Genomic DNA, 72,089 nt, shown 5'->3' with positions numbered 1-72,089 from the left:
TAAAATATATATTTTTTTAATTTTTAAATTATTAATTTTTTTAATCAATTATTCATTTTTTAATAAAAGAATGGACAGAATTAAATAATGAGTAATTCGAATTTAGCCAATTCGAATTACTATGTGCAGAGTGTGTGAGTGTAATTCGAATCACCCTGATTCGAATTACTGTGGGTTTAATTCGAATCATGTTTATTCGAATTATAATATGTCTGCATGTGTGAGTAATTCGAATCACATTGATTCGAATTACATGTAATCCTAATTCGAAACATACTTATTCGAGCATTAGTGGATTTATGAACCAGTATTTTATTTGGCTTATTTGTGTAAAATTTCGTTCTCTTTGGCTTATTATAGTGTTTTACCCTATTTATTATGTCCTACAGTTTGAAAGGAAAACACTTCATCTCATTTTATGTAGAAAGACACTTCATATCATTTTAACCACATACATCGTTGATTTGCTTCTTTCTATGTACCAGAATATCAAAAAAAGAATTAAGGAGATGTAGGTATATGATATAGGTTTGGGTACAATTAGCAATGAAGCAATCAAGTACCATGTGTTGTTCAATTAATTAATTTAGTCCAATGTAGATGAAATATTTTTATAGCTGGAAGAAAAAGAACAAGAAAGTCTTCCAAGTTTGAATGTTGTTGGAGAAATTAATAATGAGGTATGTGAGGTACTACTGAGGTATTTAAAACAGCAGTTATGATGCTGTCAGTAATAGTTGGAAGGTAGTTGTCTTTAGCTTTTACTGCATTTTCTTCCATTTATATAGCCTTTGAGGAACGTTTGTACACATAAATGTATATGTAGTACTACTCCAACCCTCACTCATATTCATATTTTTCTTCCTTTTGCTGCTGCTTTTTCTCGTTTTATTTGGTTTTTCATCCCTCAACTTTTGCATTCAATGTGATTGTAGTACAATGGCAACTCTCAAGTTTCTTCCAGTGTGGGCTAGTGTTAGTGTTACATTCATGGTTGTGGTGGTAGCAGCAATGTTTATCTCAGCTGAATCAACAATCTATGTTTACTTCAGTCGTGTTCCTCCACCGCGGTCGAGGTCTTCTAATGCTGTTTTTCAGTTCCTAGTAGAAACTTTGGATGGTTACAATGCGTGTAAGAGATATAACTGTTCATTTCAATGTGAGGTATGCATTTATCTTCTTGAACTTCCTTACCTTTTTTCTTTTGGGTTGAATTGTAAAGTATATTTTACTAAGAAAAAAAAGTTGTTAAAAAAAAATACCAAACAAATTCTTGAGAAAGATTCTTGACATGAATTCATTGTTGGCGCGGTGTTTTGCTTGAACAGCTTGATGGCAAAGCGTACCCTTGCCATGGTCATGGCATTGTGTTGAAGAACCTGACACAAAACCAGGAGCATTACTTTCTTCTCAATGTCACTACAAACAAAGGAGAAAGAAACTCATCAGTTTACTCATGGTTCATAGGTAAGCTAAACATACATTGCTATCATCATTTGAAATTCTAAGTAAAAATGGCATTTTCCTAATCCTATTTTGAACTTAATTAAAATCCATAATTGCGGGCTAGCTGATGGATTTTTCTTTTCACATAATAGATACAATACCTCCAACTGCAGCCATTACTAGTGAAGAGACATACACAAGTGGAAAAAGGGTAGCAATTGATATTACATTCAGTGAACTATGCACTGGATTAGGTGGATTCAAATGTCAGAACTCAACAAACTGTGATGTAAGTTGGTTTCTAGTGACAAACAAAGCATTGTCCTAAAAATAACATTATCTAATTTTTCTAAAGGGACATGTATTTTGAACAGGAGGCAGTAATAATTTGTTGTTTTAAATGAAAAAAAAAAGTTAACTATAAATTTGGTACTCAAAAGATTAGCCGTTGACAAAAAAGTCTCTAAAAGATGTTATCGACAAAACAGCTCTTGAATGATTTGAAAATGCGACAAAAATAACCAATAATTATTATATTTCCAAATATTAGAATCAACCACTCATTTTTTGCCAAATCAACTATTATTTCCAAATCAGCAAAAAAAAATATACAAAAATTTGTAATCAAATTTCTAACCTACAAAGACATTGAATCTATATCCATATATTTATTATATCTCACAATTATAAACAATACAATAAATTTATAACTCCAATAATTAATTTATTAATTTCTATAAATAACTCATTAAATATAATAAACATTCATATTACAAATGTAATAATAATATTATTAATCATAATAAATTTTACGTTACAAATATTCAAATTCCATACTATTTGAACTACTTATATAAGTCTATTATCACTATTCCTTCAAATGACATATTAGCACAAAAAATTTATTTTCGAACCACACAATATCTCAAACTTACTCAATAGAACATCATTCTTTGGACAATATCACCAAACAAAAAGACAATTAGTTTATCAAAGTTCGCATGGTTCATCTATGGAAAACATTAACACCCACAAATGAAGAAGAGTCTCTTTGATTAGAAATAATTATATTAGATGAAAAGGTACAAAACAAACATATTTATTATATTTTTAAATTGAATTTAAGAAAAAAATACTTTAATTATACTTTTTATATTATTTTATAATACTTTATATATAATTGTATTTTAATATCATTAAAATTATACTTTTTTTAATATGCTATTCATTATTCTTTTTTAACTAATTATGAACTATGATTTACTAACACGGTAGGGAAGAAAAAGTCTATATTATACAAAATTTAAAAATAGAAGATACAAATAATTTGTATAGGCTAATTAAAGGTACAATGAAAGCAAACTTTTTACTCACAATTGTTGTGAAAGAAATTAAAGATCCAATTTTGAACATTTTCCAAGACTATTTTGAATTTGCATCACTTGAGATATTATCTGACAGAGTGAGTCAAAGAAAAATACTAACAGGTAATTTTATTTTATACTATTTTAATTATTCTTATTAAAAATAACTTATTCAAAAAAAATCTACACATTTTTGTTCTTTTTATTGTAGATGTCATTGAAAAACTACATCAAGAGATTAAGAAGAAAAAAAACCATACAAATTCAAGACACATCTTCGGAAGAAAAACATACATGCAAAGATGGAACAAATAACATAATAGAAAGTGCATATAACTCAACAATTCATAAAGAACATGCATTCACAAGAACCTCGACACAAAGAAGAAAGCAACAATTCTAACAATAACCAATAAAGAAAAAGGAGGACGAGCGCCACATAAGAAGACTAAATCCATCAACTAAAACAAATGCAAAAATCAAACTACCAAATAAAAATGTCACTTTGTACAACTCCAACATCCAAATCTTTTGTACTACAAATTATTTTAAACAAAACACCCTTCAAATTTAACTTTAGTTTACACATATTTAATTTAGTTCTACAAAACATAGTCATTTTTAATATTTATTATATACTATCATTAATTTACCGTCTGCGCATTGCGCGGGTCTCATTCTAGTTTGATATGAATTTTTGTTGTAATATTTGGATAAATATTTAGAAAGTGTACAAAAAATCGGAGCCAAATTTGATCTCTAGATTTTTTTTTTCAAAAAAATGTAGTAATTCACAATAATAAAAATTTTTTTAAAAAATTCACATAAAATTACCAAATTTTAAGAATGAAAAGATCTTATTTTTGTAATAATGATTGCAAAAATTTATATCAAAATCTGATCTCTAAAATCTTTTTTAGAATATATATTTAATATCTAATATCTAGTTCTTTTTGTAGCATTAAATCTTTTGGAGGCTTATTTGTCGTTAGCATCTTTTGTCAACAACGGAAACTTTCGAGTACTATTTTAGTGTTTTACTCAAAAAGTTGAAAAAGTTTATGACATTTCTATATTTATTGTGTAAGGTTCTAGTAGCTGGTCCTGCCCAGGTTGTTGCATCTTCATTCCAAATTATCAAACCAGGTTTTAAGTATAGTCTTGACCTGATTCTCTCCTCGAAAATTGTGTACGGGCATGCCGTGATCTCGATGGTGGAGAATACTTGTGCTGACCAGGCTGGAAACAAGTTCATGAGAACTAATGGTTCTACTTTGATTATTCACTTTGGTAAGGTTCTATTTGCAATTCAAAACTTCAAATGTTAACCTTTTCTTTCCTAACAAGCAATGTTATGGTCTCACATTATACATTTAAACTGTCTTAGATAGAAGACCAGTAATGGTGGATTTTTGGACTTCTGTTCCATCATATGAGTTGAAAATTAACAGTATCCCAAGAACTGTCATTGCAACATGCAAACCAGAGGACATGATAATTTTCTTGGACTTCAGCATTCCTATAAGAAATTCAACGGAGCAAATTCTAAGTGCGCTACACGTTAACTCCAGTATCTTAACCCCTTTCCATGATAGAAGTAACGAGGCACGCCGATTTTCTTTCATGGTAAGCAAAGATATTGTTTATCTGATATACTTCAGTTTTCTTACCATATACATTGGTATAAGTCATTTGCTGAAGAAGTTAGAAAATCAACAGAATTCTCGCAATTATATTCCAATATATTGCTGATGAAAGAAGTAATGCAAATTTTTTTTTGGTAGCTCAATAACATCTCAAGAACTGAGATTATCACAATTGAATTACAAGCTACATCAATACTTGGAAGAACAGGCATCCCTGTCTCTCCTGTTGCTCCGATTACATTCCTTTTCGGTATGCTACAATATGTTCTTACAACACTAAAAGCAGATATCTCTTAGAAGCTTTTGGTGTAAGCAAATTCTTATTATTACTGTCTGTTTTGGTAGATTCCATGAGACCTAGTGTGATACTAAGGACCAGCTCCCTCGGTAGACCAAGGGATTTTGACATCAACATAATTGCCGAGTTCACAAAGCCAGTATTTGGCTTCGACGCCTCTATGATAGAAGTCTTGGGAGGAAGATTGACAAGGCAGGTTCAGAGAGAGTAACAATAAGCATATCAATCGTAACAAAATGCCTATGAAGTAATCATAAATCTTGTCATTAAGGGGTTTAAGTAATGCTCAAATTCTTCATTTTCTTTCTTGTAGGTTACAGGATCTATCCAGAGCTTTGTACTCATTGACAGTCCATGCAGAATCAGAGAATGAAGTGTCAGTTACCATTCCTGCAGGGAAGGTAACTGATATCTCAGGAAACGAAAATTTGGCATCTAACCAACTTGTATTCAAGCATTGTATGGATACCTCTTTTCCTTCCTCACATGTTTTTAACTAATAATGAAATAATTCGTAGACAAACTTCCACTTCTTGTTATTAAAACTAAAATTCCCATGTTTATCTTTCTAACCAACTAAACTTTGGTTGAACGTGTTCTATTTTATATGGGTAACAAGGTTAGGAGTATTTTGCATCTATGGTTCTAATTCTCATCATATGCTCAGATTCTGCCCCTGCAATATGCATTGCATTGTACTCATTTGTGAGTGCTGGAACAATAGCAACATCACTGATAGCTGCAATGGTTTTGCTTTCCTCTGCGAATCTAGAAGCAATAAGCATACTTGCTTTGGGAGGTGCAAACTGTCCTACTTCCAATCCATCAATGAATCTAAATGTAAGTAAGAAATTGATAACAATATCAAATTATAATTTAAATACAAACATTTTTCATTTCTCACAAGTCACAACAACTTATATGTATCATTTCTCTCTCTTCAAAGTTACCTTAGAAAACATTTTCTTCCCAGGGAATGGTTGGACACCTTCAAGTCTTTGCGCTTACAAGTTGGTTTTCAGCTGATCAACCTGTCAAATACTTGGAGACAACAAGAGGCCTACGGTGGCTCATACCTCATCACAAGCTTCCTTGGACAGATTCCGACACTTCGTCTTCAATATCAGAAAAAGAGAACCTTGCAGGGAGAACTAATGACCTGTCAGAACATAATTCTCACAACAGAGATCATCATCTTCCAACTAAAATTACCACCATATCGGGTTGGCTTCATAATCACCAGCATAACATAAGTAGGGCAAATATAGTTTATGGTCTACCTCTCAGTTCCATTGAATATTTCAGTTATTTCTTGGTGAGTTTGACGTCATGTTTTTGAAAGCTCTACATTCATAGACATTTGTATCAGCTAATCTTTTTCCTTGTAGAGGGGAGAACCAATGTCTGCTAGCATGGTCGCCAAAGGAATGGAGAATTACAAAGGGTAGCTATACACACTCAGCCACTTAAACAGGAAACACTATTATTTTCTCTAGTAAAACTGTGAGAAAAAGAAAAGGGGGGGGGGGGGATTTTGAAAAATAAACATAGTTTCATATTTTTCATAATTAAGAACATTTAAGAGATTCTTCCTATTGACAGGTGGCAGGACATGGAGATGAACTTATTCTGGCTTGGCATAGGAGGAGGCTGTTTAATTTTAGCTCATGTTTTCATAATTTTATTCCTCCGGCGGAGGACAGGGAAGCCACCTCGGGGCAGTTTTTCAGTTCCTAGATTTGAGCTATTTATTTTGATTCTCTTGCTACCTTGTCTTTCTCAGTCATCTGCTTTCCTAATAAAAGGTAAGACTGCTTCTGCAATGACTAATTTCATCCACCTGAAACCTAACAAATTGGATATTTAAGATGAATGCAAGTGCAAAGTTTGAAAAGCTAAAACTACAATTTTATGCAGGTGGTTCAACAAGGGGAATTATAACAGGGGTGTTGTTGCTGGCAATCCCTGCAGCATTCATCTTATCAGCATCCCTATTTATTATTATTGTAATCAACTCAGGAAAATTTGCCCGGTACGAAGAATTCAACCAAGTACCTAATCAAGAAGTGTGGTACAAGAAGTTATGGTTCCTTTTTGTCGGGAAGCCAACCACGGGAAAGTGGTTTTACAGGGATGGATTACCATCTTCTTTCCTCTCAGGCTTTGGAATTCTCTTTGATAATTGCAAGGGTTCTCCAGTGTTAGTCCTAGGCAATCAGCATGAACTAAATACCATGACCAAGTGGACCGAAAGCGGCCAAAGCGGGAATGAAAGAATTAAGGGGGTCAACTCAGAAGATAGCAATGAGGAAAACAAAAATTCCATTTTCAGAAGGGTACTAGGATGCATGCAACAATACTATATCATCCTTGACTTATTAAGAAGAGTTGGTTTGGGAATGATATCTGTAGCTTATCCACCAGAAAAAACAAGTAAAAGCCTTTTTGCTCTGGTAATTACATTAGTACAGTTTATTTACTTATTTACCATAAAGCCATACATCAGCAGGAGTGTCCATGTTGTGGAAAGTGTTTCTCTCTTGTGTGAAGCAGGTGTGTTTGGTATATTTGTCATTCAAAGTGGTTCAAAATCAACTGAAGCCAGAACTTCGGAACTAATTATGATAGTTCTTCTGTTACTAACCTTCATTGCACAGCTTATCAATCAATGGTACGCTATGGTAAATACCTTATTAAGACTCTCAAAACCTCAGACTAACTCTTTAAGGCATGGATTAAAGCTTGCAGCCAAGGGACTAATTCTGCCTTTCCTCCCGAAGAAGCATTGGCCGAGTGTTGTATCGACATTCTCCCAAACAGAAACAGAGCAGCTTTCAGTTAATCCTGCGAGCTCAGGAACAGAACTTGGAAGAAGAAAAAGAGCAGGCTATATGGATCCAGTCAGTGCCATGACTGCTACTGTAGTTCCTGTGCAAAGTCTTCATACACCTAGCCCCAGTGTGATTGAAAGACGAGATCCCAGAAACTCAAAAGCAGCCACAAATGCTCACATAGAAGTGGAAGGTATATGGCTAACAGGACACAAAGCTGGAATCAATGATGAGCTGAAGATGTTAAGGGAGCTTGCAAAAGCTGGCTTCTCTAGGGAAGACAGGGTGGATGAAGCAAGTACCAGTTACACTTTAGATGCGCAACCTCCATCGGATGAACACTATTTGGGTATTCCAAAGCCAAGATACTAATGCTTAAGGGTGTTGGAAGTGTATTTGCATCTTACTGTACTTACTCAAAAATCATTGTATAGCTTCTAATGGTGTTAAACTCTTAGTGACAACTTACTGCTAATGCTTCTCAAATGACCGTGCCATGTGCATTTTCTAGAATTAATATATAAAATGTTATAACAGATTGAAACATTCTCAAATCATTTCAAAATGCATTTACAATTGCATTGCTTGTAAGCTATTCAACAAAAAGAGTTCACACACTATCTGTTTGTCTTTGAAAGAATTGTTAATGCTCTGTGCAATTTGCATACACAATTGAATATAGGTCTACACAAACATACAATTCCAATAGAAAACTACATAAGATTCAAGTATTCACGGACCATTGAATATACCAAAATCTAACCCTAAAATTCAATATTCAGAAGAAATGGATACACCTTCAGTCAGCACGTAGCACTGTGGCACTGTTCCACTCTATTGCTATCAAGTAAGCCATGAATTCCATGAACGACGACGAGATCGCTGCGAAACATGTCCGGAACCGCCACCAGAACACCGTTGAGGAACCGCATCCTCGGAGAAACCGTCACATTGATCTCAAACCCGTCGGAGAACGTCGGCAGCAGAGACTCGTTAGGGAGACGAATCAGATCGCGCCATGTAATCAGCTTCGGCACGACGTGCTTGCGGAAGATCGTAGAGTAATCGCCGATATTCCTCACGCCGTTAACGGCGAACGCCTCATCTAACGGCGCGAAGATCGTGAACTTCCTCTCATCACCAAACTCCGTCGAAAGCTGAGCATCAAGAAACGTGGCCATTACGGAGCAGCCGTTAGACTTCAAGACTTCGGTGACGGCGGCAAACGTTTCTGCGTTAGTACGGGCGGGTTCGGATTCTAATTCTTGGAGCGAAGATGAGTTGAAGAAGTCGTCGATTGCGAGCAAGAGTAATGAACCGTCGTCGAAGATTGGTATCTTGGAAACGACGACGTCGTTTAGGGAAAGTTTGTTGGAGGAGGAAGAGGTAATGCTGAGATAGGAATTTGGGAGGAGAGTGGGTAAGGGCGTGTTTGGTTGGAGAGTTGAGAGGTTTTGGAGTGGGAGCCTGTCGGGTAGGATGTGGTATTTGAGGAGTGAGAGTGGGAGCGGGCCGGAGCGGATGAAGGCGGCGTTTGGGGGTACGAAGACGGTGGCGGTGTTGGCGGAAGGGAGGGGGATGGAAGGGGACGCGAGGCGGAGGGTGAGGGCCATGGAAAGGAAGCCGGCGTCGGTTAGGGTTTGCACCGCCAGGGTAAGGAGGGCCTCGGTGGAGGATGCGGCAGAGGGGAACAGGAGGATGACGACGGTGACGAGGAAGAGAAGAGTGCGTAGGGTGAAAAGATTAATCTTTTCCATCGGTTGGATTGAAGAAGGAGAATCGTGTGTTCTTGGATTTCTTGCTAAGAGAAGAGTGGCTTTGGAGGGGTTGTATACTTCATACTTGTATGAACTTTGAAGGAGGAAGAGATGATCGACGTGGAATTGAAATTCGGGCGGGAAATAAAAATGAGGGAAAAACAAAAAGATTCTTCTATATAATAAAACAAAATGCATCGAATATTGAGAAGTATACCCAAAAAATATTTTAGTTGACGTCATTTTTTAATGAAATTTGTTTTAGCAATTTAAAGAATAAGAAAATAAAAAAAATTCCAAAGTTGAATTTTGTTTTTTTATTGCACATTGATAATGTTGGAGAGATAAGATATCTTTCTTTTTTTTTGAGGAGGGGGAGATATTTAAAAAAAAAAATAATCTTTTACATTTAAATCTTTTTTATGAATTAACTTCAATTAAATTAAATAATAAAACTTAAAATAATGTTAGTCTATTTTTAATATATAAAAGTAGATACATAACTTTATCCACGTTACTTTAAAAACATCTTTTTCTTTTTACTATTGTTATGTCAGCAACATCGCTTACTTGGCAAAATATTAGAATCAATCACTCATTTTTTGACAAATCAACTATTATTTCCAAATCAGCAAAAAAAAAAATATACAAAAATTTGTAATAAAATTTCTAACCTACAAAGACATTGAATCCATATCCATATATTTATTATATCTCACCATTATAAACAATACAATAAATTTATAACTCCAATAATTAATTTATTAATTTCTATAAATAACTCATTAAATATAATAAACATTCATATTACAAATGTAATAATAATATTATTAATCATAATAAATTTTATTTTACAAATATTCAAATTTCATACTATTTGAACTATTTATATAAGTCTCCTATCACTATTCCTTCAAATGACATAAAATTTAGCACAAAAAATTTATTTCCGAACCACACAACATCTCAAACTTACTCAATGGAACATCATTCTTTGGACAATATCACAAAACAAAAAGACAATTAGTTTATCAAAGTTCGCGTGGTTCATATATGGGAAACATTAATACCCACAAATGAAGAAGAGTGTCTTTGCTTAGAAATGATTATATTAAATGAAAAGGTACAAAACAAACATATTTATTATATTTTTTAATTGAATTTACGAAAAAAATACTTTAATTATACTTTTTATATTATTTTATAATACTTTATATATAATTGTATTCTAATATCGTTAAAATTATACTTCTTTTAATATGCTATTCATTATTCTTTTTTAACTAATTAAAACTATGATTTACTAATACTGCAAGGAAGGAAAAGTCTTTACTATAAAAAATTTAAAAATAGAAGATACAAATAATTTGTATAGGCCAATTAAAGATATAATGAAAACAAATTTTTTACTCACAATTGTTGTGAAAGAAATTAAGTATCCAATTTTGAACATTTTCCAAGACTATTTTGAATTTGCATCACTTGAAACATTGTCTGACAGAGTGGGTCAAAGAAAAATACTAACAGTTAATTTCATTTTATACTATTTCAATTATTCTTATTAAAAATAACTTATTCAAAAAAAATCTACACATTTTTGTTCTTTTTATTGTAGATGTCATTGAAAAACTATATCAAGAGATTAAGAAGAAAAAAAACCATACAAATTCAAGACACATCTTCGGAAGAAAAACATACATGCGAAGATGGAACAAACAATATAATAAAAAGTGCATACAACTCAACAATTCATAAAGAACATGCATTCACAAGAACCTCGACACAAAGAAGAAAGCAACAATTCTAATAATAACCAATAAAGAAAAAGGAGGACGAACGCCGCATAAGAAGACTAAATCCATCAACTAAAACAAATGCAAAAATCAAACTACCAAATAAAAATGTCACTTTGTACAACTCCAACATCCAAATCTTTTGTACTACAAATTATTTTAAACAAAACGCCCTTCAAATTTAACTTTAGTTTACACATATTTAATTTAGTTCTACAAAATATAGTCATTTTTAATATTTATTATATACTATCATTAATTTACCGTGTGCGCGAGTCTCATTCTAGTTATAATTGATTTTTGTTATATTAGACCAATTTAATTAGATTTAGTTAATAGAAAAATTTAATATATAATATTATTCTAAAAATGAATTTTTTGGAAGTGCACACTTTAGTACATAGTCAAACTACGTAGAAAGTACATAAAGAAAGAGCAAGAATGAGAAATGTTAGGTAAATCATTACTTTTTTATAAATAAAATATAATTTGTTGAAAGTGCAATGAGAGTAGTTAAGAGTGTGAGTAGTTCAGACAGAGAGCAAGAAGAGAATGAAAAAGATGTGACTTAATTGAAATGAAAAAACTCAAAAAAACATCCAAACACTGTATGTCTTATATACAATCAAGATACAAGTTGTTAGTTCTAACAGCATCTAACTAATTCTGTCATGTTTACATGTTAATTGTGCATACCAATTCACCAGATCACATACTACTCTAACCACCTTGTAATAAAGATTCCTTTTATTAGCTATCTAACTAACTGCACAACTAGCTAATAATTTATTTAACTCTGAACTTATAAATCAGGTAACACCTTTTCTCAAGTTAAGAGTACAAATATTTAGTAGTCCTAGCTTGCTCAAAAGTTTGGAGAATGTTCCTCGAGCAAGGAATTTTGTCAGTAGATCTGCTACTTGCTCATGTGTCGAAATGAAAAGCAGATGTATGAGACGCTCAAGCACCTTATCTTTCACCACATGGCAATCAACTTTGATATGTTTTGTTCGCTCATGAAAAACCGAATTATGAGCTATGTGAATAGCTACCTGACTGTCACAATACAGGCTTATGGGTTTCTCAAGTTCCATTCCTAAATCTCTCAAGATCTTTTTCATCCAAATTGCTTCTCGAGTGACTGATGCTAAAGCTCGATATTCAGCTTCAGTAGAAGATGATGCCGCATTCGTCTGTTTCTTCCTGCACCATGAAACAATTGAACACCCAATGTAGAAGCAATAGGATGATATGGATTTGCATGAGTCTGGGCATGCTGCCCAGTTAGAGTGGCTGAAGCCTAAGACAAGCAAATCAGAGTGAACCCTTTTGCAATCAATCATGCCTTATATCGCTCAATGCTACCATCAGGGCTGTGTTTAAGCTTAAAAATCTACTTACACCCGATTGCTTTCTTGCCAGGAGGAAGAGGTGTAATATCCCAAGTCTGTAAGTGCTGCAGTGCATCAAGTTCTTCTTTGATTACACTCCTCCAACAAGCATAAACTATGACTTCCTCATAGGTCCTTGGTTTTTTGTCAATGGAGATGGGCACGAAAAAAGCTTTATGAGATGTTGGAAGTGCATTATATGATAAGAATTGTGAAATGGGATATTTGCTTGGTAGGGATGTGGAGACATTCATACAATGATAATCCTTTAAATGGCTTGGTAATTTTCATTCCCTAGTTGACCTTCTTAATGGGATTAATGACCATGCAAGATCAGTGCCATGAGGAGTATGTATTGATGCATGAGGAGTGGACTCTTTAATGGAGTCATGGAATGCAAGATTCTTTGACTCCATGTTTGAGTCATTTGTTGTGTAAGATGCACATGTGTGGTGTATTGTGTGAGGCCATATAAAAGGTGGGATGTGAAAAGTGAAGGTGGAGCATGAAAAGTGCTAGTGAATGTATCATATATGAAGGGATCATGTGTCTGGGCATGTGATGACATGGTTTTAACGTGAAATGGGGCAACATTTTCTTTGAAAGAAAAACAATTCTCAAAGAATTTTACATCTCTTGACACAAATATTTCATTGGATTGAGCATCCAAGAACACAAAACCTTTGGTACCTTCCCTTAATCCTAAGTGTGTGTATTTTTTTGTCTGTGGATCTTTTTTTTTTCTTCCAATAGATATGGTGCTAGCATAAGTTCAACACTCGAAAACTCTTAAATGGGAAATGGAAGGCAAAGACTGATGCAACACTTGATAAAGTGATTGATTTTTTAAAAAACTAGATGGCAATTGATTTATTAAATGTATTGCATGTGCAATGACATAGTGCCAATAGCATTTGGGAACATTTGATTGAAATAAAAGTGCTTTAGCTACTACAAGAATGTGTTGGTGTTTCCTCTCAACACCACCATTTTATTTAGGGGTTTTCACACATGTTCTTTGATGAATTATGCCATTTGATGTGTAATAAGTGGGCATGAGAACCTCTAGCCTATTATCACTTCTTATCTTCTTTACATTGCAATGAAATTGAGTTTTAGCAAATGTAACAAAAGTCTTTAACAAATTTTAAGCCTCTGATTTTGTTTTCATGAAATTAAGCCAAGTGTGTCTTGATTTATCTTCCACAATGATTAAAAAGTATTTATTACCTCCTCTAGAATGAATAGACAATGGACCCCATATGTCAACATGAATGAGCTCTAAGTAATCAGATGCAGTTTTATTGTTAGTTGCAAATGGCAACTTTCTTTGTTTTGCTAATTGACAAGTATTGCATGGTTTATTCAGTGTTGTTACAAGTAATAAAATTGTAAGTAGATTGTATGAGTTTTAAACTATTCAATGAGGGGTGCCCTAGTCTATATTATAATGCCAAATATTCCTATCTTTACTGTCTTGGATAGTCATGATGCATGCTTCTGATTTAGAATGTTGTGGATGTTCTTTATTTAGTGTATAAAGGCCTCCAACAACCTCAACTGTGCCAATCATCTTCAAGGAGCTACAATCCTGTATCTTACAAAGTGTTTTAGAAAATTTCATGGCGCAATGCACTGTGCCAGTAAGTTTGGACATTGAGATCAATTTAAAGTTGAAAGAATGGATGAACAATGCATTTTCCAAATACAATTTGTCAGAAAATACTATAGTACCAATTATGCAACTTGTAGTGTAAGAGCCATTTGGCAATTTTATAATGATTGGTGCTATTTTATGATAAGTTTTAAAATAATCTAAGGTGTATGATAAATGGTCTGTAGCACCAGTATCAATCACCCATAATTTACACTTTATATTTGAAATATTTAAGCCTTGAACACTTGTTTTAAAGTGTAAAACATGCACCAAATTACCTTGATGAGGGGGTGACTGCTGTGAAGTCACTATTTAGTTGGCACTATGAATATTCCTCACCTCATGCTTGTTAAAAAGTACTAACAAAGCTTCTCTTTGTTCTGGAATCCAGAGTTAGAATTTTTAGACTCTCCCAACTGAATGCTGAGTTCCTCATTTGCATCCTCAACGCCTACTGCGGCCATAGCATTTACAGCAGCTTCTCCACCATTTCTGTCTCGAATGTAGTGGAAGGCCATGCTTCTTATAGCATGTCTCAATGGTGTGTCCCAACTTTCCTATTGCCTGCCTCTACCAGGCCACCTCTCCCCTAGCTTGTTGCCTACTTCTTCTGCCCCCTTCCTTTCCCTCGACCTTGACCAAGGTCTGTAGTGTTCAAAGAAGTCGAAGAGTATGCTATAAGTCTGTTGTCTGAGATAGGTTCCAAGCTGTGATTTTGTCTCTCGTGCTGTGTGAGCAACGAGAAAACTGCATTGATATCTGGGAGAGGGTCCAAAAGCATGATTTGAGATCGCACGACTGAGTATTGGTCATTTAAGCCTCTAAGGAGTCTTTGACTTGGTTCTCAACTCTATGCTATCGGGTCGTGCCTAAGCTACACAAACATTGTTTCCCACAATCACAAGCAAGATCATTCTGAAATTCTCAATATCTTCCCAAAGTGATTTCAACTTTGTGAAATAGGTCGTGACATTCATGTCCTATTGCATGATTGCATAAAGTTCCTCATGTAATTCAGCCACTCTAAATTTGTCACCATGATAGTTAGGAGTGGCAAAGCGGGCCGGCCCGCCCCAACCGCCCCGCCCCGCCCCAACCGCCCCGCCCCGCCTAGGCCCGTCATATAAACGGGGCGGACTGACCCGCCCCGCCAACTAAAATGAGTTTAAAATGTTAGCCCGCCCCACTTTATAGCGGATTGGCGGGCTAGTTCGCTTGACTCTCTCTTTTTTTTTTTAAAAATAAAATTTATTAAAATTAACTAAAAAATAATAATTAAAAAATTAACTACAAATAAAAATAATCAAATTATAATATAATTTTTTTACTATCTTTTTTTTTATTTTTAACTTTAATAAAATTGTTCAAATATTTGTCAATAGAACTATCTTTATTTTAAAAAATAAGTCATATAATTTGAACAAATATATAAAATTGTAAAATAAAATAAAATAAATAAAGTTAATAACTAAAAGAAGAATAAAAAAAAAGTGTTTGAAAATTCTATAATTATTAATTTTATAAGAGTAATCACTCTTTTATTTAATAAAAAAAAAGTAAAAATCTTCGGCCCGGCGGATCGGCCTCTAGCAGATTTTTTTTAATTTGACGGGCTCCAAATCGTAGTCCAACCCATCTTTTTTAGCGGGTTTAGCGGGTCGACCTGACGGGTTCAACTCATTTTACCACCTCTAATGATAGCACCAGTATCAATAACCCAAAATTTGCACTTTCTATTTGAAATATTTAAGACTTAATACTTGTTTTGAAGTGTAAAACATGCACCAAATTACCTTAATGAGGTGATGACTACTGTAAAGTCACTATTTGGTTGGCACTATGAATATTCATCACTTCATGCTTGTTAAGAAGGGCTAACAAAGCCTCTTTTTGTTCTACAGTAAATCTAGAGTTAGAATTTTCAGGCTCTCCCAATTAAATGTTGAATTCCTTATTTACATCCTTAGCACCTGCTGCGACCATAGAATTTACAGCAGCTTCTCCACCATTTCTTTATCTCAAATGTGGTGAAAGGCCATACTTCTTATAGCATATCTCAATGGTGTGTCCCAATTTTTCATAGTGAGCACAATGTAACCTTTCCTGTTGCCTGCTTCTACCACCTTTACCTGATGTATAAGCTTAGGGTTAAATAAACTAACATTAGCTCACTATAAGAAAAAAAGGCCTGTTACTACGCTTTTTTCTTATTACGCTTTAAAAGTGTGGTAAAAAAGGGTCAATGGCAACGCTTTTATGAGAATGACGATTGATTAGAAATTTGGCCACAGTTTTTTTTGTCACACTCCAAAAGCGTGTCGAAAAGAGTCAATGACCACACTTTTATAAAATGGTGATTGATTAGAGATTTAACTATGCCTTTTCTGCCACGCTTTTAAAACGTGCCAATAAAATTACGTTACGGTGACATTTTTAAAATCTTATTGCCATGCTTTTTACTGCCATACTTCAAAAGAGTGGCCTTAAAACATCAATTGACATGCTTTTGAAGCATGATTTTTTTTTTGGATCACTTTTTAAAAGCGTACCGATTTTCTACCCTATTATATATATATATATATATATATATATATATATATATATATATTAATGTGTAGAAACCCTAGTTTCCCTTTGCTTAACTCATTGAACCCTAACACAACCCTAACACCTCTCCCAATAACGTCGCTGTCTCCCTCTCTCAAGCAGTCACAGCACCTCCGTCCAATCCTCTCTCGTCGCGCCTCTATTTTCCACTTTCAACGTCGTGTTCCTGGTCGTCGCTCTCTGCCTCCTTCGTACCTTAAAACCCTAATAAAGCACCTTTTGAAAAAATCCTAACAACAGAGCACACGTTAATTTTTTGACCTTTTTAAATGTTTGAGGTGGAGTTTAAACTTCTTTCCTCAAAGAAAGAGGCGTAATTGACCACTACCAAACTGTCATCCTTCTTATATATAAAACACAGGCACACATAAGAGATATATACATTTAATATTATTCTTTCTTATTTTCAATATCTATATCTCGTATTTTTTTTCTATTTGTACTTAGTTTGTTTTGTGATAAACTTATCCTAATATTTTTTTAATTTATTTATCTATAAATTTTATTTGTATCTAAAATAGTTAAAATATTATTTTAGACATTTATTTTCCTACAGTCCTGTCTCAACCACTACACACCCGAAATGGACTTTATCCACTTCAAAACTTGCATCCACGAAATGGATGAACCTAGGAAAGGAGCATACATGTTGATTACAAAAAAATTAAGTCGACTTGCACCACTTTATATGAACTAAAATCTTTATGAAAAGTGGTTAAAGAATGGGAGTGGATTCTCTCTAGTAAAAAAAAAAATTGAATTCTCTCTCATATTTATTTTTTATTTCACTTATAAAATTAATGGTAAGAGATCACACTTCATTTTCTCAAGTGTTTAAAAAATTGGAGAGGATCCATTTCCGTTAGAGAATTGATGAAGCAAAATTTTAGTTGAATATAATTATCATCAATTTGTTGGATTTATTAAAAACGAAAAAGTATAAGTAGACAATGAAAATATTAAACAATGTGAACAATAAATATATTAGATGTTCAATTCATTAGGTGTGCGAATGGTTATTCCAATATTAAGATTTAGGTGAGTAATTTAAAAATGTAATGTATTTTATTTAAATTTGGCCAATTTTAGAATCTATTATTCATGTTGTTCAAAAAAATCATTGGTTACCAAGCATAACCTATTAAAAACTTAAAGAATTTTCAAGTTGTTTATAATAGTGCTGAAAATCAAAGAATGCCAACTTAAAGTTAAAAAAAATAAATAAGATGTTCAAGTTACTTATTTAAATACTCAAAGTAAAGTAAAATTGGTCAAATATGTGTATTCATTATCAGTTAAAAAACTCGAAGAGTCTCGAATTATTAGCATCACCTTTTGCTTGTATAAAAGCCAGATGTACATATGATTGTATGTGTGTTTTATAGAAAAAAATGAGCATGGTTTCTCAAAATTAGAAATGTTTATCCGTTCTTTTATTTTATTGCGAGTATTGGTGAGTTTAGAAGATTGAAGATATGAGTGTCATTTATGTAAATGAATAATCCTAAAACCAATCAATCGTGAAGTTTATACTTACAATACATCCAACATTGTTGCATTAGTATCATATCACTTCTTCTCTTCCAAAGAAAAAATGTAATGAACAGGGTATGTTAGTGTTAGTATTAAAAAAATATTTTGTTAGAGGTGTATTGATTAGTAAAAAAACTTCATAAAATATGAATGTGAAAAGGGTTAATGTGGAGTATAATTAGTATCATGTTTTTGCACATATTGATGGAAAGTTTTTTAACATTTATTTAAAAAAAAAAAAAAGATGAAAACCATTTTCTCTTAGAAAAATATTTAAAATTTGAAAAGATACCAAGATTTTTTTTTAATTATTTTGATTAGATTTCTAAGTCATAGAGATCTAGACTAATTTCCTTTGCTTTCTTGAACTTAGTTCTTGATCCAATGCTTGTTCCTTTCCGTTCTCCAAAGATTTTGGTTGAAATGTAACAAAAGTACAAAACCTATATATCTGAAGCACATGCATACGCTTGGATTTACATATTCTCTCTTCTGTTTGCATATTCCTTTCCTTGCCTTTTACCAAAAGAAAAAAAAGGTCTTCTGAATATATGACATTTAATCTTTTAATATTTGATTTTTATTTGGTTTAAACCTAGGACATCATTCATACTATGCAAAATTCATCCATTATAATTTTATTTATAGTTAAATATTTAAGATAAATGCATGCTCAAAGTTTGAAAAGCTTTCAAAGATACATTTTTATGCGGGTAGTAAGATAGGTAGAACTATAACTGGGGTGTGGCTGGCAAAGTAGCAATCCCTGCATCATTCACATCTTATCGATATCCGAGTGAATACCCCATCCGGCCCCTGACAATTATCTCGAAAGGACAACGAGACCTCCAAGAAAAAAAAACACCCAATCCGGCCCCTGATAATTTTTTTTTGAAACTGATTAGCCCCTGTGCCAAAAAAAATAACATTAATTTATTTTTGGTACAGGGGCCTCGTTGTCCTTTCGAAGTAATTGTCAGGGGCCGGGTTTGGTTTTTTTTTTTGTCAGGGGCTGGATTGGGGTTTTTTTTATCAGGAGCCTCGTTGTCTTTCGAGGTAATTGTCAGGGGCTGATTTGGGTTTTATTCATTTATTATGTTTCCTATCTACTCTGGATCTTGAAATTTTGCCCAGCATAAAGAATTCAAGCAAGTAGTTAATGAGGAAGAATGTCACAAGAACTTGTCATGGTTTTATTTTGTTGGGAAACCTACGACTAGAAAGTGGTGTTACAGCTTACAGGGATGTAGACTACATACATTATCCAGATTTGTTAACAAAGTGAGAACAGTTTTAAAGTAATAAATTGATGGATTAAGTCAATAATTTATATTATGTGTGAGTTCTTTAAAAATGATCCAAAAGTGACTTGGTTTCTCTCTTTCTAACTCTTCAACTATCTTCACTATAGAAGATCTTAGATCCTTGACTTGTTAAGAAGAATTGGTTTGGGAATAACATCTGTTCTTTATCCATCTAATAAAAACAAAAGCCCTTTTACACTGCTAAGAAGTTGGAAGAACAAACAGAGCAAGCTATACGGATCCCTAAGAAATGCATCCAAATTGTTGTGTTTATTCAAAGGTCATTTCTATACTGCTAATACTTATCAGTGACGGATTCATGTGTATATTTCAGATATTCAAGTTTCAAATGCTAAACATAACAGATTGCAATGTCTCAAATATTCATAATGAAAAACAGATCAATATTGCTTTTAAAGCTATTCACAAAACACTGCACATTGTAAATTTGTATACACAATTGTATATACGAATCAGTGAAAAAACTATAACAGATTTAGGTAGTCTCAATCAATTGCAGATACAGATCCTAACCCTAAAAATTAGAATCAAGAATTGTTTAAAAAGAAAAGAAACGTTGTTTTTGGCTTTCCGCTACTAACCAAAATGCGTCATTCAGCTACAGCTTCAGACAGTGGTTAGCACCAGCGACATCGTTACATTATGTTGTTATCAAGCACGGTATGGATTCCATGAACGACGACGAAATCGCTTAGAACCATTTCCGGAATTGACAAACCGCATCGTCCTTAAAGACGTTGGAGAATAACGTCCGCAGTAGAGTGTTGTCCGGGAGACTAATCAAGTCGCGCCATGTAAGCAGCCTGGAACGACGTGCTTGCGGAAGATCGGGAAGTAATTGCTGATGTTCCTCATGGCGGCATTGGGAAACACCACGTCTAACAGCGCAAAGATCGTGAAATTGGTGCCGTTACGGTACTCTGAGCATCAAGAAACTTGGCCATAAAGGAGCAGCAATAATATTTCAAGACGTGAGCGACTGTGGCAAACGGATCGGGACTAGTGCGGAAGGGTCCAAGGAGGGATACTTGTTGTGAGGATAAGTTGAAGCTATTGTCAATGGCAATGAAGGGTAAGGGTATGGGGTGGAAGGAGCAGGTTTCGGACACGAGGTAGCTTGTTCCGGGAAATTCGATTACGTCGTGCCAAGGGTTGTTAGGGTGGGAAAGTAGATATTTACTGGAGGGAGAGACGAGTTATTTTGGGTTGGGTCGCTTTAGAGGAGCATGAGGCATCGAAGGAAGTTAGCGTCAGTGGCAGTGGTTGCAGCGGCGGGAAGGAGGAGGAAGGTGAAAAGGGTGATGAGGTAAAGAAGGTTGTGTGCAGGGGAAAGTTGTTTCTCTTCCATGTGTGCGACTTTCAAGATGGTTACTGAGTCTGGGGATTGAGAAAGAAATTGAAAATTTGAAGGCTTGTTTTCACTGTTTCTTTGATTTTCTTGCAAACAGAGAACTGAGGCTTTGGTGCGATGGTTCGAAAGAGGAAGAGCGGTGACGTGGAATGAAACATCTGCGCGGAAAAATAGAAATTAGGATTTTAGGAGGAAGGGGGAGATTGATGCGTGCGACTTAGCTTACTCAACTAAATTCGCGCAGTGGTTCCATTCACCACGTGTATAGATTTGTTACTTGATAAGTTGATATTCCGATTGTAATATTGTCATTTTTTGAAATTGAGTTTTCAGTATCATAGTAAGAATAATTGACCATTTGTATTCATGAGAGTTCAGAACCCTGACATTTGTACTCATCGTAGATGGAAACTGACTTTGTAATCATGAGAGATGGGCTCTGTGTGACAAAAGTAGCATGGCTTGGGTTGGCACTTGCTTCGGGTTTGTAGGACCCTACGTGGCTCTTCGAACCTCCCAAAACCCAATCTACGTGGAATTAAACAATTTTTTTTAGTAAAGGCTGGGAGATTGAAGAAAATTTTGCAGGACTCTGCTAATGCCCTAGCAGAGATTGTCGTTTTGTTTCCAAGTCAAAGAAGACGTCTGGAACACTCCCAAGCCATCACCCTGAAGCTACGGCTTTCAACGCTGTCATTCCCAAGTCGGAAAAGGCATTCGGAGCAGTAGCAAACCATCAGTACGAGAACGTGAAAGAGGAACATGCAAGGAATAGTTAGCAGAGCTCGAACCCAGGGATTTCGTCATCGACAGTGTAGAGGTCACTCCCTTTGGTCGGCAGAGAGCTGAGGTATGTCGTTGCCAATGTTGATTAATTTCAAATGTCATTGAGACTAGTTAGACAGATTACATTACCATATCAAATCCTGTTTGAGAATTGCTAAATTAGTTTATTTAAGGTTTGTGTTAGGTGTAGTAACATGTACTATTTTCTTAGAATTTGTTGGTTTATTTCACTTTCAGGAATGGCCACCATCCATATAACACTGTGTATTAATCATAGAGGACGATTTGAGAGAGGGCCGTGTGGGAAGGTTAGTTACGTTGGTGGTAAAGTCACAGAGATAGAGAGGGTTAATGTTGATACCTTGAATAGTTTTTTCGTATCTGATTTGCTGAAGGACATAGGATATACATCTGTTACTAATTTTTTCTGGCTGGAACCTGAGAAGGAGCTTGATGATGGGTTGAGGGACCTAAGGGTTAACATGGATATAGTTAGAATGTATGGGGTAGCTGTGAAGAATAGTAACAGAATAAATGTATATACAGAGCATCCGGTGGATGAGCCCGTATTAGTTGAGGAGAACAACATGACTCCATCAAAGATGAGAGTAAAGCGCTGTGCTAAAAGGGTTCTAACTCCGAAAAAGAGTCCAAAAAGAAGATTGATAGTAGTGGAAGATGAGGATGATACTGAAATTGTACGTAACATGCAAGTTGGGATGGAGGACCCAAAAAGGAGTGAGGCTCAAAGCAGGGAAGAGGCCTATGAAGCACATAAACAGGCTGGTTTTGAGGCCCAAAAAGAGGATAATATCAGTATGGCCCAGGAGACAGCAAACCCACTACTTTCAGGATCTGATGAGGCAGGACAGGTTTCTCAGCCTCCCCCAACACCTGTCATACCAGATAAACCACCATCAACTCAGTCCCAACCTTCCCAGCCACCTATTCAAGAAGATCAGCAACCAACACACACTGCTTGATCAGACTCAGTCCCTTCTTCTGAACCCAATGTCTCTGCACCTCTTGAACCAGAACAACTAACCTAATACACCCCACATCCGTATGGGAATCCACTTTCACAATCAATCCCTCAGACAGTCCCACCCTCTGAGACCAATAGGACTCCCTAGAATGATCAGAGCAATCCTTCAGATGAGGTTGAGGGAAGGCCAAAGGTGAACAAGAGGAGATCAACAAAGAGGCCCCCTACAGGCCAGTCTTTCATCCCAAACCCCGATCCGGACAAGCCTCCAACCTTCTACGTCCCCGTTGATGAGGATGATTTCTCTGATGAAAATCCTGGACATCATTGCTATGAATCAGAAGAATTGCATAGCATAGTAAGTGACGAGGATACTGACCAAACTCCAGTTTTTCCTCAGAGCAATGCTAATGCCCCAGTGAGCCAGGTGCGGTTGGAGGTTGGGATGGAGTTTGAAACTCTAAGCCACTTCAAGAAGGCTGTCCAAAAGTTTAATATCAATATTGGAAGGAGCATATTCTTTGCTCGTTGTGATTCTACAAGATCAAAGGCTATATGCTATGATGAGGACTGTCCTTGGCAAATATACTGTTCCAAGAGAATATTTCCAGCAAGTTATCAGGTAAAAACATTCGTAAATAAACATACCGGCAGCAGGGACAATCACTATAAGTCAGCAGATGAAAAATGGGTCATAGATGAGTTAGAGGAGAGGATACGAGTGCAGCCAAACTTGACAGTGAGGGAGGCTGACCAATACTTCAGATTCGAGTATGATGTACTAATCAATGAACGGAAAATTTATAGATCTATGAAGAAAGCAAAGGAGAGGATTGAGGGTTCTGAGATTGCACAGTATGCACGACTTCGTGATTATGCTAACGAGATACTGAAGAGTAATCCAGGGTCGACAGTAAGGATCCACATGAATCCCATACCTGATTCGAATCCTATTTTTCTGAGGATCTATGTTTGCTTTGATGCGTGCAAGAAGGGGTTTGTGGGTGGATGTAGACCTTTTATAGGGTTGGATGGGACATTCATAAGAGGATATTATGGGGGGCAGTTACTGACAGCAATAGGACAGGACGTAAATAATCATATCTATCCTATTGCCTATGCAATTGTGGAATCAGAGAACAAAGAAAGTTGGAAGTGGTTTTTGGAGATACTCCAGGAGGATGTGGGAGATTTTCAAGCTAATGGGTTTAACTTCATATCAGATATATAGAAGGTACTTGTGCATATTTACTTGTTAAGTCTGTTAGGGCAAGTTTATACCTTTTCTGTCTCATTTAAACATGTTATAATGATGTATGTCTGATTCATGTGTTTAGGGACTTTGATGTTAGGTCTTAATTTGGTTAAGATTTTGGGTTGTCTTGAGATTTCATGTATGGACTTGTTCAGGTCTGTTTTAGAATTTCATTGAAAGATTATTACTTAATAATTACTAGTTATTATTGAATTCTGTCTTACATGCAAGTAGTTGCCAGTCTATTTTATGAATTCTATTCTACAATTTGGAAATCTGGTTTAGCTAAAAATTGAATTCTGTTTTGGAATGAGACTGATATTGGAATGTTAGAATCTGGTTTAGCTATAGTCAATTATGTTTTGGAATGAGACTGATACTTTATTATTGGAATCTGGTTTAGCTATAGTCAATTATGTTTTGGAATGAGACTGATACTTTATTATTGGAATCTGGTTTAGCTAAATAGCCAATTCTGTTTTGTAATAAGACTGATACTTTATTATTGGAATCTGGTTTAGCTAAATAGTCAATTCTGTTTTGTAATGGGACTGATACTTTATTATTTGGAATCTAGTTTAGCTAAATAGTCAATTCTGTTTTGTAATGGGATTGATATTGGAATGTTGGAATCTGGTTTAGCTAAATATTGAATTCTGTTTCTGGATTGTTGGATTTTGATAGCTATTTACTTACATGCATGCCTATAGGGGCTAATACCAGCCGTACAAGAAATTTACCCAAATGCCAACCACAGATTCTGTGCAATGCATATATGGCAAAACTTTCACAAGAAATGGAGTGACTTGCAGCTGAAAATGTGCATGTGGTCTTGTGCCAAGGCAACCACAACACAAGACTTCAATGCTGCCATGAAGAGACTAAAAAGGATCAATGCTGAGGCTTGGGAGTACCTGGATAAGATAAGCCCTAAACAATGGAGCAGAGCTCATTTTAGTGAGTACCCTAAGTTGGACAACTACACCAACAATAACTGCGAGGTGTTTAATGCCAAGGTGAAGAAGATGAGGGGTAAGCCGATAATTATGATGTTGGAGGAAGTGAGGTGCTACGTAATGAGGATTATGGCTAGGAACAAAAAAGCTTTGGTTGGGTACAGCAGAAGGTTAGCTCCAACCCAACAGAGCAGATTAGAAAGGGAGAAGTGAGAGAGCAACAAATGGAGGCCTCTGCCTACTGAAGATGATGACTGCATTGTTCTTTGGATTGCAGCAGCCTCACCCAATGCCTCCCCCACCAACTGCATGACCACAACCACCAACAAACAATGCAACAACCAGAAAATAAGTTAGAAGGAGAAGTGTTAAACGACCACCTCCGACCGGACAAAGACAGCAGCCAATGACACCACCTGCCAACCAGCCAGCTACAACTCCATCCACACATAACTCTCAAACTACACCTCATCCATTGCAAGGAGCTAGTGCATGAATAAGCACCTGATTCATGCAGTTCATGCCCACACCTGGAGTTGTGACTCCAACTACTAGAGGTCAAGGCACATCTGATACAGGAAGAGGTCAAGGTAGAGGCCGAGGCAGGATACGTGGATCAAGCGGAGGAAAAAATGGTGTATCAAGCGGGAGCAGTAACTCGACCCCAATATCGTAGACTAGTTATGGTTGCTTTTTGTTGTTTTTAGTTTACACCAGTGAGATACATAAGTCTTGTGTTTTGTTATGCATTTTCATGCTTTTGCTTAGATATGACTTAGTAATGCTTTTTTTGAGGGTGTAATTTCAGTTGCCAGTACTTGGCTTCTTTGTCTTATTTCAGTTGCCATTTATATACTTGCCTTTTTTTGCCTTTTTTTGATATCACTATTGTTACAGCATTTTGTTCATCCAATTTGGTTCAAACTCATATATTGAAAAGCAAAACCATCAGGTTACTAATTTCTAGCTTATTGTTTGATCCTTAAGGAGAAAAGATAGAGATTCATGTCCATTTTCAACAGCAATGTCTACTTTTAAACGTTATCAGAATCATTTCAGATTGCAGCAACAAGTTCAAACCCTGTGTATCTACATCAATGTATCACATGTAAAGCAAACCAGTATAGATTAGAAACAATCCATATCATGCCAATATCATTCGAAAATTTAACTATCACGAACAAAGATCTCCAATTTTACAAGTCTTATGATTTCATCACCAAATACAACTCATAAAACAAACAAAATGCTACCCCCAGTGCAACGGTTGTAATCAACACTCTAATTCCCCTAATTTCAACCCTAAATTTGTCTATCTTCCTAGCCATCATTGATGATGCTTGCTGATTTTCCCCCCTGCAGTGAGAGTCGATCCATCATCAGGCATTGCATAACAATGCTCGACCTTTCTCTTGGCTAAACATCTTGCCAGACCCTCCCATCCTTGTTCGAGTTCATCCACCCAAACAAAGTATCTGCAATCTCTTGTCTGAGAAAACAAAAAAAAAGGCCCACATTATTAACTAAAACTCAGAACTAATTGTCTCACCTCAACAACAACAGCATCTGGCCCTTACCGCCCATAGAGGACATCTGATGAACCATCTGTTAGGATTCGTAATCATTCCAGTCTCCATCAACACAACATCCCACCTACAGAAACATTTCTCATCGAGCTTCTTCTCCTTCATCTTCTTCGAACTTGAAGAACTGCTGCGACTTCCAAAATTTGCATTAGAGTTAAATCTGCGTGGTGACATTGCTGGGGTTTTGAGTTATCTCTGGGTGCGCTTGAATTTCACCAATATTTCATTTTGGGGGTATGGTTCGAATTGGGCAAGACAAGTTGCTAGGGTTTTCATTTCAAGCATTACCTTCATATAGAAACGTTCAGATCCACGTAGATTGGGCTTTGGGAGGTTTGGAGAGCCACGTAGGGTCCTACAAACCCGAAGCAAGTGCCAACCCAAGCCAGGCTACTTTTGTCACACGGAGCCCATCTCTCATGGTTACAAAGTCAGTTTTCATCTACGATGGGTACAAATATCAGCGTTCTGAACTCTCATGGGTACAAATGGTCATTTATTCATAATTTCTCGATTTTTTTCGATAGTAACTCAATAAATATAATAATGAACTAGCACTTCCTTAATTAAGATAGCAAAAATTGCGTTTTTTATGATAGAAATAGACGATTTTAAGTGTTTGTAAGTGTTCCGTCTGTGATGGTCACGTCGAGATATAGCGGTTCCTCCGAGCAACGAGCTGCCTTCGTTGAACGAGTTATAAGTCGGCTTGCATTGAACACCTCGGATGAAAACACATGTAAAAGATACTCTAACGCTTAAATTAGAATGAAAAAATGGAATCTTAATGATAAAGAGAGCGAGTAAAATAAGTGGTTCAAGGATAATAAAGGGGTGATAAGATAAAGAGTCAGGGGAGTAATGTCGATGAACCTCTTTACTCGTTGGTAAATTAATGGCTGAAATTAAATGTTAATATATATGCGGACACGCAACCGTTTGAAGTGATCTAGTGAACGTGCTTTTTAGTATTTTCGTGACCGAGTTTTTTGCATGGTTGGCCGAAGTATGATGGACGTATAATAGCTCCCAAGCTTGATGTGCCTAGGGAAGGAAATAGGTCAAACTTGTTTGTGTGTATATACCTTGGCCATTTTGGGTGGTGTTGGTGCAAGTCCACACACACACACACACACACACACACACACACACTCTCTCTCTCTCTCTCTCTCTCTCTCTCTCTCTCTCTCTCTCTCTCTCTCAACTTTTCTCATTCCACCTTCCCATGATGATTTAATGGATGTGACTTATGACGCCAATCTCGAAAGACCCCTGTGTGTTGGATTATGTAACCTCCTTACCCATTGGTAAATTAATGGCTGAGATTGAATGTTAATATATATGGGAACACATAATCGATTAAGTGATTTAGTGATATCTCAATAACTTTTTCTTTTTCCCAAGTTAACATACGAAAGTGCTTAGTCAAGTGAAGAAGTGTGTAACCCTCCATTTTCTGCAAATGAGTCAAAAAGGTTTGTTTGTTTTCTTCTACACTTCTGGGATCTATCTTCGTGTATTTGAGATGGGAATGGGTAAAGCTGAAGTGAAAGTAGAAGGAGAGGTCCCTTACAGTTGGGTTGACGAGGACGTTAGGGGTCGGGTTTCTTGTTTTAATGATGTTGAGTCCGTAAATTAATTAGGTTTAGGCGTGTGGGTCAGGGAGGGAAGTAATATAAGAATTGAAGTTTTACCATGCCAGGATAGTGATCGTGTATGTGAAAAGTTGGATGGTTGGCCTTATGTTTATTTATATATTTGCTTGCTTACTGAATTGGGCATGAAGCTTTCCTCTACAGATTTTCAATGCAGGGTGTTGTATTGGCTTAATTGTGCTCTAACACAGTTACATCTCAACTCGTGAGATTTTGTTAGATCTTTTGAAAATTTGATGGAACTGTTAGAATATCCCCGTCTTTAAGGTTTTTTTTTTCGTTTCAAGCCAAAGGGATTAGGAGAGGGTTATGGGTTAACTTGAGTAACTATCCGGGTAGGAGTATTTTTCGGTTATACAACTCCTCATTCAAAGATTTTAAAGTGATGTTTGTTAAAATTAGGAGTGTTCCTGAGGAGTATTAGTTTTATTTAAATGAATTCTTGGAAGAAAGGTTTCCATTATCTTGGTCTCCCGTACCTGTTCAAATTTTAGATGTTGAAGATAGGTGTGTTGATGATAATTTAGTGATGGAGTTTTTGGTATCTAAGATGAGTTGTTATGATATGTTGCCTGTTTCTGAGTTATTGAAGTGAGATACTGATAGACACTCTGTGTTGGAGTATATAGGTAATTATAACTATTTAGAGATGTAATTAATGTGAGCTGTTGTTTGTTAAATGATGGTAATATCTTGTTGTGTTTGTGACAGGGGAAAATGCGCCGACCATTACGACGGTTGGTTTGAAGGTGTTTTTCAACCAGAGGAAGAAAAATGAAGATTAATGACTAATGTGAGAAAGGAAACTAGCGCAGAAGTTGCACAATCCGAGCTAAACTGTAAAAGTAAAGGAAAGAAGGGTGAGGCCTTGGTAAAGGAGAAAAAGAAAGTGATGATGTAAACCTGGAGTTAGTGGAGAGTTCTTGTAGATCACAAAAGAGGCTGCATGAATATGCTAAGGATGATAGCATGAGGTCTTTTTGGTCTAATCTGTTTCCTTTCTTTGCTCTATCCGATCAATTTGGTCAGTTTTCGGTGGATGTGAAGATGATTAACGAAGTCAGACATATAGGTGTTGCTCGTTACTTGCAGGTATTTTATACTTGCTTTTTTGAGTTACTTTTTGTTGTTTTTTTTCTCAGTAGTGTTTTTTTATAGGTTATTAGTGCTCGTCTTGTGTTGGTTGGTCGAACACAAGAACTGCCTTTTGAAAATGAAGAATAAAATGCTATTTCTATTGAGGGATTGACTAAGGCTATGGAAGAGAAGGAGAAGGCAGTAAATGACTTGTCTTTGTCGATAAAGTTGAAAGAAGTTGTGCTAAGTAGCACGAAAGGGCAAAAAGAATCTATTGAAAATGAGCTAAAGGAATGGCAAGTTGAGGGAAAACGACTTGTTCCTCGAGTGAAGGATTTGGAGACCGAGGTATATGAAGCGTTTGCCTAGGGGTTTGATCGGGCGGTGACATAAGTCAAAGTTGTTTTCCCTGAGACGGACGTCAGGAAATTGGATGTGACTAAAATTGTATCAAATGGGAAGCTAGTTGATGACGATGCCATAGTTGAAGAAGATGGAAGCTCAAGCATTGGTGATAAAGAAGATTAAGCTTGGCATTTGTAATAGCTTGTGGTTAGTTTTGATAGACTTTGTTTATTTTGAATTTGCTTGGATTTGTGGTTACCGATTTAAATATCGGTTTGTTTATATGTTGACAGTATCCGAGTATGAAACTCAGTTAGTTCCTTTGGCTGTTTTGTTAACAATAATGTTTTGACAATATTTTCATAGTTGTGTTTTAGAAATGTTCAACGGTGGTTGAATTGTTAAATTGCTTTGTGTACACGATTGAAAGGTACATAAAGTTGGTTGGGCGTTCGGCCTCATTAAAACCCGCTTAGAGTAAAAAATAATGTGGAAAAAAATCTTATGAGTGGAAAAAAGAGTACCTTCACTCGTCTTTTGGACTCAAGTTTGATACAGCTTTAGTGATGAAACATTTCATGTTCCTGAAACTAGATCTCCTTTTAGTGTTTGTAACAAATAAGCCCCCATTCCGAGCATTGTAGTAATGTGGTAGGGCCCTTCCGATGTCGTGGCTAGCTTGCCATGGCCCGTGGTCTCCGTGCCTCTTCTGTTCGTCGGAGGATGAGATCCCCTAATTGAAAAGCTCGGGGCAGCACTCTTTTGTTATGTTTTTGTTCAATCAACTGTTGTATTGCCCTTTGCCTTAGGGTGGCGATTTCTCTATTTTCCTTGGCGAGGTCCAACTTTGCTATTCTGGTGGTTGCATTGTTGTAGTCATTGTATAGCTCGGTCCTTAATGTTAGATGGACGATCTCTACAGGTATCATTGGATCTGCCTTGTGTACTAGCCTGAAGGGAGTCTCTCCCATTGTTAATTAGACTGTGGTATTATAGCTCCACAATATTTTGGGAATAAGGTCGGCCCATTGGCCCTTTGTGTCACTAAGCCTTCTTTTAATAGCTTGGGGTATGACTGGATTGGTTGCCTCCGCCTGTCCATTGATTTGAAGGTGTTCGACTGAACTAAAATGGTGTTTAATATAAAAATTCTATAAAAAGGAGTCGAGATTTATGGTCAATGAATTGTCTACCATTATCAGAAATTATCTCACCACGTATACCGTATCTGCATATGATTTGTTTCCATAAGAATGATTGTACCTTTTCTACTATTATGTGTGCCAGTGGTTGTGCTTCAATCCACTTGGAAAAGTAATCTTTTGATACTAAAATAAATTTTACTTGACCTGGTGCCTTTGGAAAGTGTCCGAAGATATCTAGACCCCACCTATAAAATGGCCAACTTACCTCGGTGTTGTGTAGTACTTCAGTGGGGGTAATTAATGACCGCGGCGTGCTTCTGGCAGTTGTCGCATAAGTTTCAGAAGACTAATGAATGGTAGTTGTACAGTCACCTCAGTCGCTCTTGGCACGTCATATGACTTTGGGGCTCCCGCTGCCTGATGTGCTATTAACTTATATCAGGTAGGCTGGGTTCGGACATGCAGTAGAGCTAAGAAATTTCATCTTCGACAATATCTTACTCTCTGCATTTGTGGAATGACGGAAACTAGATACCCATACTTTTCACCTTTCGTGGCGATGTCACTATCACACTCCAGGATGTAATATACCATCTTGGATTGCACACAAATGGTGATCCAATAGGCGACTGCACTAGAGATTTCTAACAGTTCCATAGGCACCCCTACATTGTAGTGGGTTGAGGATTTGCTCGGTGTTAGGCCTCTATCCCGATTCGAGGACAAGAAGCAGAATTTTTGGACTGAAAATAACTTGACTCAGGAACAGGGTGGCCCACATTACACCAGGTGCTGATGTAGCTACTCTCCACCAGTATGCCAGATGTTACTTACTTATATTGATCGAGGATATTTGTTTATAGACAAGTCAGCCAACCTTGTCCCCCTTCAGATGACTATCGCTTCTGGAGGACTTTGATAGTTGCAGAAGGTTGTCATGAGGCTTTGCGTTACTAACACACACCTATCATTCGTTGTGCAGCGCTGCCCGATGTGATACGACGGACGTTGTCGGGTGCGTGCTATTAGTCATGTCGTGGATCTAACTTTTTGTACTACCGTATATGATATTTTCTGATCTCCTTTTGCTTCGAGGTAATTATTTAATATTTTGTTGTAATATTAAGAATGTGCTATATTAAGAACTAACTGCAATTTCTCAATTATTAGGTTGGTGGAACTTGACGAACAAACTCGAGACCACCATCATGCCAAAGGTCTTAGATTGCGACGCAGGCTTGATACTCTCAGGTTTGATGAGATATGATATGTGGAATCTTTCTATGTTATATACAAATTACTCTTCTAGTGCTAAATAGAGTATTATGTATGTTTCCAGTTCCGGTGGACACCATATGATGATTCCCAGCTACAGTAAATGGCTCATGACTGGATTAGGAACACTGGACATATTCATGGAGAGTTGTGGCGCTGTTAGTGTGCTTTCACTTTGTGGAGTTCCATCATGTGGACAGGGTAAAGAGACAACTCGGTGGTCAGCAGCATCGGCCAGAGGACCTGGTCAATGTGGATAAATTCTTGTTCAAGATGACTCAGGGTGACAATGTGTGGTGGCCTGAGCAACACCATGCTTGGTATGATATGTGGTATGCCAACCACTATTGTTTGCATTAAAAGCACTGCAAATGGCTTGAGATCTATCGGATATGAGAAGTATGTCATGTTGTGGGGTGACGTGCTACCTTAGGTTCGTAAGAAAAAATGACCATGACTTGATAGACTCGGATTTCACTAGTGCAAAGGTGATGGGCAGAATATTGTTGTTTCCATCCCTGGAAATAACAATTAGCAGCACACTCCTGTATTTGCTGTACAAGTGTGTCCCATCGACCAAAACAAACGGCTTCCAATGCTTAAACGCTTTGATACATAGGGGAAGGCCCAAAACACCTTCTCAAGCTGGCTAAAATCTCTGTCAATTATGTTTCTATTGTAGTGCGGAACTGCAACACAATCATGTGTGGTACCAGGAAGGCAGTGGGACAAAGCTTGTAACAGAATGAGAATCTTGTACGACTCTTTCAAATCGCCATAAATCTGAGCGATCTCTTCTGCTTTGCCATCCACATCTTTCAATATGATGGCAAAATGATAACTTTGTTTCATTGCACTTTGCAGCACTGGGATGGATACATATGGATCAGCATGTATAATTGGTAGGATAACAGTGCAAATTAGACTGATATCCTATTGAGCATGATCTTGAGATATGGTTGGCGCCAACAGGTATGTGACCCCCAAATTTCCGCACCTCCCTACAACAGAACTCATAAATTTTAACATCTAAGACATACCTTAATCAATATTAATTTAATTCTATAACGTGTTAAATACAACATTTACTAGTAGTTTAGATTCTGTCGAAGTGCTACACAAAGACTCCATGAACACCCAACGAAAAATTGCTTACATCAACAATGGTATTTCAGCCTATTCGACTCCAAGACCCTGTACTCGACATTTCTTCAAATGATGTAATTTTTCACTGCCAAGAGAACATCATCTCTACTCCTAAACATGTGGCCCACTCGAAATTCTATACCTCTATCCATATTGTAATCTTCACCGTTGCCAAGATTGAAAGGGTTATTTAATTATATCGCATCCAAATTAAGAGTGTGATAATGGCTTGGAACTTCTGATAACTATGAAATGGGCAACGTGGGAGGAAGAAGAAAGCGAATACCTCCACCGATTGGAGTATCTGGTACATTCTCCCCAGAGGACTCACTTTCGTTGGACAATCCGGTGTTGGCAACATAATCTGAATCAAATTCGCTCAACTCTACGTCAACACTATCCCGCAGATTGGCGGAGTGAATCGGCCTCGTCAGGATTGGGACTGCATGGGGTATTGAAGAAGACGGTCCAAAACCACTAAACACGTCACAGACTTCAACATACAACTCCATCACATGTTGCGGCATTAGTATACCATGCACATAAAACATTATACTGACATGCTTATTGGCTTCAACCCAAAACATCCTATTAATAAAACCTCGACTAGGCACTATATGCTGCTCGACCAACTTCCTTTGAATTGATTGCCCCCGTGTTGCTCAAGATGACATTCTTAAGTGCATCTAGCTAGAGAATCAACACAAAAAATATACATCACATATGAATTACACTAAAAAATTACTCTCTCGTCACCGTTTTTGATAATCCCATTAAGATCACATTAATTCATTGAAATAATTTTAGTGACCAATATAGACATTACTTTGTTTATAGTTCCATCACATGTCAATAATTGTGAGTAAAGATGCAAGTGAAGAAGAAGATTTGGAAAACAAAACTAAATGGGGGTAATTTCAAATTAATTATATAAAATAATAAAATATTCATTTATAACAAGTAAAAAAATAGAGAAAATCTCACTCCCATCTCTTGAGAGATGCTAAAATAACACCCCTTCTCCTCTATTTGTAAAATGTACATTTATCTCCTTTGTAACTTTTAAAAAGTTTTATTTTTAATCCATTTTAAATTTTTTGTGTTAACTAATGTTAACTTTATTCATTTTTCAAAAAAAAATAAATTAATTTTTACAAAAATACCCTCTAGTAAAAATTTTATTTTTTTGCCATTAAATTTTGCTTACTAGAATACTTTTTAATAAAATTTTTTATTGATTAAATTGTATTTTTACCAAAATATTTAAAAAATTTAATAATTAAATTATTTTTTCTAACATAACCTTCAATAATTTTTTAATCTATAAAAAAAATTTATTAACAAAAATTTGGGTGGTTTGTGATATCGGAAAATTAATAATAAAATAAGAAAATAATTGTTAAAGAAAATTTTGGTAAAATCACAATTTAATAATTTAAAAATTATTGAAGGATATCTTAAAAAAAATAATTTAATTATTAAATTAAAAAATAGTAAAAATATAATTTAATCAATAAAAAATAATTTATCAAATAGTATTTTGGTATGCAAAATTTAATGACAACAAAATAAAAATTTTGTTAAAGGGTATTTTTATAAAAAATAATTTATTTTTTTTGAAAAATGGACAAAGTTAACGTTAGTTAACACAAAAAATTTAAAATGGATTAAAAAAGAATTTTTTTTAAAGTTATAAAGGAAGAGAATGTATATTTTACAAATAGAAAGAAGAAGAGTGTTATTTTAGCATTTCTCAGAGGAAGGAAATAGAATTTTCTTTTAAGATAAACTACTGCAAAAAAAAAAATTGATTACTAGCTATTTTTTTGGTGAACAAGAAGAGGAATAATAAATAGAATTAAGGTGGATGTAGTGTGATGAATGATTGATCTAAGAAGTTATTTGAGAAAAATTCAAAATAGTCCCTGACCATTACCTCAAAAGACAGCGAGGCTCATGACAAAAAAAAATACCAATCCGGTCCCTGAGACAAAAAAAAAAATACCAACCTGACCCTTGAGATTTACTTTTATAGGACTGATTAGCCTCTGTGTAAAAAAAAAAATTAATGTTGTTTTTTTTTTTGCACATGAGCTAATCAGCCCTAAAAAAAGATCAGGAGCCGGATTGGGTGTTTTTTTTTTAAGGTCTCGTTGTCCTTTCGAGATAATTGTCAAGGGTCAGATGGGGTATTCTCTCAAGTAATTTATATAAGCATTTTTTTGTTATATATCTAGAGTAAAGAGATCCCAATTTATTTAAACACGTATCGTGGGTATAGTGTCTCCATACTATTTATGGACATATCCCGAGTACAGTGATTGGAAATTGTTTATGGCTGAATTCCGGGTACAGTACTCTCGGTTTATGCACAACGCGACGTTGGCTGGGCGTTGAGGAACGACAACGGGATAGATGTTCCCTCTCTGCTGTGTGCCTGCATTTTGAGACACCATGGAGAGAGAGAGAGCAGAGGGAAAATCTAAATTAGGACTTGGTGTTTTGTTTTAAAAATCTGCAAAACGGTGAAGTTGAGGTAGTTTTTGGAAAATCGGTGGGATTTCAATTTGGTTAGACCGACTATTTTTCGGCCGATTTAACAGTTTGATATCGGTTTTTAGAGGAGGCGATTTTCCTTGTTGTCCGAGCCGTTGCAGTCACTGGTTCCTGGTCGATCGGCCCATCCGACCGGTTTAAACCAGTTTTCAGAACTTTGCATAGAACACACATTTTCTAAGTGGTTCAGAAACTGCTCAAGTCAAAGCTTTGAAACTATATATGTTGGTTCTAGTTATTCAGTTACTAACCTTATCAATCAATGGTATGCTATGCTAAATGCCCTATTAAGAGTTTGAACTACCAAAGCCTTAAGAGTAATTCTTTAAGGCATCGATTAAAGCTTGTTGCTTTCAAGGGACTAATCCTACTATTACTTCAGAGGAAGCACTGGTTGAGTGTGGTCTCGTGATCTGGAGAGATTAGGATCAGAACTTGGAAGAACAAACAGACCATGCTATACGGATCCCTAAGAAATGCATCCAAATTGTTGTGCTTAATATCCATGTGCATATTTCAGATATGCAAGTTTGAAATGCTAAAGATAACAGATTGCAATATCTCAAAATATTCAAATTGAAAACAGATCCATATTGCTTTTAAAGCTATTCACAGAAAACTGCACATTGTAAATTTGCACACACAATTGTATATACGTATAGACATATACAAATCCAGTAAAAACCTATAACGGATTCAAGTATTCTCGATCAATTGCATATACAGATCCTAACCCTAAAAATTAGGATCAAGAATTGTGTAAAAAGAAAAGAAAGGCTTTCCGCTACTTCTAGAAAATGCGTCATTCAGATACAGCTTCAGATAGCGCTTAGCACGTGCGACATCGTTACACTACGGTGTTATCAAGCAATCTACGAATTCCATGAATGACGACGAAATCGCTACTATGCATGTCCGGAATGACACCAAAACGCCATTGACATACCGCACCATCCATGAAACCGTCACTCTGATTGAAAAATCGTTGGAGAATAACGTCGGCAGTAGAGTGTTGTCCGGGAGACTAATCAGATCGCGCCACGTAAGCAGCCTCGGCACGACGTGCTTGCCGAAGATCGCGGAGTAATCACTGATGTTCCTCTTGACGGCTTTGGGAAATGCCACGTCTAACGGTGCAAAGATCGTAAAATTGGTGCCGTTACGGTACTTTTTAGACAGCTGAGCATCAAGAAACGTGGCCATACAGGAGCAGCCATAATCTTTTAAGACGCGGCAAATGGATCAGCGTTAGTGCGGACGGGTTCGAGAAGGGATATTTCTGGGAGTGGGGATATGTTGAAGAAGCTATTGTCGATGGCGAAGTAGGGCAAGGATGTGGTGTCGAAGAGGGAGGTTTCGGACGCATAGTAGTTTCTTTCGATAAATCCATTTACATGGAGAGGGGGGTTTCTGTTGAGGGTGGGAAAGAGGAAGTTAGGTGGGAGAGACAAGATGTTTTCGATTGGGAGCCTTTGAAGGAGGATGAGGCAGGGGAGGACGTTGACGTCGGTGGCGGTTGTTGCGGCAGCGGGTAGGAGGGTGAAATGGGTGATGAGGTAAAGAAAGTTGCATGCGGTCGAATGTTGTTTCTCTACCATGTTTTCGAATTTAAGATGGTTAGTGAGTTTGGGTATTGAGAAAGAAATTGGAAATTCGAAGGTTTGTTTTTGACTGCTTCTTTGATTTTCTTGCAAAGAAAATTGAGGTGAGGCTTTGGTGCGAAGGTAGACGAGTGAAGTGGAATTGAAATTTTGGCGGGATAATAGAAAATAGGAGGGAGAGGGATGAAGCGTATGCCGCACTCTTTTCTTGAATTTTTGTCATTTGTTTTCATTTTTATTTTTTATTGTGTTTAATTTCAAACCCTCTGAATGGCGCCAACTCGAATTTCCGACCAAAATTCCAATTCAAAATTCACGCTGCCCAAAGACAACATTACCCCTTTATTCATACACACAAACGGCGTAACTCTCTACACACACTACCCCCAACGGTAATTTTGCAACGGGACGGAAAACTCAACACATGATTTCCCCTAATTGCCCCACTAATTAGTCTTCTCCCGCAAGCTTCCCAAGCACACCACTCCAAAAATTTTAAAATCCCCGCTCCTATTTTCATCCAATTCAAAATCTTCCTTCCAAAATATCCCAAACCCTTCATCGCCCACTATTTATTTAAACCCCCTCATCCACCATATTTCGTCACCATTCACCAACACACCATAAATAGAACTATATTCTCTTCATCCCTATCTCCATTTCCAATCATGCCTGCAATTCCAGAAGAGCCACTCCTTGCTCCAAACCCTGACAGATTCTGCATGTTCCCAATCCAATACCCTGAGATATGGGAAATGTACAAGAAAGCGGAGGCATCGTTCTGGACAGCGGAGGAAGTTGACCTTTCCGGCGACCTCCGCCACTGGGAATCTCTCACCGACGGCGAGCGCCACTTTATCACTCACGTCCTTGCCTTCTTCGCCGCATCCGATGGCATCGTCCTGGAGAATCTCGCCGGAAGGTTCATGAAGGAGGTTCAGGTCTCCGAGGCACGCGCCTTCTACGGCTTCCAGATCGCAATCGAGAACATCCACTCAGAGATGTACAGCCTCCTTCTCGAAACTTACATCAAAGACTCATCAGAGAAGAATCGTCTCTTCCACGCAATTGAGACCGTTCCTTGCGTAAAGAAGAAAGCCGAGTGGGCCCTACGATGGATCGATGGCTCAGAATCGTTCGCGGAACGCATCGTCGCGTTCGCCTGTGTCGAAGGGATCTTCTTCTCCGGGAGCTTCTGCTCGATATTTTGGCTGAAAAAGCGCGGGTTAATGCCAGGTTTAACCTTCTCGAACGAGTTGATCTCGCGAGATGAAGGCCTTCACTGCGATTTCGCGTGCTTGCTGTACTCTCTTCTGAGAAAGAAGCTGCCTGAGGAGCGTGTGAAGGGGATCGTGAAGGACGCCGTGGATATAGAGAGGGAGTTTGTGTGCGACGCGCTTCCGTGCGCGTTGGTAGGAATGAACGGAGACCTGATGAGTCAGTATATTGAGTTCGTTGCAGATCGGTTGCTGGTGGCGCTTGGGTGCAAGAAGGTGTACAATGTTCAGAACCCTTTTGATTGGATGGAACTTATTTCGCTTCAGGGGAAGACCAACTTCTTTGAAAAGCGTGTTGGGGAGTACCAGAAGGCTTCGGTTATGTCTAGCTTGAACGGTCACGGTGGTGTCCACGTGTTCAAGATGGATGAGGACTTTTAAATAACACCTGGATCACTTTATATATGCTCTAATTTTCCTTTACTCTGTTATTTAATATGTCTGATATATTGTATTCCCGTTCCCGCTTTTAGATTAGGTTTATGTGCTTTAACTCCTTTAGCCATAGGTTCCTTTTTTTTTTAATTGTTTTGTCTGTAATATTATGGCTGGCGAAATGATAAAGTATAAATTCAGTTTACCGCATTTTATTCGTATTCTAATAATATTATTTTTTAGCTTAATTTCTCGAAAAATATTATTACTGTTGATTATTGGATTATGACTATGATTCTTTTTTCTCCTTAATGGGATTTCGTTCAGTTTTTGAAATGAAGTCTCTTTTATTTGAATGTTGATGTTCGTGGCAAATTAATGAAATGCGACTGTTATTATTTAGAGACAGTGCGATATAATGAAATACAAGGGAATAAATAAATAAATAAATAAATAGTGCTAATGTTTTCGGGTGTTAACATTGTGGCCCCCATTCTTATTTCTTAGCAAGAGAGGTGTCTGTGGTTGTGAGCGTCTTCAATGGCCGCTGAGTTACAGAGCACTGGGATGATGTCCAGAGAACAGCTCTTGCAAGTCTTTGATCGATTCAATTTCCTTACTTCTCAACCTGGTATTTATTTCTGTTCTTATTTTCCAGGTTTTTGTTGTTTCAAGTTCATTAATTGGATTACGTAGCGCCTTTTGAGTTTTGATTTCTTTGCAATTTGGTCTTGTTTGTGCTTTGCAGACGTGAAGAAAAGAATTGCAGATGCCGTACATAATGATAAGCAGGTGAATTTCTTCGGTTTCATTTTGGGAGAAATGATAGACAAATTTATGGTCTTTTGCTTGGTTTAAATTGGGCAATCTGATTCTTTTGCTATATTTGGGTTATATTGATAATGGGTTCTGAAGAAGAAAATTTATAGACAGAATTGAACTTCCCTTTTTATCTCTTAAGCATCTTAACAAGGCTTATTGGTTGATTTTCTTGTAGCTGAAATTGTTAAAGAGTACAACTAAACAAAATAACTATATAATCTGTCTGTGCTTGTGCTGATTTTCTATTTTGAGGACTCATGTTTGTTTGATTGTGTCAAATAAACAAGTACTAGTATGTTTGTTTGTTTTTAGCTGGCATTTTGTAAATTGTGGGATTCTTAAATTTCTTTTACTATGATTGATTATCAGGAAGCTGTTGCTATGACTACCGCAATACAGGAAGAGATATTTTTGGAGATGGGTATTGGTAGGTTTTTTGATGTATTCTGAATTTCTGATAGAGCATGTTTGTTACTGAATATTGGTGCCTCATTTTTCATGTTAATCAGTAACATCATTATATAATAATTTAAGTAAATTCAGCTTAGTGCAAACTGCAGCAACACCAGCTATCCTACATATCTTTGCCGCTAATACTAGATGCTTGTCTGCCTAACAAATCATCCCGTATTCATCTGTTTCTTTTTCTCGTTATTATTTATTAAAATTATTTGCAAAAAAGCCACCCTACATGTCTTTTCCTCTGATATGTAAGAATGTGGAGAAACCTAGATATTTCTTTTATTTTCTTAGCCAAAGTTGATAGTAATTTATGCTGAAATTGTGTTGTCAAAAGGAAATGTTCATACATGGGACTCAATCAAGCAACAGCAATTTGTGTATTTTACAAGTATTAATCAGAATTGTTGTATTTGCTAAGAAACCACAGATATAATCTAGAAAATATTAGTGTTGAGTATTGATAACACTCACTAGGAACCAGCCATGGAAGAATGATACTAGTGTTGAGTATTTAAGGCCCATTTCGAATCTGGTACCTAACATGATATTATTTTTATGACAGATCCAAGCTTTGGTATTGCATGCCTTGGACAAATTACTACTGTGTATGAGAATGATCGGGATTTGGTAATTCAATTTTATAAGTTCCTTGCAAAGTAAGTACCCTTTCTCCTTCTACATGTATAGCTGTTTCTTTGATTATTAGAACAAATTATGTACAAACTAGAGTTCTGTTACCATGGACAGAAGACGAAATTTGTGTAAACTTCACCTAATTTTTTCTTGAGAATCGTTTGATGTTTATAACATCCATTTTCCCCCCATATTATAAAAGATGATGTTTATGGTATATTTTTCTGTGGGAGTCAGGACTGCATATGTGGACACCTGCTTAAATAATGTGTGTGGTTCATAGATAGAGCATGGCCATTTCTTGTCTAGCTCTGAGTTGTAATAACTTCGGAAAAATTGGAAACAGTTACGCTACATTACCAGCGATTTGTTAAGTGGGGAGTTTTTGACAGTGTGAAAACTGGATTTAGTTAGTCATGATTATCATCTGCTTACTTTAGTAGTTTCAGTGTTTTTGTTCCCCTTTACAAGAGAGGTTATCTGGTAGGCTTCATATATGTCACTCTTATGGCTGCCATAGATAGATCAGTAAGTAGTTAATTTTTGCAAAATGGCCTTTCACTTCGATATGAAAATGATATGGTAGAGAAGAGATGGCCTGTGATGAAGCAGAGCTTGGAGAAGAAGAATTTGCAGAAAAACTGAAAAATCAACAAAAGCTTCAGGAACTGGTAAAATATATTTAATTCCCACAATTTTAGAATCTGTTTACTGTGTACATTTCTAAAATACCAAAACAAATTCATACAGCAACTGGAGATGCTGAAGTACATGCGGAAATTTCACTTGGACGATCAATCGGCTATCCTTGAGAAGGTAAAACACTGATTCCAAAGTAGAAAATTTATGTTGAATCATGCTGGTGAATGGTGATAAGTGATTACAAAAGTATATAAGTGGTTATCATTTGATACATCAACTCTGAATCTTATTACGGTAATTTTTATGATGTAAATTGTTAGCAGCACCTATATACCAGTTATATTGCATCATCTTGTCACACATAATGGTTTATTATGCTGACTTCTTGGGATGATCTAGAATAATACTTGAATGTCAAACCTGATTTTTAATAGGACAAGTCCAATTGAATATTTATGCGCTATATGCTCATATTAATTTTATGGTATATGCGTTATCAGGTCACTTCTTCCAAATGACATGATTCATTTGATTGTGGTTCTTGGTGAACTGTCAGAGTATCATGTCTGTGTTAATATAAATATAATTTATGTTACATTAGACTATTTCAAGTTGGCTTGGCTTATTCACAAGATATCCCTCTGTAAAAAGGTTAAGTATGTTACTTAAAAGTAGCAGAAAATAAAACTCATATATGCATGTTCTTTTTTTATTCTGCCAGTTACACCAGCAGATGGAAAATGGTGATTATGAGAGCGAGACGTCAATTTTGTCACCTGAGGTGATTGAAGAGTTTGTTCAGAGGAAGGTGTCCCCTGTGTTCAAGCCAAGGTAGATCCAGAAGACTTGCTGAGACATGTTTGATTCAAGTGTGGCTTTCACATGACACATGCCTTTTTGGTTTTGGTATTGTCCACAATGACACAATCCACAAGATGTATTATTTAGTCAATTTAGCTAACACTCGGATAAATTTTTGTACAATTTGAAGCACTTACTGCATTTCTATTCTATCTAGTTTTTATTGGGAACTTGGTTATTATTATTGTTTTTTTTACGCTAACTTTTTTCCCTACCTCGTAGTGAATCCCTAATAAAAAAATTTTAAATTAGTATTGTTTGTGTTAGAAAATGGAAAGCAAACTAAAGAAAAGTAATGTGACTTATCAAGTATGTTTTGATGATTATAGATCTTTGTTAGAAGAATTAAAGTAATAAAAGTATAATAATTTATAGTAAATATATATATGCTAAATAAATATGATTGATGCTAAATGATCTGATTAATCCTAATTATACTCTAACTTCTCCCCTCAAACTTAAGTAGAGTTAAGAATACCATTTTGAGTTTGGACACTAGTGTTCGAAAACGAGTAGGATGATGAATCTTTGTGAAGATATCAGCAGTCTGATCTAGAGTCACAACAACTATGAGATGAACAACATCAATAAAGAGACGTTGGACAAAATGACAATCAATTTCAATGTGTTTGGTGATGAAAAATATCATTATTGACAATCTGAATAGCACTGCGGTTGTCACGATAAACATCAATTGGGGACGACTGAATGGCATCCAAGTCTTCAAGAAGCTAACAAATTGAGACAACCTCAACAGTGCTGTCAGTGAGATCACGGTATTCAGCTTCGGTACTTGATCGAGCAGTAAATGTTTGCTTCTTGGCTCGCCAGGAAATAAGAGAGTCACCAAGAAATAAATAATAACCAGTAGTAGAATGACGATCAATGGGATCACCAGCCCAATTAGTATCTGAGTACGCTTTAAGGGTTAAAGATGAATAGGAAGAAAAACGAAGACTATGAAACAAAGTACATTTGATGTAGCAAAGAATGCGAAGAACTACAGCATAGTGAGTAGTATGAGGAGCAGACAAGAACTAGCTAAGAACATGAACTGGATAGGCGATGTCTGGTCATGTGACAGTCAAGTAGATGAGACCTCCAACTAATTGTCAATAAATAGTAGGATTATCTAAAACAATGCCATCCATAGAACTAAACCGAACATTAGGCTCAAGAGTAGTAGACTTTGTGCGACTATTTGTAATTCCGCCTCGAGTAAAAAGATTAGAAGTAAACATAGCTTGAAAGAGATAGATGCTGTTATCTGAGGATATGCCTTTAAGGCCAGGAAAATAACTGAGAGAACCAAGATCTTTCATCTTAAACGTGTAGTGAAAGGATGCTTTAAGATCAGAGATACCATGAACATCATTTCCAGTAATGTTCATGTTATCAACATACAAAAGTAGAAGAACAAACTAATATTCACTTTTACGAATAAAGAGAGAATTCTTATGAGGGTTGCAAGTGAAACCGAGATTGCATATAGTGGTGCTGAACTTTTCAAACCATTCACGAGGAGCTTGCTTAAGACCATAAAGTGCCTTACGAGGGAGATAGACTTTGCTAGAAGGACAAGGATATCCCGGACATGGTTTCATATACACCTTTTTCAAATTTTCATTAAGAAATGCATTCTTCACATCTATCTGACTAAGAGACAATTTTCTGACCGCAACAATGGCAATGAGAGTGTGAATAGATGTGAAACGAGTAACAGGAGCAAAACTATCTTCATAATCAATACCATACTCTTGCATACATCCTTGAGCAATCAATCGTGCCTTATAACAGTCAATAGAATCATCAGAGCGAGTCTTGATCTTGTATACCCATCTACTACCCACAATTTCATGATCAGAAGGAGAATCAACTAAGTTCCAAGTGTGTACTTTTTCAAGTGCTTGGATTTCTTCTTGCATTATTTGCTACTAATTTGGATTTGGGGAGACTTCTCGGAATGATTTAGGTTCATGGTGATGAAGAATAGTAGAAAAACAATGATAATCAAGAATATGAGAAGGTGAATTTCTTACTCTAGAAGAATGATTGAAGGGAGGAGGCATAACAGCAGGAGCAGGATCATCGTCTAGTCTATAATCATCGAGAGATGGAGAAGATGGAAGAGTAGGAGATCGAGAGGTTGACTTGAGATAGAAGCTGTAGAATCATCACTAGGGAAAAGATCAACATTGGAGTTAGTAAAAAATGATGACTAAGTAGAAGGAATATACTCAAATGAGGAGAACTTAGAAACATGTGATGCTCCCAGAATACATGACGAGATATACGAATACGTCTAGAGAGAAGATCCCAACAACGATAATTCTTGTGTTCAATGCCATAACAAAGAAAACAACACATGCGAACTTGAGGTTCAAATTTATTATGTTCATGAGGCTGAAGAAGAACAAAACAGATACAACAAAAAATTCAAAGAGAGTTGTAATCTAGAGAAGTATGATAAAGATGCTCAAAGAAAGTAATGTTATCAAAGATAGATGAAAGAATTCTATTGATAACATGGACAATATTAGAACAACTTCACCCTAAGTACGCTCAAGACACGAAGAAGAAATAAGCATTGCACTAACAGAGTTAAGAATGTGATGGTGTTTGCATTCAACCCGTCTATTTTATTGAGACGTACTAAGGCAAGAAAACTAAAACAAAGTACCTTGTTTAGCAAGAAAATTTAAAAGTTTGGAGTCACGGTATTCCATAGCATTATCGCGTTGAAAAACTTTAATGACCTTGAAAAACTGAGTTTTAATCATAGTGACAAAGTCAATATAAATCTGAGGCAGCTCATGGCGATTAGTTATCAAGTAAACCCAAGTAAAATGTGAATAATCATTAATAAAAACTACAAAGTATCGAGCCCATCCCATAGAAGCAGTGGGAGCAGGTCCCTAAACATCAGAGTTGATAAGATCAAAAGGAGAGCAAGTAAGAGATGAATTATTATGAAAAGATAAAGTTGGTTGTTTTGCAGTTTGACAAGAAATAAAATCAAAAGATTCATTATTAACTTGACCTAAAATACTCTTAGACACAAGATGACGCAATTTTTCTAAGGAGCTGTGGGCAAGACGGTGATGACACAAATGAATGTTAGATGGAGAAAAAATAACACAGAGATTTGATGTCAAACAACCTTCTGACCTTACGTCCAGTTCCGATGATTTGTCTCATCTGATGACCCTGTACACGACAACCAGAAATAGAAAAATTGACATCAAAATTGAGACCAACAAGTTGACCAACAGAAATAAGATTAAAGTTTAATTTTTGAGTAATATAAGTATCAGAGAGATTAAGATTTGATTGTAAAATAAAATCCTTATATATCGCATGCAAGAAGGAATCATCAGTAGTGTTGACAGAAGATACATTTATAGTGATAGACAAAGATAAAAAAAAACGACGCAAAATCAAAATACCATTTATAATTACCTGGAGCATTGAAAAGAGTAGCAGGAGTATTACCAGTGTAAAATCCCGAAAAATTATAAAAGGGTTTAATTGAATAATTAATCTTTAAATTGAAATGGTTAAAACGCGTCCGAGCGGAGTCGAAAATCAAGACTTAGGAATTTAGAAATTTAACAATAATAATTGGATTCAGCGAATTTTTTTGAGTGGAAAAATACAATTTTATGCGAAAATACGCATAAAAACGTGTACTGGTATTTTAGCCAGCTGTATCGACTTAAATCTGCCCGGTACTGTGAGTGAGAAAATTAATTTATGAGTAAAAATGTTAAGAAGTTAAAATTTATAATTTGAAAAGTGAACATAATTAGAATACGAATTAAAGCGCTAATCTTAAAGGTTTTAGCTTAAAGTTGGGTCAACGTGAGTGAATCGTGTCCAAGTGGACCCAAATCCACACTATATAAGAACTCATTTTAGTACAAAATAACCCATTTTTTCCCTTTTTGAGAGAGAGGTTCGGTGGTGAAGAGAGTGGAGAAATGAAACTCTAGCCACTATCAACTTCAAACCTCCATAACTTTTGCTTCGGTGCTCCGATTGATGAGCCATTTATGGCCACATGTCTCTCTTCTCACCCTCTTCAATTCTATATAGGTATTATAACGAGTATCTCATTGTCCTCTGTCCAGTTTTATTTTTTTCTCTAAATTTGTGTTTTAATTTGGGTTTTAAGGAAATATTATGATTTTGGTTGTTTGGGGATGATCTTGTATGAGCTATTGATGAGTTTCATCAACAAATTTTAGTGGATAAAGGTAAGAGATATTTTTCTCTTTATTTATGAAGTTTTAAGAAACCCTAGAGTTTGAATATTGTGCATACTATGTGAAATGAGTGTAGATTGAGTACCTGAGGCATTGAATTGAGCATTGGTGGTGTTTGAGCTTGGCGAAGGTGAAGTTGGGACTTGGTCTTAGTGAATTTAAAGTTGACAGATTGGTCTTGGCGTCACTAAAGGTACGATTTAAGTTTCATTTAAATATCATGTAGTGTGAGGAGAATTCCTAGGCTAGATGCCCATAGGATTAGGTTTGGATTGTTTAATTAGTTGGTATGGATATGTATAGTTGATATGTTGTAAAAATTAATGATTGGGTTGAGAATTGTGTGAATTTGCATATTTGGTATGTTGAAAAATTTGATGAATTGGATAATGATTATTTAGTTGTGGCATAGGTATTGAATTTTTGAATTTGGATCGAAGGCCATGAATTTGGGCCGAAGGCCAGAAAAAGGTAAGAAAGGTAAGTGGTGTTTGTATTGTGTGATGATTGATTGAGTTTGAATGGGAAATGTGGTTTTGGATATGAGGAACTTGAAACAATTGACGGTAGAGTGGGAAATGTGATTTTGATGTATTGGATTTATGAAATTGAGTTAGAATATGTAGATGAAGTAGGTTTGGATTTGATTGAGTGTGAATATGTGGATTGAGTTGGTTTGGGTTCATTTTGTTGATTGAAAATAGTTGAGGCTTGTGAATCTTTGCAAAATTGGTAAATTCTGTTTTTTGGTAAAAATAAATTTTTGACAAACTGTGGCAGGCCGTAATTCGACCCTCGAAGTTGAAAAACTTTCAAAATTGTATTTTTATAAAAATTTATTTATCGATATTTTCAACGGTTCAAGAATGATTGAAAAATAATTTTTGTACAAAAAAATATGAAGGTTTGAAAATTTGGTTCAAAAAAGGATTTTTTTTACACCTAACAGCTTTTTGCCTTTCTGCAACACTCGCGTACGCAGAGGTGCCACGCGACGCGGGCAATGGGTTCTATCCAGTGGTCTCGCGTACGCGGAAGGAGGCATGCGTACGCGAAAGTGTCGAAATTGCAGACTCGCGTATGCAGACGTGGTACACGATGCGAGAACATGCTGCTGTTTTCACCAATCGCGTACGCGAACAAGGCTTACATACGCACAACCTCCAGATTTTGGAAAAGTGTGTTTTTATGTCTTTTAACCATTCTTTTGGCCTTCTAAATCTTTATAAAATTTGATACGAATCTAGAGCCGGTGGAATTGAGGATAGAAGAGTTAGGGATAAAGCCAGATGAATTGAGTTAGTAAAATTGAGAGAAATGGACAAGGTGTTAAGTGAGAATGATGATGATTATGAGATTGATAATGAGAACGATGATGATTATGAGATTGATAATGGGAATAATAATGATTATGAGATTGATAATGAGAATGATGATGATTGTGAGATTGACGATGAGAATGATAATGATTATGAAATTGATATTTGAGCTTGATTCTGAATTTAATACACCTTCTTGGGTAGATGCAATGGAATTGATCCACTTGCTTCAAATTTGGTTTGAGTCTACTGGGGTAGATGCAGTGGTTAGCCTCCACTTGTTCCTAGTCGAGAATGATTTGAGGTTTGAGAAATTATCTGAGTTTCGAATTATTTTGGGTAGATGCATTGGGTCAGCTCCACTTGCTTCAAGTTGAGATTTGAGATTCTGTTGACCCTGCGTCGTAAGTGTGGTCGGATACTTATACCTTTCCGGATGAGCTCTCCCCCATGAATATATATATATATATATATATATATATATTGAATAATTATGATTTTGAGCTTGGGGATGCGCGCTCACAGGGACTGTCCAATGGTTAGCTACCAGGACATGTCGGTTTGGCTACATAACCGACAGATGATATCATCAGTCATAGGGCAGGCATATATCATTTGCATATGTTTGATTTGTTTGGGTTTGCCTAATTGTATATGCCATACTATGTGATTATGTGCTATTTGCCTTACTTGAATCTACTTGTGTTTTACTTGTCTGCATTGCTTGTGTTTGTACAATTGAGAGGTCCCTCATGCTGGTGTCGGTTGACGCTGAGGGCTGTCCTTGTTGAAATAAAATGATGAGATGATTAAATAACAATGATGAATATTCAATGAGATGATTTGACCTCCCTGGGTAGATGCAGTGAAGTGATTTCACTTGCTCCAGGTGAAGATATGAGGTATTGATATAGAGTTACTGAGTCGAACTAGCTGGTGTTGGTTCTGTTTATAATTCTGGTTTTGTTATGTTGGAGAGTTGAAAAGTTGGGAAAGATGAGAGTGATGAATTAGATTTAGTATTCCCTTATGACAGTTGCCTATTTATGGATTAGTGAGAACCTATGATGAATATTTGATGAAAGGAAGCTTATGATGCTTAGTGAGTTCCTATATAGTGCATTGTATTTATTTGGCACTTTTACTGTGCTGGAAACCCATGGGTCGGGGGTTCTCATTCTGTATATATCTCTTATTTTTCAAATGTAGGTCCTGGAGCTCAGTAGTGAGCCGTGATTCATTTGAAAGATGGTAAAGATTATTGGATTCCTGTTTTACTTTTGCTTAGAATCTCTCCGTATTTATCTTGAAAAACTTATATGTATGTACTTATCAATTTGAAAAACTTGACTATAGAGACTTTGATGTATATTTTGGGAGAGATAGGAAATATTGTTGTCAAACTAATTTTATTCTGTACCCTAACCGGCCTAAACTTCGCATGTCGCGACTGGTGACTATTTACTTATGTTACATACTTATATCCTATCTTTATCTTATTCTCCTTTACTGCTTTATCTTTATATTGCTTCCCAGGTGCACTTTATCTTCTGTTTATCAATACGTGAGTGTATCATTTTGCGATTTTATTTTACTCCTTTTCAGACTTCTCGTTTAATACTTCTTTTCAACATATATATGATTATGTATTATAATCCACCTTGAGAGTCTACCACCTTATTATCATTGACTTATGGCTCGAACATAAAGATTTGAATATTAGGGTGTTATAACTAGAAAAGGAAAGAAGTTACTTAAGAAGTTGCTTAAGAAAGAGACAGGAGACGGGTTGAGAGAAGCAGAATTAATAGATTCAGTAGCAGCAGTAGCAGAAGCAGGCACATTTTTGGAGAAGTTGGGACGAGAATGATACTTGGTCTAATCAGGATGTGGTAGGCGTGTAGGGCAGGTAGTAATCAAATGTCCCTAGAGCTTGCAATAATGGCAAAACAATATTGGGAAATTGAAGCCAACATATCCTTTCTGCTTGTATTTTCAACAATCAATAGAGGGGTTAGTCTGGGAGTAGGTGACCAGAACGATGACAGTTTTGGCAAAATTTACCCTTCTTGTTTTGTAGGCTGAAAAATATATGATTTTTTCATAATAGTAGAGACAAAGACAAAAGAGAGAAGAAAATACAAAATTGGGACAAAAATCGAGAAAGTGAAGGGCAAAATTAGAAAGAGCTCACCAAAAAATCTTAAGAAAGGTCCCACGGTCTGCCACATCAGCAGACACGTCAGAAGCCATGTCAGCCAATGAAGGACACATTGCAGCGTCTAGATGGAGGAGAAAAACACGTCAGCACTGACTCAGCGGGCTGACACATGGGTACCAAACGGGATGGATCGGGTCGGGCCAGACACGGGTTGGTTGTGGATTAATGGGAGGTTCGGTTTGTAACAAGTGGAGAGCTTCTTGTCTATTGATCTGGTAGCGAATCCGACGACGCTGGATACATCTGGAAAGGAGCAGAAAACTAGTTACGGTAGGGACTTGTGGTGGCACGTCAAGAGGTTTCCAACGACGGGGTTACGCACTACGGGAAGAAAGAACAAGGGGCTATGAACTAATTTTTCATGGAAAAAAATTGGCTCTAATATCATGTTAGAAAATAAAAAGCAAATTGAAGAAATGTAATGTGACTTGTCAAGTATGTTTCAATGATACAATATAGAAGGGTTTATATAGATACTTGTTAGAAAAATCAAAGTAATAAAAGTGTAATAACTTATAATAAATATACATATATGCTAAATTAATATGATTGATGCTAAATGATCTAATTATACTCTAATAGTATGGGATAGTAGGTAAGGGTGGAAATAGACCAGACAGTCTCTTAGGTGCTTATAAGGCATGTATTCGACCTCACCTGTTATAAAATAAGTCCATATTCAGACTATTATAAAAGCCTTATTTTGTTAATAAGTCAGATCTAAACTCACTAATTAGTCTTATTGGCTTATCAAGTCTATTTGGGCTTATTAGAACATAAAGGTAGAAGCTCATGTGCAATTAACTTTATGTGAAGTTGATAGTTGAGAGTTATTAAATGATTTGGTAAATTTGACTAAATTATCATCTAACGATTCTCAGTTAACTTTATGTACATGAAGTTAATTATACTTGAATTTCTACTAAACATAAATAAATATATAAATAATTTTTTATTATTAACAAAGGTATTAGATGTTTTAAATTTATTATATTTTATTATATATATTTTTATATATTTTAAATACTTTAAAAATTTAAAATTTTTTATAAACACTAAATTTAGTATATTACATATAAGTAACTTTTATTAAAAAATAGTTTTTATAAGTAATATTTTAAATTTTTTTTATTTTTGTAAAAAAATTGTGAACTTATTTAATAGGCTTGAGATTAGGCCAGATTTAATAACAAATTAGGCTAGGCCCAGTTTGGATAAACAATTTAATTAAGTTACTTTTGAAGAAATAGCTTAAACAATAAATGCTTATATTAAAAGTAGCTTATAAATAAGTTATTTTGTATTTGATTTTTTAGTTCTAAAAGTACTTATTTTAAGAGAAAAGTGATAAAGAGTTTTTTATTATGAGAGAAGTCATATTTTTTTAACTTCTCCTTAAGTACCAAAATAGCTTTTTAGAAAGTTGCAATTTTACTTTGAAAATTGTATCAGACATTAATACTACACCTTTTCATAAGTTAAAAATTAAAAAAAAGTTACTTATAAACCTATCTAAACGGGCCTTAATACTTAAAAAAAGATTATAATAAATAAGTCAGATTTAGGCTAATTAACGGTATAATAAACTTGTCTATTTCTACCGCTAATAGTAGGTTTGCAATTGGCTTGACGATTTTGGGATTAAACCGCAAATTATTTTGAATACGAATATGGTGTATCTTTTCTAAAAGTTTCAATTCTAAAAATTTTATCCCTCTTAAAACAATTGAAATGCATTGGTTAATAGTAAACTCATTTAATAACTATTAAATCTAATGTGTTGTGCGGAATTCTAATAAATTTAGTTAAAGTTAACTGTATTCTAGTATTAAACACTGGCAGGAAGCATTTTTGTTTGTGTTACTTTTTGCAATAAACTCATTTAAATCATTAGAAATAGACACCATAAGATTGATATAAAATATGAGCTCCAAATCAGCACCAAAGTTGAGATGGCCGAGTTGGTCTAAGGCGCCAGATTAAGGTTCTGGTCCGAAAGGGCGTGGGTTCAAATCCCACTCTCAACAGTTAATTTTTCTCTTTTTTCCGCTTGTTCTTTTCCATCTCTGAAACACTGGGTCATGTCAACAGGGCTTTTGAGTCTTTGACGAACCAAAAAGATAAGTAAATGGGTTTTCTGATCACTGTATCTTTGAGGCCCAACTTCAAATTTATATTATAGTTCTGTTCTTTTTTTATGACAAAAGTATAGAGTTTATATTTTATTTTATATTTTATATTCTGTTTTGCCACTTATTATGTATACTATAATTAACATATATTTCAATATTTGTATTATAATCACAATATATATCTAATACATATTTTTTGAAATTACCCATATTATATTGTTACTTAATAATTTTTAACGGAAATATACAATAATATTCATATGCTTTCAAAATTATAGAATTGACCTAAATGAAAAATAATACTTACACAAATTAGTTAAGAGTAAAGGACAAATAGGTCCCTAACCTTTTTTTTTTTGCGAATATTTTCGTCCTCAAGAAAGGAAAAATACATTCAAGTCCCTCATCCCCGAAAAACGTGGACATTTCAACCCTTCCGTTTAATTCAGGCATTTGGGCTGGACGGAAAACGCTGACCTGGCAGAGGTGGAGCTGACCTGGCCGTTATGGAGCTCACGAGGCAGGGAGCTTTTCGAAACAGGACACATAAGTTTTCGGAGACAAAAACGACGCCGTTTCGTTATCTCCCCCAATCTTTCAAATTTTTCTGCCCTAATCCCTCGTCTGCACAGAATCGGCGAAGTGGGTGTTATGAGGAGTGGAGGAAGAAAGAAAATTCTTCCTTCCATGGCATCTGAAGGAGTATCATCAAGATGGAGAAGAAGTGGAATCTGTGTTTTGTATGAGTGATGAAGACTAGGGTGTGTTGGAATCTGTGTTGGGTGCAGAAGCTGTTGCATACTTTGTTTCTGCGGTTTCCAATAATTTCTTCTCCAGCGTGGTTGCTTCTGCTTTGGCTTTGGCCAGAACTGATGCTGGCCTCCGGCGGCGGCTGTGCCAGGTTCTAGAGGGTTCCAAGTGGAATTATGCTATTTTTTGGCAGGTTGTTGGGCTAAAATCTGGTGGCTTCGCCTTGATTTGGGGCGACGGCCAATGCTGCGATCCCAAAGGGGGGGGGGAGCTGGCGAGGGAGGATCTGAAGGGAATTGGAGTGGAGTTAGTAAGGGTGATAAAGAGGAGCTGCGAAAGAAGGTGCTGCAGAAGCTTGATGCATACTTTGCTTGCTCTGTGTCGAAAGAGGTGAATTATGCAAGATTAGATATGGTTTCGGAGTTGCATATGTTTTACTTGGCCTCAAAGTATTATATATTTGGTTTCGATTCGCCTTGTGGCCTTGGTGGCTCTTTCAAGTCTGGCAAATCAATTTGGATTTTTGATTCTGCTAGCTGTTCAAACCAACTAGAATCAAGATCATTTCTTGGGAGACAGCTGGTCTTCAAACGGTTGTTTTTGTGCCTCTTAAAGCCGGAGTTGTTGAGCTTGGTTCCGTGGAAACAGTGCCAGAAGACCAGGGTGTTTTGGATTTGGTCAGGACAGCATTTGGTGCGAGTAAGTTGCCCCTTAGATCTCCACCCGATTTCCAGAGTCATTAAGACATTACAGGAGCATCAAATCATGGCTCCAGAGTCAGGTGTTTCAACATCGGAGGGAAAGATGATTCATACATTCTCCATAAGAGCGCAGGGCAGCAAGGCTGCTGCAATACAATTGAAGGAAAATCTTGAAGCATCCTTATCCAAAAACTGATAAGTTTTCAAAAAAAATTATATATTTATCATGTGGCATGTTAATGCAATGCAACAATGTTATTGTTAGGTATATACTTGTGGCTCTCTTTGAACTGATTTGTAATCAGTGACCTGAATTATGTATTTACTTAAGATAAATAGCATGAATTGAATTAAATTGAATCTTCCCTTTATTTTTCACTTGTTCAGCTAACAAATTTTGGATTAAATGTTGTTTGTGGTCATTGTTTCGCTCAGTCATGGAGGTGATTCACTTTCCTCCACCATTGGATGTGGTGGAGTAAGTAATTCAAATCTGATTTTCACTTTTTTTTTCTGGATTTGGTCTTGTCTCCATGGAAGTAGTTCATCGAAGACCATCAATCCTCCAAGTTGGAAAGTCACTGTCGCTGCCGTCACGGTAGAGGGTGGTGCTCTCCATTCCCGAGAAGAACTCAGGGCTCAACCTGATAACGGATTGGAGCACTCTGAACCCGGATTCACTCTATTTTTTCAAGCTTGTGTTCAATCTTTTCTAATAAAAGCACTTGGTGTTGGATGAGAAGTTCTTTTCTCTTCCCCCACCTCCACTTCCTCTCCAACTGGATGATACTCCTTCAGATATCATGGCACAAAGAATTTCCTTTCTTCGTTCACTCCCCACAACATCCACTTTGCCGTTTCTGTGCAGATGAGGGATTAGGGCAGAAAAATTTGAAAGATTAGGGGAGGTAATGAAATGGCGTAGTTTTTGTGTCTGGGACTTATATGTCCAGTTTCCAAAAGCTCACTGCCACGTGGACTCCGTAACGGACGGGTCAACGCCACCTTTGCCAGGTCAGAGTTTTTCGTCGGGTCCAACGACCTGAATTCAACGGAAAGACTAAAATGTCCACGTTTTATAGGGGTCAAGGACATGAATGTATTTTCTGTTTCTTGAGGACGAAAATGTCCAAAAAAAAAAGGTTAGAAACCTATTTATCCTTTACTCATTAGTTAATTATATACGTATAGTGAACAAATATAACTTTTATATTCTAAAGTATAAGTCATATATTTTATTTTATATTTATATTTTTAAAGATAATTCACTTACTTAAACTAAAAAAGCTAATTATCTCTCTATCGTCATATATATATATATATATATATATATATATATATATATATATATATATATATATATATATATATATATATATATCATTTAAACAAATCACAACAAATTCAAGCATTTTACTAATTAAAAAACAATAGTTATTATTTTTAAAAAGAAATCAAAACCTTCCACCGTGAATAACTATAGAGGATGAGACATCAACCCTGTTGATTATGCTATATATTTGTGAAATTATCTAAAATTCTCATAATTTTGTTTAATAAAAATAAATATGTAGATATTTTAATAAAAAATCTAAAAATTAAATAAATAATTCAAGTGTTAAAAATGTCTAGAATAATATCTAAAAAAAAAGTTCTAAGACATATTCAAGTGAAAATTTAGGATCTAAAATTATCTAAAAATTATGATGTATAAACTTTGAGGCTTATTTGTAGTGTTTTATTGTAATTAACTAAAAAACACACATCAAGTTTCAAAGTCTTTGTACTCTCTCTTTAGTTTATAAAAAATATAACTATAAATTTTCTTAAACCATCCATTAAAACTAAAATAAGTTACATAAATAAATTAATTGGGCTTTAAATTTATACAATTACAATTTTCTAAAATAAGTTACATCTTTGTTCTATTTTAATTTTATGTAAACCGCTACAGGGTATAGCAGTTTATAGTTTGCATGTAATCTGCTACAAAATAGCGCAGATTATGTTGAAAATGTGCCATTGAGAAACTGTTAGAGGGTGTCACGATTTCTAAAGAACCTGGACCATGCATAAACCGCTGCAGGAGTTAGCGATTTTTGAAGAAACAGTAGGTATCGTAATCCACTAGAGGCTATAGCGGATTACGTGTTGTAGAGGTATTCCATTGCGATGTATTGGTGTGGCAGACGGTGACTTTAACTCTGTTTCCGTTAGCATCCTCCAGAGGCACCTTGAAAGCCATGGTAGTTTCTGTCTTGTGGAGTATGCTAATGGAAGCAGAGTTAAAGTCGCCATCTACCATACCGATACATCGCAATGGAATGCCTCTACAATACGTAATATGCTATAACCTCTAGCGAATTATGCTACCCATTATTTTTTATAAACCGCTAGACTCTACAGCGGTTTATGCATGGTCCAGGTTCTTCAGAAACCGCGACACCCTCTAGCGGTTTTTGCATGGCACATTTTCAACGTAATCCGCACTATCTTGTACGTGCAAACTACAAACTGCTACACTCTGTAGCGGCTTACATAGAATTAAAATAGGACAAAGATGTAACCAGTTTCAAAATATTGCAATTGCGTTAATTTGAAGCCTAATTGATTTATTTATGCAACTTTTCCTAAAACTAATAGTGGCATCAGAGCGAAGTTTGGTCATTTATTGGGCGTAGAATTTTTCTTTCTAAACTACCAGCTATACATATCCACCATATTATAACCCACTCAAACAATTTTTTTCATAACCATGACTATCTCAATTATAAATATTCTCGTGCCCATATTGTCAGAAGACAATTATGAGAACTGGTATTCTGAAATTAAAACTTTTCTACAAGTACAAGACTTAGTCACGAAGGAGTCACTATGCCAGTGAATCAAGCAACACTTTCTGCTGTAGAAAAGAAGAAATTAAAGGAAGAGCAACAAAAAATTATATTGCTTTATGCTTCCTTCAACAAGGTGTGAGGAAGATAATTTTCTCAAGAATAAGAGGAAATCGTTAGCTAAGAAAGTGTGAAAAAACTTAGAGTAAGAATTTAGAGGCGGCGACACAAAGATACACATAACCATTCTCTTTCAATCTCTAAGAAAAAAATATACAAATATGAAAAATGAAAGATTTTGAGAAAATAAAAAGTTACTATACAATATTAATGAGCTTAGTAATTGAAATGAAAGTTTATAGAGAGGATTTGTCAAACAAAAAGATAGTGAAAAAAATATGCATTAGTTTGCTTTGCAAATTTGATCCTAACGTGTCTACAATTGAGGACACTAAAGATTTATTAAAGTTAACACAGAGTTAATAAGCGCATTACACACTTTGAACAAAAACTGGCAAGTTGAGACGACGAAGATTTAATAGAAAGTAAATTTTTAGTCAAAGCTCAATATAAAATCTCAGAATCTAAATGAAAGAAGAGGAGAAAAAAGACAAGAAAATTCTGGAAGGTCAGACACTTCTAGAAAAATAGAAAATAAAACTGAAGATAGAAAATAATATTCTACATGTGGCATATGTAATAAGACTAATCGCCTAGAAAAGGGTTGTTGGCATTGTGGGTTTTTCACAATGCCGCAATTGTAAAAGGTTCAAAAATATGGAGAAAGACTGTAGGATGAAGATCAATCATTGCGCAAACTTCTATAAAGAAAAGGAGGAAGAAGAATGTCACTTCCATGCATCCTCATAAGAAGAGTGCAAGAAGAAAGATGACATAGTATGATAAAATCGTGATCTGGATATGATTTTATTGAAGAAAATAAAATTGAAATGGAAGAAGAAGATTCAGAGAAAGTGAATTTGTCATATGAACAAATACAAAACTTAAAATTGAAAGAAAAATCACAGAGTACCCCAGGAGTACATATTGTTATCCACTATTTATAGCTATTAGAAAATTAACCTTACTAAAACCTAACTCAATATGGTAAATAAATTAACTATGGTTATGAGGTAATTTCTATTGCTAGCTTTGACCTCTAATCAAAACAAAATTTTCTATCATTCTAACTAAAGTTACAAAAACAAATAATATCAAAAAATTATTCAACCATAATCAGTTACAACTTGCTTTTGTGAGCCATTAGATACCAGCTTAATATCATCTCCAACATCCTCCCTCAAGTTGAAACTGATTGAATTAGTTGCAAGTTCAGCAACATTATTATCATCCTCCCTTAAATTAAGACTTGTTGAAACCTTTAACCTCTTATCATCCACAAAATATCCTCCCTCAAGTGGGGTGTGTAAGTCAAGCATGCCCAACTTAAAAAGTAAAGGTTCAAAGACACCCGGTGATAACGCTTTAGTAAGTAAATCAGCCGTTTGATGAGTTGATTTAATAGGTAGCAATTTCAGCACCCCTGTTTGAGACATTTCATGAACAATGTGACAATCTACTTCAATGTGCTTGATTTTTTTGTGAAAGACCGGATTAGCTGCAATATACAGCGCAAATTGATTGTCACAATAGAGATTGATTGGCTGAGGATGAGATACATGGTAGTCATTAAGAAGATAAACAAGCCATTGACCTTCCAGAGTTGCTTGTGCCATGGCACGATATTCAGCTTCTGAGGAAGAACATGCTACAGTTGTTTGCTTCTTACTCTTCCAAGAAACTAATGAAGAACCTAGGAAAAAACAATACCCAGTTATTGATCGACGAGTATCGGAACAAGTTGCCCAATCTGAATCAACGTAACTAATCAATGTGAGATCATTATTTGAAGAGAAGAAAAGACCCTTAGAAGGAGATTTCTTGATGTATCGAAGAACATGTAGTGCTGCCTTGTAATGGTCACCAGTTGCACAATCCAAAAATTGGCCGAGCTTTCCAACTGCAAAAGCAATATCCGGACGAGTATTGGTGAGATATAGAAGTTGTCTGAGCAGTCTTTTATATTGTAATAGATCTGGTAATCTTGTGCCACTCTCCTTAGAAAGTTTCCCATTATACAGCATAGGAACTGAAGCAGGTTTAGCTTCCAACATACCATATTCCTCAAGCAAATCAAGAGTGTACTTACGTTGATACAAAGTAATTCCTTTGGAACTACGAGCAACTTCCATTCCAAGAAAGTATTTCAACCGGCCTAAGTCCTTAATACTAACTTCAGCATCAAGAGCCCTTTTAATAGCTTCGATTTCAAATAGATTATCTCCAGATAAAACAAGATCATCAACATAAACAATAATAATATCCAAGCCATGCTTAGTGTGCTTGATGAACAGAGAATGATCATGAGGAGACTTGATAAAATCATGTTGTTGAAGAAAACCACTTAATCTTAAATTCCATTGACGGCTTGCCTGTTTCAAGCCATATAAAGAATGATTCAACTTACAAACAGCACCATTTGGAACATCGAGACCTTGAGGAGGTTTCATATAAACCTCTCCTTGCAACTCACCATGCAAGAATGCTATATTAACATCTAATTGGTGAAGTTTCCAGTCATGGATAGCAGCAAGAGTAAGAATCAGTCGTAAAGTGGTGATTTTTACAACTAGACTGAATGTATCAAAGTAATCATAGCCAACTCGTTGACAAAAACCTTGAGCCACCAGATGTGCTTTGTGGCGTTCAACACTACCATCTGGATTAAACTTCACTTTAAAAACCCACTTGCATCCAATGATGCGCTTTCCAATAGGCAAAGAAGTAATAGATCAAGTCTTATTCTTCTCAAGAGTGAGCAATTCCGCACTAATTGTATTTCTCCAGCATTCGTGCCGCATAGCTTGTTCATAAGTCTTTGGCTCAACTCTTGTGGTTATTGCTAGGAAAAAGGCTCTATGGACAGGGGACAACTTTCCATAATCCACCATATGAGATAGACCGTACCACTTGGAACATGATTGGTTACTAGAGCTTCATGTTCTAAGTAACATACAATGATAATCTTGAAGATAAGAAGGTGGTTTATGTGTACAAGTTGATCGTCTAAGATCCTGATTATGCATGTTATCATTTGAATGAGAATTAGATGATACACTATTTGGTGGACTAGTAGAAGCTACATGTGAATCAGTGAGTGATGTATGGTCACTAGGCTCATGAAAAGAATCAGTAGTTGCATGAGATGGATGAAATGCATTTAAAGAATTATAAGTAAAAAGATCAAATCCATTAAAATTAGAATCAGCAATACGTAAAGAAGAGGCATTTATGGATTTTGTGAGCATGTCATCATGAAAAGATTTATAAGAAAAATAGTGCTAATAAAAATCCACATTTCGAGACAAAAATAGTTCTCTAGTGTGAATATCAAACAGAATATATCCATTTGTGCCAGCTGGGTAGCCAAGAAAAATACTATTTCTTGCTCGTTTATCAAATTTTTTTCTTCCATGAGTTAACGTTGAAGCAAAAGCCAAGCATCCAAACACTTTAAGGTGACTAATGTCCGCATCCTTACCAAATAAGGTAGCATAAGCGATTTTATTTTTTAAAACTGGAGTTGGAAGTCTATTAATTAAATGAACAGCTAAACCAATAGCGAAATTCCAAAAATTTTTTGGCAAGGACGATTGAAACATTAATGCTCTTGCAATGTTAAGAATATGTTGGTGTTTCCGCTCAACAATACCATTTTGTTGAGGTGTCTCAACACATGATGTTTGATGCACTATACCTTGTGAATTATAAAAAATATCAAGTTTAAACTCAGGACCATTGTCAGTTCGAATAATCTTTACTTGAGAATTAAAATGTATTTTCACATAGGCAACAAAATTCTGAACCAAACTGCTGGCTTCTGACTTTAATTTCATGAAATAAATCCATACAAATCTGGTTTTATCATCTACTACAGTAAAAAAATATTTATAACCTTGTAGAGAAATGAGTGACATTGGCCCCCAGATATCAATATGTATTAAATCAAAACTGCTTAAACTTGTTGTTTCACTAAGGGTATATGGTAACCGTTTTTGCTTCGCATAATGGCAAAAATCACATGGTTTAGAGCAAGTAGATATAGGAAACTGCACACAAGGATATATTTGTTTGATAATGTCAAATTTGCTTTGGGGTACATGACCCAATATAAAATGCCATAAATTCTCAATAGAAAAATTTGAAGTTTGTGTAATCAAATTTGCTGTCCTAAGATTAGAAGAAAGAAAAATCTTGTCACTATGACTTTGCATGTCTAGAATCCTAGTACTCCTATCATATGTTGTATTTTCTATATTGTCTTTATGTGCTAACTCTAATGCAGGAAAATCTAGCATGTACAATCCATGTTTTGCTCTAGCTGTGCCAATCATCTTCAAAGAGGTCCGATTCTGTATCTCACAAAGTTTGTCAGTAAAAACACATTTGCAATGCAGGCCTTTTGTAAGTTTGGAAATAGATAAAAGATTGAAGTTAAAACTTGGTATGTACAGCACATTGGTGAGATAGAATATAGCTGAAAATACCACAGTTTCACTTATAGTTGCAGTTGTGTGTGTTCCATCTGGTAATTTTATCAGAATTGGTCTAATATGTCTAAAATTTGTAAAAAAAATGCAATGAGTGTGATACATGATCAGTAGCTCCTGTATCAAGCACCCAAGAATTTGAGAAAAAACTTTTTACTGACAAAAACCGTGCAATATGAGAGCTCATGCAAAGTTTATAAGTCTCTAAAGGTATACCTCCACTCCTTGCATTTGATTGACTGACATCTCCCACGTTTGCTCCTTGAAAAAACTGTGCACACTCCTTCCGAAGAAAGGTAAACAGTGCATCTCTCAAACTCTGATTGAATTGGGATTGACCATCAGCTTCCTTGTCTTGCTTGACATTGTGGGTGTTGTTCTCATCAATTCCAGCAGCAATATGATTAGCCATAACTCCGTTGCTAGTCTCTCGTGGCCATTTCTACCTTTGTAGATGAGGTGGAAATCTATGTTTGTGGTAACAAGTATCCACAAGATGCCCTGCCTTGTGACAATAAGAACAGGTCTTAGGTGCTGAATTCCTTCCACCTCTACTTCCACGAGTTCCTCGTCCTCTTTCTCTAGAAACACTGCTTGGATTATTGTTGAAATTATGAACTGAATTGTCCAAAGCTGGGTGTAGGAAGTAAACACTTGCTGGATCTGCAAGTAAATTGGTACTCGATTGTGGCTGCAAACTCGATAGTTGGCTTATAATGTGAGCTAGATTTCGAAACTGAAAGCTCTCATGTGTGCCGTCCCTCAACATTAGGTCAGAAGGAGTGTTGGCCATTGATGGTAATTCAATGCTCTATTTGTATCCAAAAGCTTCACTTCTTTCACGATCCTCCACGCTCACCGCACCATGATAAAATCGTGATCTGGATCTAATTTTATTGAAGAAAATAAAATTGAAGTGGAAGAAGAAGATTCAGAGAAAGTGAATTTGTCATATGAACAAATACAAAACCTAAAATTGAAAGAAAAATCACAGAGTACCCCAGGAGTGCATATTGTTATCCACTATTTATAGCTATTAGAAAATTAACCTTACTAAAACCTAACTCAATATGGTAAATAAATTAACTATGGTTATGAGGTAATTACTATTTCTAACTTTGACCTCTAATCAAAACAAACTTTTCTATCATTCTAACTAAAGTTACAAAAACAAATACTATCAAAAAATTATTCAACCATAATCAGTTACAACTTGCTTTTGTGAGCCATTAGATACTAGCTTAATATTATCTTCAACATAGTATCTTAACAGTGGCTGCAGTAATTACATGATAGGTGGTCAAAACATATTCAATGAGATCAATAAACTTGTTCGATTTGGCATTAGACTTGGAGATGGAACGATTGTGCAGGCGAATGACAAAGGTATAATTGCCATCCACACCAAGATAGGAACTAATAATATCCATGATATTCTATTAGTTTCTAAACTTGCAAAGAATTTGCTTAGTATTGGATAAATGATGGAGAAAGGCTATATATTACTCTTTGAAGAAGACTCATACACAATAAGTGAAAGAAAAACTAAAAAGACTTCTAAAAATAGTAAAAATGAAAATAAAAGCTTTCCACTAAAATAGATTTATATCATAGAAACTACATTAAAGATAGAATAAGAGGTTGGTGAGCTAAGGAGATACTTTAATTAGTTCATACTAATATTTGTGGATCGATAAAGATATCGCCACTCAGTAACAATGGGTACTTCATTATCTTTATTGATGATTATAACAGGATCACATGGGTATGTTTCCTACGTGAAAGATAAGAGGTTTTTGGCATCTTCAAGAAGATCAAGCAAGATGTAGAGAAGTAAGGTGGTCTTAGCATCAAGGTACTTGATAACGGCAAAGGAACTGAATACGCTTCCAAGAAATTTAATAAATTCTGCGAAGAAGAGGGTGGCATAAACTCACAGTTAGGTATGTTCTTGAGTAGAATGGAGTATCTGAGAGAAAAAAAAAATAAAACTGTGATGGAGATGGCACACTTGATTCTTAAGAAAAAAAATATGCTAAACATTTTTTGGGCAGAAGTTGTATACACAATAGTATACCTATTAAATCATTATCTCACTAAAGTAATAGAAAATAAAACTCCAATCAAAGCATGAAGTGAGCAAAAATCTTTCGCAAAGCATCTAAGAGTATTGGATGCATATTCTATGTCCACATCCCTACACAAAAAAGAAGCAAGCTCGATGAGAAGATAGAAAAAAAATCTTCCTTGGATATAGTACACAATCAAAAGAATATCATGTGTGTAACTTACAAACAAAGAAACTTGTAATTAGCCAAGATGTGAAGTTTGACGAAAATGCTTCATGAAACTGGAAAGATAAAAAAATCAAGAAAGGAAGTAATAAAATATCACAACAACCACCAACAAGACTAGAAGAACAAGAATGTGAAGAAGCAAGCATAACTACTCTAACAGTACAAGCAACCACTAATTCTCCTCTAAGAAAAATTAGACCTCTATAGATGTATACGAAACATGCAATTTTACTAAGATCGTCCCTACAAGTTTTGAAGAAGAAGAAGAAAAAAAGGAGAATGAAGAAATGTAATGGAAGAAAAAATTAAGATGATTAAGAAGAACAATAGATGAGAGCTGGTAGATCGCCCTTTAAATAAGGATGTCATTGGAATCAAATGGATGTACAAGACTAAGCTCAATTCCAATAGATCCATTTAGAAGCGTAAGGTAAGGCTCCTACCTAAATGATTTGCACAAATTCCTATGATAAATTACATAGAGACATTGCACATGTAGCTCACCTAAATACAATAAGGCCACATTGTACTTTTCACTCAAAAGTAATGGAAAATCTATCAATTGGACACAAAACTCACCTTTTTAAATGGAAAAATGGTAGAAGAAGTATATGTTGATCAACTACAAAGGTTCATTATAAAAGGACATGAAGACAAGATGCTAAGGCTAAAGAAAGCGCTCTATGGACTCAAGCAAGCTCCATGAGCATAGTATAGTCGAATTGACAAATATTTCATTGATAAAGATTTTAGGATGAGTAAAAGTGAGCCTACACTCTACATCAAAACGCAAGGTAATTCAAACACTATCATAGTTTTCTTGTACGTGGTCGATCTTTTCTGCACAGGAAACAATGAGACCATGATTAGAGAATTCAAAGAAGAAATAAAGTAGACATTTGAGATGTCTGACTCAGGATTGATGCACTATTTTCTTAGCATTGAGAGAAATCAAAATAAAGACAAAATTTTTATCTCCTAAAAGAAATACACTCAAAATTTGTCGCAAAATTTTAAGATTGATAATTTCAAAGCAGTATCTATTCCTCTAGTCATAATGAGAAATTACAAAAAGAAGATGAATCTGGAGAGACAGATGCTTCACAATACAAAAATTTCATTAGAAACCTCCTTTATTTAACTTCCACAAGATTTGACATCATGTATGCAACAAGTCTACTATCAAGATTCATACAAAAGCCAAGTTAGAAGCACTATGGAGCAGCAAGAAAAATCTTAAGATATCTACAAGGCACAAAAGGGATATGACATTCATTATAAATCTAATGAAGATCCAAAACTACTTGGATATACCAACAGTTATTGGACAGGATTAATTGACAACATGAAAGCACTTGTAGATATGCATTTACATTAGGATCTGGAGTACTCTCTTGGGTTAAAAAAAACAAAATACCATGGTTCAATCATCTGATGAAGCCGAGTATGTTGCAGCTGCAAATGTTACTAGCCAAGTAATATGGTTAAGAAAAATATTCGAAGGCATAAGAGAGCAATAAGAAGATCCAACAACTATATTGCGATAGCAAATCAGCAATAGCAATGGCAAAAGATCCAGTCCATTATAGTAGGATTAAGCATATAGTAATCAAGTATCATTTTATACTGAGCTATATTGGAGAAAATGATAAAGATCTAGTATTACAACATGGATGAGCAACTGGATGACATCTTTACTAAGCCACTACGAATATCAAAGTTTGAAATATTTTGGAAAATGCTTGGAGTTATACAAATACGCATCAAGGAGGAGTATTAATTATATTATATATTTGTGAAATTTTCTAGAATTCTCATGATCATGTTTGATAAAAATAACTATATAGATTTTATGATGAAGAAGTCTAAAAATTAAATAAATAATTCAAGTGCTAGAAATATCTAGAATAATATCTAAAAAAATCTAAAATATATCTAAGTTAATATCTAGGACCTAAAACTACCTAGAAATTATGATGTACCAACTTACGAGGCCTATAAGTAGGCCATTGTAGTGTTCATCATTACAAGAAAGGCGCCAGATACTGGCAGATTTACCGGCGAATTTACCAAAAAAATCCTTCAATAACATGTTTACTGTCGGATTTAACGGCGGAATAAATCTGACGGTATAAACCTTGCCAGTAATTATTTACCAGCTAATTTTTTTGTCTGCCGCTAATTACCGGTGTATTTAGTGGCGGATATAAACTTTTAATTACAAAATTCTGAAGCTTGTTACTAGAGGATTTAACCGACGGTAAACTTAATTTTTAATTTTTTTAAAAAAAGTTCTTTGAAAATTCAATATATAATTTTAAATATTTAAATTTAATAATTTCTAAACTAACAAAATTTAAAGTTTTACAATTCTTATAATAATTTGTCTATAACTTCCAAACAAGTTCAAAAAGAATATTATTCATTCAAAAAAAATTAAGAATACAACACAGCACTTGAATTCTTGAAAGACTAAAGCCAACACACTGAGATTAAAACCAGAAAATCACAATATTTATCAAATCTATGATTGCCATTTTGTACCAAACAATGCTTAATTTAATGCAACAAAATGCTAGTCTAAACTAAGAAACACTATAACACATGCGGAGGATTGCGACGGTAATTTGGCAGCGTTTCACCAAACCACTATGAAATGGAAGAATCGGGGCGGTTCAGCCTGAGGTTCTTGAGTGCGCAGCAAAATCTGATCATTTGACACAATTTTTAATTTGGAAAGTTAACCCCAACCCATTCTCTCCCTCCTTAATTGAAACATGGATAACCTCCAAGGATTCTCTGCCTTTTTGTTGCGTTCAAAATCGCACTTTTCTCATCTTATCAAGTTTTGCCATCTCCTTGCTTTGCCATGTATGTGTATCCCTCTCTCGCTACTAGTTCAGTCCACCTCTGCCTGCGAATCTCGCGAACAAATCTCCATCCACGCACTAAAAAACTTGTTCGAGCGCTAAATACTGGTTTAGAAGTTCACAAGTTTAAAGCTCAAGATTCGTTGTAGCTCTAAATCGGAATTCAATACTCTTTAAAATTTAGTAAAAATATTACAAATTTAAAACCAATAACCGGGAGTTTTAATCCCAGATCATTTTGCCTTGGAATTACAATTGAGTGCAAATCATTGGCTTTGGGAGAAATCAGGGTTTTGAGCGCAATAAACAAGAAATGTAAATAGCAAGAAATTAAACTAAGAACAATTAAGCTAATTAATTAAAGAAGCGAAAGTAAATTCAAATGTTAAAGATATCTTGGAAAAGGTTGAGAGTCAAGGATCACTATCCTTGTCACTGACCACAAATATGGCAATTATGAAGAGCTAATCCCACTTTGGCAACCTCTACACATTGAGAAAAGTCAAGTAGACATAATTAATCTTAATCCATAAGTCCTAACCAACTCACTAATTGAATTAGGAAAAGATTAGCATTAATAAAAACAAGATTAACTAACAACCTTAAATCACCAATCCATATTGGACATCAATGACTCAAGGTCACCTAAGTCCTCAACTCCAATCAAGAATGAGAAAAACTACTTCAAAACTAATGTAAACAATTTATCAAACACTTGGTGTGCATTATAAAGCATCATAAATTGTAAGAATTAGTAAAATCTACAACTGCCAATTTTAGAAAAATAATAACAACAACACAATTAAGCAACAATCAAGCATAAAACATCAAATTGTATTAATAAAAAATGAGAATTCAACAATTGTTCATAAACTAAAAATAGCAAAAATAAGAAACCAACAAGAGAAATCTAGTAAACTAAGATGGTAGAACAAGATAATGTAAAGAAAACTAAATCAAAACAATATCAAAATCTAAAATTAGAGAGAAATTAAACTAGAACCTTAGAATTCTAGAGAGAAGTTGGAGCTTCTCTCTCTAGAATTTTCCTAAAACATAAAAAAAATCTAAACTAAGACTACTTTGTTTTTTCTCTTTCATGTTGGCTTTATTATACCATCAGAAATGGCTATTAGGGGCCTTTGGAAAGCCCAAAAATGAAGATGCACGTGTTTCATTAAACCAGGCACGTGGAGGGTTTTTTTCGCACGCGGAGAAATGTCGCGCACGCGGGAAATGGTCGCTCACACGGAAAACTCGCCTAAGCGAGAATTTCTAGCTTAGCGAGAACTTCGCCCACGCGAGATATGCTCGTCCACGCAAGCATTCAGCAATCTTTACTCCGAATTGCTTCTTAACTTTGCTTCTTCGCTCCATTCTTTTCGATTCTTTGAAGCCGTTAATGTATCTAAATCTTGAAACACTTAAATAAAATTGATCACAACATCGAATGGCATAAAAAAGGAATTAAATTTGATAATTTGAAGCATAAAAAATATGTTTTTAACAATTAAGCACAATTAAGAGGAAATTCACAAAAGTATGCATTTTCCATGAATAAATATAAGATAAGTTGGTGAATTCCACTCTTTTTAACCCAAAAATCATCGTAAAATATGGATTTATCACACTACCCCTTCGATTGTTCTGGTCGGCTGGTCACAATCTAAGCTTCTGAGATCGAGAGAGAAAATGTGTCTTTCGTCAACACATTTCCTTCGCCAATGATATCGTTGCACTCTCCATCAACAATGTATCAATTTTTGCACTCTCTTCTTCTTCTTTTCACTCATTTTCAGTTTCTGGTTCTCTTTCTCCTTCCTTTTTTATTCATTTATTTGTTTTTCATTCTCATATTTTGAATGCTTTGCTATTTGATAAAACAACATTTAATGAGTTTTAGTTTCTCTTAATTGAATTGTTTCAAATTCTCAAACATTCTAGGTGTTTGATGAAATGCTTATTTATTTTTCTTCTCACTAAATGTAGTAATTGATGTTAATTTAATAAAAGATTATTAATTTGTGAAATCTAACAAAGTAAATTTATCTCAATTTTCTCAACTCTATTTCTCACTTTCTCTTTCTCTTTAATACTTTTGGTGATCCTTCGTTTTGAATCAGATTGTTCAACTGATAGTCATTGTGCTGGTTGTATGTTTGGTGGGTCTTGGTCTGTTTGCAAGGGGCTTTCCCCAGGTAAATTAACATTTCTATGTACTTCCTTGAGATTTCCATGATCCTACGTTCAATATCCTTATATTTTATAAAATATGTCACTAACATCCCCTGTATTTTTGTGATATATGACTCTCCCTCCTTTACAAATATAGCATTGAGAGAGGTTGGTATAAATATGACAAACTAAGGGTTCTTAAACTCCATTATCTTGTTCCATGCAGCATGCAAGTTAATATAGATTGGACTACCTATGCTCATTCTATTGGTCCTAACCCAGTAGGTTTTATTTATCATCAAAATATATTTTTTTTATAGTTTTACTACTTTTATTACCTTTTTATGTTAAGGGAGGACTAAAAATATGGGTGAGGATGATGCTACTGATTCCTCAAACACGCTAGTTCTACCTTTTTAGATTTTAGAATTAGCTTATTTTTATGGATGTTTATGAGTTTCGAATTTTAACTTAGTTTGCTTAGTAATTGAAAGCTTAATAACCATGTTGCTTCAAGGAAGAGAAATCTGATTGAATTGGCAGTTGTTGAATTTTCTATTAAGCAAGTCAAGTTATTGATTAATAATGAATTTGTTAATAGGTAATTTTTGTTGCAATTGAAGGGAGCATAAGTGTAAAAGATTGTAGGAATCGAACTTGAATTTCGATCACTCACACTTTTGGAAACTTTATGCAATTCTTCTAGATAATGCAGTAGTATACAAGGAATTGGATGATCAGTCATAGAAAACTTTGATTCTTAAATATTTGAATAAAACACTAAGGGTTGGTGAATGATTTGGTGCTAGGAAGTATTCTTGATATTTGCCGCTCATTTTCACTAGAACAACTATAAAAAGGTGATCTTTCCTAATATTCTATTTAATGATGCACACAAGTCATTTTGGTACCATGTTTGATGAATGATTTTAATTAGGAGAAAATTCAGGTGAAGTCGACTTCACGTGAAGTTGATATCTGAGATTCGTTAGATGAAAATTTAGTCAAATCAGTCAAATCATCTAACGGCTCTTGATGCAGAATTTAGAGTCCCAAACTAACCGGCAAGTGCACCGGGTCGTACCAAGTAATACCTCAGGTGAGTGAGGATCGATCCCATGAGAATTGAGGGACTAAGCAACAATGGTTGACTAATTTACTTAGTTAGACAAGTAAAAAATAATGTTTGAGAGTTCAAAAAGCATTAAACAGAAGACAGGCAAATAAATAAGTTGGGAATAAAATATGGAGAAGGCAGTTAAGGCTTCAGAGTTATCTATTTTCCGGATTGACTTTTCTTACTAACTATTTTAATCATGCAAGATTTAATTCATGACAAACTATATGTGACTAGACCTTAATTCCTTAGACCTTCTTAGTCTCCTCTAACTTTCATCAATCGCCACTTCCTTGGTCAATTAATTCCAATTAGGGGGTGAAGTTCAATTCTAGTTTATGTGCCACAGAAACTCTAATTACCCAAATATAAAAGGATTATATGTCACGTATCCCGTTAAGTCTAGATAATTAGAATTTAGGAGAAATTGTTTTCAAGCTGTTGTTCAAGTAAAGAGTTTTTCCAAGTTATACAAGAACTCAATTAGAAAGAGAATCATACTTCCGTTCCACCCAAATTCATAAGATAAAGAACGAAAACAATTCTTGAAATATAAATCAGTACATGAATTAAAATAGAAAAATAATAGTATCAATCCAAACAATAGATAGAGTTCCTAACCTTAACAATGGAGATTTAGTTGCTCATGGTTCAGAGAGAAAATAAATATTGTAAATTGGGCTGAGGTGGAATGAAAAGTTAACTAATTGGAATCCCCCAAAAGAGAAGTTTCTTTTTTTCTTTTATATATAATCCTAATTAATTTAAAATCTATTTTCTAAAACTAAAATACTATCTTTTCCTATTAAAAATTAAAGTTTAAATCAGAATTAATAGGAATCAGCGTTTTCTGCACGTGACGCACGTCACGCGTACGCGTCGATAGTCTTCTTCGCGTGTCACGCGTACGCGTTAGGTACGCGCATGCGTCGCTGAGCAAATCTCCAAATCACGCGCACGTGTCAGGTACGCGCACGCGTCAGGTACGTGCACGCGTCGCTCCTCGCTGTCATCTCCTTTAATTCTTGTGCTGATTCCATTTGTGCAAGCTTCCTCTCCATCCTCTGAGTCATTCCTGGTCTATATAGCCTTCTTCTCTTTTTCTGCGGAAGCTCCATCAAATCCAACCAAATGCTACCTAAAATAAACAGAATTACACAAGACTCAAAGTAGCATCCATAGTGGCTAAAAGATAATTATTCTTGATTAAACTCAACAAATTAAATATAAATTCACTAGGAAAAGATAGGAAAGATGCTCACGCATCACAACACTAAACTTGAATTGTTGCTTATCCTCAAGCAACCAAACTACACTACAAGAAAATGGAACATTTGTAACAAAAATTTGTATCAAATTTAAAATTGTTACAAAAAACCATTTTTTTGTATTAATAATTGCTGATTGTTACAAAAAAACTATGTTTTGTAACAACATTACAAGTTGTTACAAAACATCCAGATATTTTGTAACAATCTATTTTATTTTGTTACAAATGATGGTAGTTTTTGTAACGCGCTGGTGTGTTGTTACAAAATATTGTAATATTTTGTAACAAAAAGTAAAGTAGTTGCAAAAATTCGTAGTATTTTGTAACAAAATAGTTTTTTGTTTCAAAAAATCCAAATGTTTTGTAACAAAATATCTTTTTATCTGAAAAACTCAAATTGTTTTGTAACAAAAAATTAATTTGTCACCAAATTTAACATTGTTTGTAACAAGTTTTTTTTTGTGTCACAAAATATATGTATAATTTATAATTTTTTTTCAAAATGTTAAAAATTTTAAGAATTAAAAAAATTGTCTATATATTTTTTAAAATAATTTTATTTTATTTCAGAAATTAAAAAAATTGTTTATATAATTCTTTTAAAATATATTTTATATATTATTTTTTACATATTCATTAATTTTTAAATGATGTAAATATTAATTGATATGCTTTTAGAAAATTAGTATATAATTTTTAATAATCAGAATTTTAAGATAACTTAAAACTAATTTGTGAAATTTAAATTTTTTTTATTAATTTATAAATATAAATAACAATAATTAAAAATATTCCAAAAATAATTTAAAAAACTAAATGCACTGTCAAAACCCAAGGACTAATAGCTAGTGAATGTAAAACGGTAAAAAAACCCTAAGGTTTCCCCATTCCCCCACCTCACTCGAAGCCTCACACTCAGTCACTCTCAACCATCGCGCCATCTACAAACCCTATCTACGAGGGAAAATGGAGCTGCTGCTGGAGGAAGAGTCACCGGCGTAGCCCCTGGGAGACGTCTCCGACAGCGTCGTGGTCCTCTAGTCGCTCCTCGAATCTGCGTCGTCTGCGCCACTGCTCACCTCTGTCTGT

At 35.2% G+C, this 72,089-nt stretch overlaps 4 protein-coding genes, 1 non-coding gene and 1 pseudogene across 6 annotated transcripts; 5 read left to right on the top strand and 1 right to left on the bottom strand.

Moving 5' to 3' along the window:
* Positions 1-865: 865 nt before the first annotated feature.
* LOC107605015 (uncharacterized) lies at positions 866-8,204 on the top strand. 2 transcript variants are annotated; one of them, XM_016306749.3, is made up of 13 exons: positions 866-1,164; positions 1,329-1,467; positions 1,599-1,735; positions 3,899-4,100; positions 4,198-4,436; positions 4,595-4,706; positions 4,802-4,946; positions 5,068-5,213; positions 5,422-5,594; positions 5,728-6,069; positions 6,143-6,198; positions 6,357-6,559; positions 6,672-8,204. In XM_016306749.3, the coding sequence occupies exons 1-13, from the start codon at positions 940-942 to the stop codon at positions 7,955-7,957; spliced, it is 3,405 nt and encodes a 1,134-aa protein (XP_016162235.2). In that variant the 5' UTR covers positions 866-939; the 3' UTR covers positions 7,958-8,204. The 2 variants fall into 2 exon arrangements, with proteins under 2 accessions (XP_016162235.2, XP_016162234.2); XM_016306748.3 differs by lacking the exons at positions 866-1,164; positions 1,329-1,467 and having other exon boundaries at positions 1,616-1,735; positions 3,906-4,100.
* Positions 8,143-9,396, bottom strand: LOC107647417 (putative fasciclin-like arabinogalactan protein 20). Its single transcript, XM_016351491.3, has one exon. The coding sequence runs from the start codon at positions 9,340-9,342 to the stop codon at positions 8,389-8,391; it is 954 nt and encodes a 317-aa protein (XP_016206977.1). The 5' UTR covers positions 9,343-9,396; the 3' UTR covers positions 8,143-8,388.
* A 28,248-nt stretch (positions 9,397-37,644) lies between these two features.
* TSO2 (Ferritin/ribonucleotide reductase-like family protein) lies at positions 37,645-39,229 on the top strand. The gene has a single exon (XM_016306745.3). It carries the CDS (start codon positions 38,036-38,038, stop codon positions 39,023-39,025), a length of 990 nt encoding a protein of 329 aa, XP_016162231.1. The 5' UTR covers positions 37,645-38,035; the 3' UTR covers positions 39,026-39,229.
* Positions 39,230-39,466: 237 nt separating this feature from the next.
* LOC107605013 (plant/protein) lies at positions 39,467-42,609 on the top strand. The gene is made up of 7 exons (XM_016306746.3): positions 39,467-39,650; positions 39,768-39,811; positions 40,211-40,268; positions 40,866-40,959; positions 41,523-41,607; positions 41,687-41,752; positions 42,300-42,609. The coding sequence occupies exons 1-7, from the start codon at positions 39,560-39,562 to the stop codon at positions 42,411-42,413; spliced, it is 552 nt and encodes a 183-aa protein (XP_016162232.1). The 5' UTR covers positions 39,467-39,559; the 3' UTR covers positions 42,414-42,609.
* Positions 42,610-52,190: 9,581 nt separating this feature from the next.
* Positions 52,191-52,271, top strand: TRNAL-AAG (transfer RNA leucine (anticodon AAG)). Its single transcript has one exon. It is a non-coding gene; the product is annotated as a tRNA-Leu (tRNA).
* An 835-nt stretch (positions 52,272-53,106) lies between these two features.
* LOC107648408 (transcription factor MTB3-like) lies at positions 53,107-56,180 on the top strand (annotated as a pseudogene).
* Positions 56,181-72,089: the final 15,909 nt, after the last annotated feature.

The sequence above is a fragment of the Arachis ipaensis genome, chromosome B6 (genome assembly GCF_059453495.1).
Source record: "Arachis ipaensis isolate K30076 ecotype BB chromosome B6, ASM5945349v1, whole genome shotgun sequence".
Classification (NCBI taxonomy): Eukaryota; Viridiplantae; Streptophyta; class Magnoliopsida; order Fabales; family Fabaceae; genus Arachis; species Arachis ipaensis.
The sequence above is the reverse complement of the archived record's forward strand: the minus strand, read 5'-3'. Positions and strand labels throughout refer to the sequence as shown.

Coding starts and splice junctions, on each gene's coding strand:
- LOC107647417 (XM_016351491.3), bottom strand. CDS start 9,342: ATGGAAAAGATTAATCTTTTCACCCTACGCACTCTTCTCTTCCTCGTC.
- LOC107605013 (XM_016306746.3), top strand. CDS start 39,560: ATGGCCGCTGAGTTACAGAGCACTGGGATGATGTCCAGAGAACAGCTC. Junction 39,651..39,767: donor TTTCCTTACTTCTCAACCTG/GTATTTATTTCT, acceptor TGTGCTTTGCAG/ACGTGAAGAAAAGAATTGCA. Junction 40,960..41,522: donor TTTTATAAGTTCCTTGCAAA/GTAAGTACCCTT, acceptor ATGATATGGTAG/AGAAGAGATGGCCTGTGATG.
- TSO2 (XM_016306745.3), top strand. CDS start 38,036: ATGCCTGCAATTCCAGAAGAGCCACTCCTTGCTCCAAACCCTGACAGA.
- LOC107605015 (XM_016306749.3), top strand. CDS start 940: ATGGCAACTCTCAAGTTTCTTCCAGTGTGGGCTAGTGTTAGTGTTACA. Junction 5,214..5,421: donor CCAACTTGTATTCAAGCATT/GTATGGATACCT, acceptor TCATATGCTCAG/ATTCTGCCCCTGCAATATGC. Junction 6,199..6,356: donor GGAATGGAGAATTACAAAGG/GTAGCTATACAC, acceptor TCCTATTGACAG/GTGGCAGGACATGGAGATGA.